Source organism: Pipistrellus kuhlii, unplaced genomic scaffold (genome assembly GCF_014108245.1).
Source record: "Pipistrellus kuhlii isolate mPipKuh1 unplaced genomic scaffold, mPipKuh1.p scaffold_m20_p_16, whole genome shotgun sequence".
Lineage (NCBI taxonomy): Eukaryota > Metazoa > Chordata > Mammalia > Chiroptera > Vespertilionidae > Pipistrellus > Pipistrellus kuhlii.
In genome coordinates, this window is record NW_023425471.1 from 1871745 (window position 1) to 1943833 (window position 72089).

The window sequence follows — 72089 nt, forward strand, 5'->3', positions numbered from 1 at the left end:
GAAGACAAAATGGGGGTGTATAAGCCTGCTTCCTCCTAACCCAGAGGGTTTTGGACAGTTATTCACATGGGTGTGAATGATATACAACCCTTGTCCTTTATGAAATTTTGATCTCATCGGGGGCTCAGAATGACACCCTGCATCACATGCTTTCCTTTTGAATGGATTTCCCCAAAAGCAGATTGTTGAATCTGCTATAATTGAATACAAGACAAACTCAGCGAGAGGAATTAAAGCACCTCATTATATATAAGTACCCAAAGCAGCTCACCTGAGACTTCAATATGGTAATAAGACCCTGTGGTTGTATATCACTTTGCCATTTATGAGCATATTTGTTCTAGATAAAAGCTTTTGTGAGGTAGATGAGACAAGACAGGCAATATTAGTTCCACTTAACTCAAAGGGTCAAATGAGATTGACTTGGAATAAGGAAGTAATGAATTGTTCTAGAACCTACATCTTCCTACTCCTTATTTCATCCTTTTTCTTGTTGTTGTTGTTGTTAATCCTCACCTGAGGATATTTTTCCATTTGATTTTTAGAGGAAGTGGAAGGGAGGAAAGGGAGAAGGGGAGGGAAGTAGGGAGGGAGAAAAAGAGAAATGTAGATGTGAGAGAGACACATCAATTGATTGTCTCCCACATGCACCCTGACTGGGGCTGGGGATCCAACTTGCAACCAAGGTACATGCCCTTGACTGGGAATCGAACTCAAGACCCTTCAGTGCGAAGGTCAAAGCTCTAACCATTGAGACCAATGGCCAGGGCTCTTTACCTCATCTTTCTACATCTTTCTTTCCTTCTGGCTGAACATCAATCTGTCATAAATTACTCCATGTTGTAGCATTTAGAAAGAAGAGAAGGCTAGTCCTGGAATAACTCAATTTGAGGAGAATGTGTTAAATGAAATTCTTAGTCCCCATTTTAGTTACTAAGCAACCACATATATTTAGTGATGACTACTTCTATATCTATAAAGCACACCCAGCGTGCACTTGGTTTTCATATGTACTACTTGAGCTAGATCATAATTTAACTTCAGCTTTGGTCTAAAAACTCTAATGATTCTTTTATACTCAGAATCTTAATTTTCACCCTCTGCTATGCATATGTTGTGTGAAATTCTGATACTTTCTCATTTTAAAGAGAAATTTTCTTTAAGGAGATTATGTTAATGAAGGATCCCCTCAACACCCCCCCCCCCACACACACACACTTAAAGGTTTATGACTTTAGTAAACTTATGGGAATATTTATAGGCTCAACCTTTTTGGAGAGCAATTTGACAACGAGTATTAAAAACCTTCAATAGATTCTGTTAGAATTGTGAATTCCACTTTGAATCTGTCCTATGGAAAGCAAATAAAAAATGCAGACCAAAATTTATGCATAAAATCTTCATTGATGCATTACTTACTAGACTGGTTGGATTAAATTTTATATGATCATAAAATTGAACATTATGCTTCCAGTAGAATAAATAATTCTTTTCGTGATAAAATGCTTATCCTATTAGGTTAAGGAATCAAGCAGAATACCAATGTACATGCGTGCATGCTATGAATCTCACTATGTAAAACCACATGGATGAGAGGGAAACACACCAAAATATCAACAGTAGCTGCATCCAGAAACACACCAGAATATGGCGAATATTTTTTCTCCTGCATATATTTCTATTTTTTATCACGTTTTCTACAGTGAGTACGTGCTATTGGTATGACCAGAAAGAATGAGCTTTAAAGACTTTGCTTATGTGTTAAATGTAGGTTCTTCACATGCATCTACTTGGAATAGCTCTAAGGATATGCTTCAGGGACTGAAGTGAGGAGTAACGATCATTCTGGCACTCACCTCTCTGCTTTTACCTTTGATTACCAGAAGCTTGTTCTCTGCACAGCAGCCAGAGAGAGACTCTGAAAATGTAAGATCACCCTTACATTTTTTGTAAGGAAAGCATCTAGGTTGGAGGTGGTTTGAGAAAAGGGGTTTAAGGAGTGAAATAACCCTTCTGTCTCTAGACTTTTCCAACCTGCTGTTCTACCCTAGATCATGAACTTGACATGCAGCCAAGCCACCAGCCAGGTTTCCAGCCTCCTGTCAGCCTTGTGATCCACTACCCACACTGGCACGAGCTATTTCTCCTGATTAATAAAGGCTGTAGTCGAGGAGCATTCACTGACAGCAACCAAGGACCTCAGTTAATTCTGAACAGGTTTTTTCAGTAATTGGCAACTGAGTTTTCAGTCCCTGGTTTACTTATGTGCACAAGTGTGTGATTGCTTAATGTATAACCTCACACCCTTACAACTGCTGCATTAGAAAACTGGACATAAAAGAAGTCAGCATTATTTAACAGTCATTTAAAAAGTAGTAAATAAAGTTTAAAATACATGCAATTCAAAAAGAAAGTTAGAGCAAGTTTCACCCTTCAATTGCAATGTTCTCCAATGGCTTCCTGTCTCTTTAAGGCAGTGTCTTTAGCAGAATTGACAAAGCCCAGTGGCACAATTTGCCTCCTCTCCACCACCTATGTTCCCCTAAACACCTACTCGGGCCACACTGGCTGCCTTGCTATCCTTTCAATCTGCTAGTGAACCTGCCCCAGGGCCTTTGCATTGGCTGTCTCACTTGCCTGAAAGGCTCTTCTCTCAGACAGCAGCCTGGCTGCTCCCTCCCCATCTTTGCAAACATCAATGAGCTCCCTGTGTCTATATTCTGTGCAATTTATTTTGCATTTCACATATAAGTGAAATCATATGGTATCCGTCTTTCTCTGACTGACTTATTTCAGCTATCATGATGCCTTCAAGTTCCATCCATTCAGTTGCAAATGGAAGGATTTCCTTCTTTTTGTGGCTGAATAATATTCCATTGTATATTTATATGATTTTTTTAAATCCATTCATCTGTTGACGGACACATGGTAGTGTCCCCCCCACCACCCATGTTTTGATTGCTAAAGCTTCTTAACATGTGGAGCTAGATTCTGGCAGTTTTTAATCTCAACAAATGGAAGGTACACATGCACATACTTAGAAGTCAAATAATCTGCAAGACTTAGGCTCAAAATAAAAAAAAAAAGCCATAGTCCAGTGGTCGGCAAACTGCAGCTCACTAGCCACATGCAGCTCTTTGGCCCCTTGAGTGTGGCTCTTCCACAAAATACCACAGCCTGGGCGAGTCTATTTTGAAGAAGAGGCGTTAGAAGAAATTTAAGTTTAAAAAATTTGGCTCTCAAAAGAAATTTCAGTCATTGTCCTGTTGGTATTTGGCTCTGTTAACTAATGAGTTCGCTGACCACTGCCAGTCCACACCTCATCATTCCACACCTGACTCCACTTCCCAGCGACTACTATTTCCAGGTGATGCTAAGTGCTGCGGGGGAAGTAAAGGCAACAGAGGAGTTAATGAGTGCCTTCCTGGCGGAGGGAGTGGATTTTAAATAGAACACTGAGAAGGTGGAATGTGAATAACAGAGTCACAGTGATCTCGGCGTCCCGGATCTGTCTCTTGCTTCAACAGCGTTTGGACAGAACAGACCCAGAGACCTCTTTTCCAGCCTCTGACCACTCTCCAGTACCTTATCCAGTCACCACCTTCAGAACCACCCTCTAGATTTAGACTAGCCAACACACCGTTGTTTTTTTTCTACCTTAATTTTTTATTGCTGAACAATGATGAGCTCCCAAATTCATCAGAATTATTCAATCGAGGTAAAGGCTCTGTCAGCTGCCTGGCCAACAGAATCTGCAGGCCTCCCACACCTACCTCTCTCTGGGCTTCTGTTTCCGCTGCAGCAATGTGGCTCTGGAGGGCAGGGGCCACATCTTCCTCCAGTCGGCAGAGAAGCTCCAGGGCGCTGAGCCTCTCTTAAAGTTGCAAAACCAGCGAGGTGGTCACATTCTCTCCTGGATGTGCCGAAGCCTTCCCAAGATCAGTGGGCAGAGCTCAGAACGCCATGGAAGCCGCCATGGCCTTGGAGAGGAACTTGAACCAGGACCTATGGGATCGGCAGGCCCTGGGTTCTGTCTGCACAGACCTTCCCCGTCCTAGAGAACCACTTCCGGATGAGCAGGTGAAACTCCATCAGGAAGATGGAGGACACCTGACTCACCTCCGCAGGCTGCCGGCCCCCAGGCAGGGCGGGGTTCTCTCTGAGAGGGTCACCATCAAGCAGACCAGGAGCCTATGGAGCCCAGAGGCCTTTGAGGGGCCCCTCTGCATTCCCCTGGGGTCTGGCTTTTGCCTGAGCCTCTCCCTGAAACTACTAGCCATCCTTTAACCACCCTGGATCTCTCTCCCATGCATTGGGCCAAATGAAACAAAGCTTTTTGCAGCAAAAATAAAAAATAAAGGAGGGAGGGAATGATTTCTGTGGCTACCTAGATCACAAGCTGTCTGGTTAGAGAAATGACAAATGCAGAACCTGGGGACAGCAGTGTGCTAGGCTCTTCTGGACCACTGTTCCCTGCTATATTCATGTAGAGGAATCCCATGATGCTCTTGTTAAAATGCAGATCCTGCCCTGGCTGGTGTTGCTCAGTGGTAGAGCATCTGCCAAGCATCGAAGGGTCTGAGGTTCAGTTCTGGTCAAGAGCAAGTGCCTGGGTTGCAGGTTCATTCCCCACCCCCAGCTGGGGCTCATGTGGGGGCGGAGGGAGGAGGAGCCAATCAATGTGTCTCTCTCACAATGATGTTTCTTTCTTCCCCCTTCACCCCACTCCCGTCCGTCTCTTCCATTCTCTACAAAAATAAATGGATTGGTGAGAGTTAAACAAACAACAACAAAAACAAATCTGCAGATACTTTCTCAGTAGGACTGGGGTGGAATTCAAGACACTGTATTTCTTTTTCTTTTAAATATATTTTATTGAATTTTTACAGAGAGAAAAAGAGAGGGATAGAGTTAGAAACATCGATGAGAGAGAATCATCGATTAGCTGCCTCTAGCACACTCCCTACTGGGGATGTGCCCGCAACCAAGGTACATGCCTTTGACCGGAATCGAACCTGGGACCTTTCAGTCCGCAGGCTGACGCTCTGAGTCAAACCGGTTTGACTCAGGCTGACCCACTGAGTCAAACCGGTTTCAGCAAGACACTGTATTTCTAATGAGCTCCCCAATGATGCTGATGCTGGTCTAGGGACTACTTTGCTACTTTGAGTACCTAGTAAGGTCTTACAGTTAGACTAACAAGGCTGGAGGGAAATGAGACAGTGGGCAGTCAGTCAGAAAGATAACAGGGACAAGGAACCAGGTCTTGTTATGCCTTAAGGCCACTGTAAGGACTTATGCTGTTAATTGAGATGGGAGCAGAGTGACTCGATCTGGCTGGCTTATGTTATATTTTAGAAGCATCTCTGTAGGTGCTGTGCTGAGAATAAATTGTGGGAGTGCAAAGGCAGGAAACCATTGAACAAATCCAGGTGAGAGAGGGTGGTGTTGGACATGAAGGCAGCAGCAGGAATGTGAGAAGTGGGTAGTGCCAACTGGGTTTCTAACGGATTGGTTGGGGAGTAAAAGAGAAGAGTTGCTTGAGCACCTGGGAGGATGGAGTTGCTATTTCTGCCCCATCTCTCACATCTATCTTCTCTCTCCAGTTCCACTGCCACTTCTCTTGTGGAGCTCCATTAATTCTCATTACTGTAGTCGCCTTTGACCAGATACTGCAGATGTCTTTTGTGAAAAATGACTTTGTTCAGTCCAGGCCTTTGTAAAGACCTTGCACTTGCTTCGAGTTCACAGTCTAGCAGGGAAGACCCTTAATAAAACGGCCCGTTCCCATACTTCTGTGTCATCGCTCTCCTTCAGGAACCCATTACTCTAGCCCAGGTCTCCGCGACCTTCTCCCCATCACCATGCGCATTCTGTGGAGGAGGAAGAGCTGGCATATTTGCAAGGCCTGGCCCAGCTGCCCTAACGCTCCCTACGCTGTCTCCCATTCACACACATGAATTCACTTCTGTGGGTTATACTTTAAGAAAGCAAACCATTTGCAAACCTTCCTTTTCTGTCCCTGTACCGTTACCACATTGCCGACATTAGTGCTACTCAATGCAAAACCACAGCATTAGCATCACCTGGGAGCTTAATTGAAAGGCAGTTTTATGAGTTCCACCCCACACCACTGTGTCTGACAGTAGGGCCTAGGAATCTGTATTTTAGCAAGCTGCCAGGTGACTGCTACACACACTCGTTTGAGATGTAGTGGATGACACCACACTCTACCAGCACATCCCTACACCACATTTGAGAGCAGCTCAACCCTGGCTGCACATTGGATCACCCGGAGAGCTTTACAAAAACTAGCAGATTCTGGGCCCCCAATACCAGCGATTTTGATTTAATTGGCTAGAGAAGGATCTAAGTGGTTCTAATGTGAAGCCATGTTGGGGAACCTTGGGAGTCTGGCAGACGGATGTACATTGTTTCCCATATAAAACCATATACTAGGATCCTGCCTTTTGCTTGTATCTCTGCCTGGAGTGTGTCCATGCCACCTGCATATTGCCAAATCTATCCTCTCTAGGAATAGACTGAACTCAAATTCAGCTTCTCTTCAAACTTGTCTCTGATCCTTTCCTCTCTCAATTTTCTGAAGCCATGTGTGTGGTTTCTATAACACCTATAGCCAAGTAAGACTCCTACATTGTTGTCTTTGTTAAAATGAGGCCTCCTTCGATGAAAAAGTGTTTCTCATACCGTGTCCTATGGAGTATTAGTATTCTATCATGTACTAATATCTATTTTTAAAAATATATTTTAATTTGACTTCAGAGAGGAAGGGAGAGAGATAAAAACATCAATGATGCTGCTGCAAACAATGGAAGAGGGTGGTTGCCCCAATGTAAACGGGAAGACAGTTACCCTAAAGAGGCAATAAAAACACGCTGGATGGCAGAAAACGAAATGCCAATGACATCCCCTTCAGTGAGCTCAGTATGGAAATTAGGTCCCTTATTGTTCACACTCATAGCTCCTTGCCATTTAATTTCACATCATTCACCGCAATTTCCAATGAAATAGTGATGTCTGAATTTAATTTTGTGACTGCACGGACCAATGAGGCTGCCTGCTCAATATGCATGGCTCATATTAGGACGATCATAATTGAATGAATTAATTTTCAGCCACTCCATTAAGAAACAGAATAGGGGATGGGAAGGGAGGATGAGAAGAAGAACAAAGTAGAAAGAAAAAGGAGAAGGAAAAGTGGGCAGAAGGAAAAACAAACAAACCATAAATGATGAGAGAAGAGTCATTGATCGGTTGTCTCCTGCATGTCCCCCACTGGGAATTGAGCCTGCAACTTGGGCATCTGCCCTGACTGGGAATTGAACCATGACCTCCTGGTTCATAGATCAATGCTTAACCATTGAGCCACACCAGCTGGGCTGTACTAATACCTATTTTGTGGAAAACAGTTCTTTGGCTGAAAAATAGAAACTGAGAAATATTACACATCACAGGATTTCTGCCCATCACCCAAAACCTCTCCAGGTTTTTCTCTCATCCCTTGACCATAGCTTCTGTATCTTTTTAAATTATTACATTTTCTTTCATGAAGCTAAAATTTATAGCAGTCACTTCCATTTTCCACTCACCCCTCAGCCACTGGGCATGTTATTTTTTCTTACTCTGAAACCATTTGCTCAACAGAAAAATTGATCAGGCTTCATTGTGTTGTTAGGAGAAACAAAGCTGTAACAGGTACAAATTGTCCAGCACTACACACATTAGGTACCTAATAAAGGTTGGATCCTTACTTCCCTTACATACACTCCAGTCTTGCTATTCTGGTATCTGAGGTGTCAGATTCTATAGCATTCAAAAGCATAAAAGGGGTTTCATAAATTCTTTCTTTAGAAAAATAACTTGTGTGGAACGAGTCATACATAGATATAAGGAGCAAAAATCAATATTTAATTTCTATTTTAATTTGAAAACTTTGTTTTGGAATTATTTTAGATTGTTAACATTTGACATAACTATGACACGTTTGTCAGAACTAAGAAATTAACATTGGCATATTCCTATTCAATGAAACTATGGACTTTGTTTTCTCACTAATATCCTGTTTCTACTCCAGGATCCAATCCATGATCCCACATTGCAATTAGTCATCATGTTTTCTTAGTCTCTTCTGTGACCGTGTCTGTCTTCCTTTTCATGGCCTGGAGGATTTTATAGAGTACTGGTCAGGTATTTTCTAGAATGTTCCTCCCTTCAGGCGTATCTGATTTTTTCTCATGAGTAGACTTAGGTGATGGGTTCTGAGGCTACAGGAGGTGAAGTGGCCTTCTCATCACATCAGATCACATCAGGTAGCACATTGTACCCACAGAATTTATCACTGGCGATGCTGACCTTGAGCACTTCAATGATGTGATGTCTGTCAGGTTTTTCCACTGAAAGTTATTATCCACTTTCTGTACTTTGGAAGCGAGTCACTCACTAGCTTCTACTCAGTGGGAGAGGGAGAATAATGTCTGTCTCATAGAAGGAGCAGTATCTATAAATATTATTTGGAATTCTTGTATAAGGAATTCAATAATTTATCAGTATGGACTCATGTATATTTCTCTTACACTTTGGGTTATAATCTGATGTTATGTTATATAGTATATAGTTTGTTGTTCAAACTGTTCCTGTTTGAACTCCTGAGTTCTTTCAGATTGGTTCCTGTGTCCCCTCTGACATGCCCCACCCCCTCCCCACCCGGCAGTATCTTAGTTTTTAAAAATGTTTTATTTTTATTGTTAAGGCATCTTAGTTTTTTATGTAAAATTTGGTTTTCTTTCTTACCTATCCAGAGATTGCTTTAAGGGTCTTTACATTACAGTGGTTCCTAGATTATCAGGCCAAAATCTACTTTTCTGTTCTTAGTTGACCTGTGACAATGCTATTAACCTATTTCCTTCCAATTCCATTTCATTTTCTAAAAATTTATTATGAAATTTTCAAACAAACAAAGCCAGAGAAGAGAGCATAATGAGGCTCCATGCATCCATCTCCTCATTTCAACAATTCTCAACACGGTGCTGATCTTGTTTCAACTGTCACTTCTCCCACGTCTGCCACTGGAATACTTTAAAGGAAATCCAAGATGGCATATGTGTTCAGCTGTAAAGAATTCAGGTAAGAACTTAAAAAAAACATAGCCACAAAACAATCATCCCACCTAACAAACTTACTAATTCTTTACTATCCTCTAACACTCAGTCCATATTCAAATTCCCCCAATTTTTAAATAATTTTTTCAAATTAGGATCCATACAAAGTTGACATATTACACCTTAGAACAAACAGTTCCTCCCCGCTGCTATCATCTATTCTCCAACACACACTTTTTAAAAGTCCATTTGTTGAAGAAACTAGGTTTTCTGTCCTATCAAATTTCCCTCATTCTAGATTTGGCTGATTGTATCTTCAGTGTGTTTAAAATGTTAGTCTACTCCCTGAACTTCCTGTAAATTGGTACTTAGATGTAGAGACTTAGATTCTGTTATATATACACATATATATTTACAAAAAATTATATATATATATATATATATATATATATATATATATATATATTTATATATATATTTGCAAAAATACTTTATTGGTGTGATGTCAACTTCCTACGGCATCCCAGCAGGAGCCACATTGTCTGCTTGTCCCACTTACCATTTTCCCTTTCAAGATACCTCTAGCTCCTGGTTTTTCTTTTCTGTCATTTCTTCTAGTTCCCATCACAGGCTCTACTTATGTTTTGAAGAAGTTGTTCTTCAGGGCCCACTGTCACTGGTCCATTCCTTCCAGTCTATGTATGGTCCTCTTTTCCATATTCTTGTCTTTTTAATGCAGACCCTCTCCACTGGGTTCAAACCTAAATATTCCGTGACTGGCAGGATGTCACTGGATGTCCTGTGAGCCCTTCAAAGTCACCATGTTCCAAACAGAATTCATTATCTTTGTTCCCAAACCGGTTTCTCATTGTTGTCTTCACTTCAATAGCTAGAACCACCATCCAAGACAGAAATCGGAGCCAGCCTAGACTTTTTCTCACCTGCCCCAAATCACCAACCCACGGAACGTCTATTTCCTCAGTATCACAAGGGTACCCCCTCTCCTTGTTGCTAATAGAGTCAGTTCCAAAATTCAGACAAAAAGTGCAAATGCATTATCCAGTCACACATTCTCAAGCAGAGCTAGGGCTAGAACTGAACCTGATGCTTCAGCACGGAATGTACTGGAATCCTGCTGAGGGCTGGAAGTGGCTCGATTCTGTGATGCTTTGGACACGGTGTGCCTCACATAGATTGACATTTGGTTGTAGAGACCGTGTTCAGCAGGGCAAAGTAGCCGAAAGTGGGGAGCTCGGGAGTCAGAATATCTGGGTGGGACAGCCACTTGCAGCCCTGAACGTGAACCTGATTCAGCTGGTTACAGCTGCTTCAGATTTCTAATCTACAAATGGGAATCTTCCTTCACCCCTTTCTGAAACCCCCAAAGCTCTGGAAACTAGAAGTTGTTCTTTTGTTATTGTTTTTAATTTGTTTGGCAGCCAAATCTGACTTAACTCTAAGGATCTGATGACAACCCTGACCTGAAAATTGAAAGCACAACAGATCTGAATCCTAAAACATGCCTGACCTAGAGGTTTTGGAAAACAGGTTGTATACCTGTAATGGTAGGTCGTCATAGGTTGATTACTGAAGAAATTAATACTTGAAAGCTGGTGTATATGAATGATTTGCCTGCAAGTTTCTTGGTATTAGTACATGTGTCCACAGTATGTATATTTTAATCCTCACCTGAGGACATTTTTACATTGATTTTCAAAGATAGTGGAAGGGAGAGTGAAAGGGGGACAGATGGAGAGAAACATCAATGTGAGAGAGACACATCGATTGATTGCCTCCCACTTGTGCCCCCACTGGAGCGGTCAAACCTGCAACTCAGGTACTTGACCTTGACCAGAATCAAACCAGTGACCCTTCCATGCGAGAGCTGATGCTCTAACTACTGAGCACACTGGCCAGGGCCATAGTATGTATTTTTTTTTTAAAAAAAAAACAACGAAGAATGATTGGTCCCATATGTCAATAGTGCTGAGGTTGAGAAGCCCTGCCCCCATCCCTCGCTTTCCTATGCTCTTGCAGCTCCTGCACGCATGCGTCCAGCAATGCACATATAGCAACTATTATCACTGTGCACCTCTCTGCTTCTCCTCCTAGAATGCAAGTTCCCTGAGGAAAGAGGCTACGGTTTGCCCAACTGGAATAGAAAGAATAAAAATATTTGCTGAATCAATGAATGAACACGATATAGGTCTCTTCTATCGCAATTTATCCATGAGGCATATGGGAAGATGGGCCGATGGGACTGAGATGTAAGAAGCCAATGCATCCATCCGAAGAGCTGACAGGGAAACATTTCTCCTTATTAGGAAGAAGTTTCACACCCAGGATTTCCACGGGCCCTCTGGCAATTTTTTTGTTTTGTTAATCCTCACCTGAGGATATTTTTCCCACTGATTTTTAGACAGAGTGGAAGGGAAGCGGGAGGGAGGGAGAAATCAACATGAGAGACACACATCTATCGGTTGCTTCCCACACATGCCTGGTCCGGGCTGGGGATGGGACCTGCAACCCAGGTACCTGCCCTTGACCAGGAACTGAGCTAAAGACCCTTCAGTGAGCAGGCTGATGCTCTAACCAGTGAACACACCAGCGAGGGCTCTTTGGCAATTTTTAAAGGCAGAGAATAAACATCAACATGTATTGAGTGTTTACCGTGCAACCAGCTCTATGTTTCCAGGTATTAACTCAATGTGGTCCTCACAAGGACTCCATGGTGGGTGGGGGGGGGGGGGAGATTAACACCCACTTGAAGAGCAAGGAACAGGAAGCACTGAGAGGTGAAAGTAACTCGGTGTGCAGTCACAGAGCCAGCAGGGGTGGCGCGGGGGTGGTGGTTTCTTTGGGGAAAGGAAGGAGAGTCCTTTGTAAGGAGAACCATTTCCCTTTCAAATAGCTAAGAGCCTGCCGCAAATAGAAATTAGTTTGTGTTTGTGCCTGAGTTACATCTATTTTCTATTTAGGCTTATGCATTTAAAATATAAAAACAAGAAAACTACTGAAGACTTGGGATTTTAGTCACATGTCACCTCAGGGGAAATTAATTCTGATTTTTGTCTACAACAGCCAAGCTCAGATTGCAACTCCAGTAATAAAACGAGCGCTTGCAGAAACAAGCACCCGGGGCTGCTGAAAGTAATGCATTTGTCGCAGGGCAGGGGCTGAGATGGGGAGCTAAGCGTTCTTAGGGAAAAACATGTCAATACTAAATCTCTTCACCACCCTTTGATGGATGTGCTAATCTTCTCGGGTCAACAAGGCTCACCCTGGCGGCGCACTGTAATAACTTATTTAAAAGGCAGCTGGCTCTTTTAAATGGCCTGTTTTATCCATTTTCGGATTTTCAGACTCAGAAATGTATTCTCTTATCGAAACGCTATTTGCCATGCAAAGTACTTCAATTATACCTCTTCCACACCAGGAGACTGCAGAGGGGAGCAGCTTTGGGCATTACAGTTCTCTGCTCTCAGTCCTGTCTGACACTCAAACTCTGCAGAGGTAAAGAGATAACAAAACGAATGTCAGACAGGTAATTTCATCTATTTGAGCGGCGGTCCACCAACTACTGCCCATAGGCCAAATCTGGCCCATGCCTGTTTTTATAAATAAAGTTTTATTGGAACACAGCCACACTCATTTGTATACCCATTGTCTATGGCTGCTTTCAGCGTGGCAAGGGCACAACTGAGAAGTTAGGACACAGACCTGCAGCCTGAAAGCCCAAAATATGAATGCTTGGGCCCTTGGCAGCACATGCGTGCTGACCTCTCAGGGAGAGAAGTCACTGTCTAGCTGCATGCTAGGACCACGCGGTGTGGGGGGTGGGTGAAGGAGTTCCAGCAGGATGCCATATCTGCCACATTTAAGGCATCTGCCTAGTTCAGCTGGGTTCCAGATAGATGCAGAAAAACACAAAAACCTAGGCAGTATCTCTAAGTGAGAACTTCAGTGGATTGAACAGTGTAACGCATATGAAATGATCATTTTATGTCAGAATGCAAGCAGGCAACAGCACACGTCCTGCTGCTTACAAAAGGCTGCTATACTACACTAGAGGCCCGGTGCACAAAATTTGTGCAAGAGGCTTGGCCTGGCCCTCACAGCCCCAGCTTCATCTGGAAGGTCTTTTGGCTGTTCAGTCTAATTAGCATATTAAAAAAATAAAAAAAATAATTAGCATTTTAGCTCTTTATTATATAAAAGATTTTCTCCCCCCCACACCCCATGACAGGCCCACTGGCACTTTGGTGAACATGCTGATTTCTCAGGACAAAGTCCCCTTTCCCTGAGAAAATACACAGAAACAGATGAAGGAACAAATCCCAGTGGAAAGGGGTGATGGCTGGGGGCCCAAGGCCCAGGGCTCAGAACTTCAGCGGAATGACGGGCCAGTACTTGGGCCGCTTGCGGTCAAAGTGCTTGTTAAAGCTCAGCTGCACGGCGGCCTCCATGGCCTGGATCTTGGCGGCGCTGTCCCCGTACAGGCGCTTCATCTCAGCCTGGCGCCGCTCGCTGGGGCTCTCGGAGGGCGGCTCCATGGAGCGGCGTGTCTTGTAATACAGGTCGTGGTCGGCGTTCACGTAGTCCTCCAGGCGCTGCGCGTCCAGCTGCTGCTGCCGCCCTGCGAACAAGCCAACACGGTCAACTGGGGTGAGTTCACGGCTGCCAGACATGAAGTGGGGGGCAGCCCCCCAAGCCCCTTAGCTTTCCCTTTCACTGTGATGCCACCCCCAGCTGTGCCGGCTGAGATGGTCTCTAGATTCTAAGGGACTACTTAGTCATGAAGCTCCCTGTTCACTTACCCCAAACTGCCCCGCATCTGGAAACAGCCCTGAAAACACAGAAGAAACTGACAGCACCTGGGTCCTCTCCTCATCCAGCCGCCAGCTCACATCTTGCCCAACCAGGAAGGGCAGGTGGGGCTCACTGGGTTTTAGACACCGAACCAGGCCTGCAGGCAAGGCCAGGCTTCCTGGAAAGCCAGTGTTGTAAGAAGTACTCCCCACCATGGAAGAAGTGGTGGCAGAAAAACTGAATTCAGGTAATCCGGAAAGAGCAATGGCACCATGACTTATCATTCCCTGCATCTAAAACACACCGTGCCAGCCAACAGGAGGTCCAGTGATTGAACGCTGGCCAAAGGTATGCGGGCCGAACAAGGGGAATTCTGTGAATGGATGGGAAACTCTGTGGGCTAATCTTCCTGCTACAGTAACAAAGCTAAAGAGGCGAGAAGGTAAAGATAACTTCAGTGCACAGGCTGAGGCTCTAACCACCATAAACACTGGCCATGTAGCCAGGTGTCTATGTCCTCGCTATAGGATCTGACTTTTTACTTCTCAGGTTGGCTTAGGCTCCATTTCAAGTGCCATCATTATACACTGAGTGGCCAAACGATGATGATCTCTGAATGTATAATCTGGCCACTCAGTGTCTATCCTGTATAATAAAAGGCTAATATGCAAATTGTCTCCTCGACCAGGAGTTTGACCAGCAGGTAGGGTGGCCAACCACCCATGTCCCCTCCCCCTAGCCAGGCTGGCCGAACCCCATGCATGCACGAATTCATGCACTGGTCCTCTAATACACACACACACACGTGGCCAGATTATTATGTGTTCAGAGATCATAATAATCTGGCCACTCAGTGTATGTTTTCATTCCTATTAATTTAAATGGGTTCTTGCCCAGGTGGTGACTCAGTTGGTTGGAGCATCAACCCGTACACCAAAATGGCTGCAGGTTCAATCCCCAGTTGGGATACATACCCAGGTTGTGGGTTCGATCCCGGGTCCAGGCGTCTATGGGAGGCAACCGATTGATGTTTCTCCCTCGTATTAATGTCTGTCTGCCTCTCTGTCTCTCTCTCCCAATTCCTCTAAAATCAATAAACACATCCTCGAGTGAAGATTTAAATGAATGAATGAATGAATGAATGGTTCTTGTAAATCAAGAAATATGTATTCAATTTATTCTCCCCCCTCTCAATTTTTTTATAACAAGTACTAATATAACTTTTATTCTTATGTAAATAAGAACATAAAATATCAGCAAAACAATGCTGCAGAAGGTAAAATTTAGCCTATTTCATAGATTTTTGTAAGCCTCTCTCAAGAACATAAATGGATAGTAGAATGCATCCATCTGTAGCTACCATTGCTACCAAGTAAGGAGTGAAGATGGTTGTAGGGGATAAAACAATAAACCATTCTTTCCTGGTTAAAAGCAGGAGAGAAAAAGGTTATTATGGAAGGAACCACAAAAGTGAGGGAACCACGTGTGCACAGAAAGATGATTATATGGCTATACACAGTCCCTCTCCTAAATCCTGTTCTTTCACCTTGGCCGAGGCGGGAAGGAGTTTTATAAACTTGGAAACATTATTAAAAATGTGGCCACTTCTGTCTTAGCACATCTGCAGTTCATTTTCACAGAAGGAAGCAATGCGCTGATATGCCAAATGCCTGTCAGAATGAAGACCGAATCCCTGTTACCTTATCCAGGGAAAAGATATCCCTGACTTACTGCGAAACGCAGGCCTAAACCAAAACACTGACCTAATAAGGACATGAACGGGAGGTCAACAAGCATTTGTTTCTCATTCTCAGCCTTTCTGAGAAGTTTGAAACATCAGGATGTAAGTTGTCCAGGCCTCATGGGCATTGAAAATCTATTCCCCATCCTGCCTCCTCTGAAGGCCTGGCATCTCCCCATTAGCCAGGGAGGAGTCCCACTGGGGGGAGCCTTGGCCCCTTAACCATCCTTGGGCTCTCCCTTTGCTGTTGGCCTGCAGGACACGATCCCATGCGGCTCTGCTGGGGCCTCCGCGCCCCTGCATCTGGAGGGCAGAGACTCCCAGGCCAGTCCCTTCACTCTCAAGCTTGTCCCTAGACTGGCATCAGCCTTCTCAGCAGATGAAGAGACACAACAGATGTTCCACTTCCTGTCTGCATCGAAGTCTCTGAGTTTAGAAGTTTGAATAAGCACTGGGCTCTTCGCTATCTTAGTAAGTGTTGCTCTCTGCTGTTAGGGTATGTGAATATGACCTTCTTCGCTTTTGCATCTCGAGTTTTCTTTTCCGTATAACTTAGCATGGTTATAATTCTGCTTCTTTCTGCTACTCTTCTGACAAAAACTGTCTTACCAATATTAAATTGATGTCCTAATTCTATGTGGAGAGACATTTTCTTTTTAAAAAATGGATATATTTTTATTGATTTCCAAGAGGAAGGGGGAGGGAAAGAGAGAAACATCCAGGATGAGAGAGAATCATGGATCGCTGCCTCCTGTATGCCCCCCACTGGGATCGAGCCAGCAACCTGGCCATGTGCTCTTGACTAGAATCGAACCTGGGACCCTTCAGTCTGCAGGCAGACGCGCCAAAGTGACGAGGGCTGGAGAGACATTTTTCTTACTGTTGATATCTGGGGATGAAATGCTGTGCACACAAAGCAACCCCAGCTGGCAGTCTCTGAAGCCTGTGCAACTTCCCAAGTATGAGCTTGGCTCATGGGTTGCCACCACTGGGTTTGAGTTCTTAACAAAGTCAGTGTAAGAATAAAAGCCGTCCTCTGCTCTGTTCTCTGCTTGTAGCTCCTTCCCACCAGCCTTCCTCAAGAAAACTGAAGGCCCAACTCTGTTCCCGCCTGCCCACAAGCAGCCTGGAAGTTTCCGGGTTTCCTCTGTGGATTGAAGGGGCAGGAAGGGGGAAGTCCCTGTTGCCAGTTTTCATCCCTACCCCAGTCCCAGGAGGACACCATGCCTGACACAAAGCAGGTGCTCAGGAAATGATCGTTGAGAGAAAGTATGGACAAAGGCCATACATTATTTTTTTTTGTAAACAACTGTTTCTTCCAGATGCTGTTAAAGAGAAATGATGACAACCCAGAGAGAGAGAAACAGATGCTGAATCACAAAAGGTTCCCCTACAGTAGAACCTCAGCGTCTCCACGGGGAGAGGCTGAGGGAAGAGCCAGGGTTGGGGACTGATGCTGTTTCCTTACATCTGAGTCACTTCACCTCCACTGACTCACACAATGAAGACAAATGTTCCAAGGCTGGACGACAGATCTGAAAACCAGCCAGCTTAAACCACATACCCTCAGACTGGCTGAAAGTGCTTTCGTGTACACTGACCTAGGGGATCCAACACGCCTTATTCCGATTCTGTTTTCTATTTGTTGCTTCCTTCCTCCCGCTGAGAAGGATTCTCAGTCACTAGCAGTTTTTCTTCCTGTCGAAACAAGGTGAGGGCTCATCCAAGCAGATGGAGGATCAGCTGACTGAAGCGGAGAAGGGGAACGTATTACCTCAGACATAACTGAGCAGGTGCCTTGCTGTGGAGAGGTGGGTCATTTTTACTGGAAACAGCTGTGGGACTCGATGTTCCAAGAGGTTTTTTCTTGTAGGATATTTGGTCATGGGAATTTGTTTGAATATAAATCATACTCTTTTTATATTCCAGCTTTAAAACAGGGTTGTAGTGGGTTGACTAACATCCTCCCAATATTCACATCTCCCTGGAACCTCTGAATATGATCTTATTTGGAAACTAGAGGCCTGGTGCACGAAATTCATTCACGGGTAGGGCCCCTAGGCCAGGCCGGCAATCAGGGCCAATGGGGCCTTCTGGCTGCTGGCCGGGGGGGCCCCTCCCCAGCTGTCAGCTGCCGGCAGGGGCTTTCCTTTGCTCCGTGCACGTCATAGCGAGTGACTGAACTCCTGGTCTCCCAGTTGAACTGCCGAGGAGACACTGCATGTTAGGCTTTTGTGTATATAGAATAGCATCTTTGCAGATGTGATTAAGGGAAAGGTGGAGATGAGATCATATTGGATTGGATTCCAATGAGGTGAAGTGGAGAGGGACACATAGAGACACAGGGATAAAACCATGGACAGCTGGAGGCATGGGTTGGAACTACGCTGCCACAAGCCACCAAAGGCCAGGAGCCAGAAGAAGCCAGAAGAAACAAAGCCCAGGAGACCCTGGAGGGAGTGTGGTCCTGCCAACACCCTGATCTTGCACTTCTGGGTTCTCAAACTGTGAGAATAAATTTCTGTTGTTCTAGCCCAGTGGTCAGCAAACTCATGAGTCACCAGAGCCAAATATCAACAGGACAACAATTGACATTTCTTTGGAGAGCCACATTTGTTAAACTTCAACTTCTTCTAATGTCACTTATTCAAAATAGACTTGCCCAGGCCGTGGTATTTTGTGGAAGAGCCACACTCAAGGGGCCAAAGAGCCACATGGGGCTCGCGAGCTGCAGTTTGCTGACCACGGTTCTAAGCCATCCCGTTGGTGGTCATTTATTAGCAGTCTTGGGAAACTGTTACAGGGGTAATATATACACAGGGTTAAAACAAGAAAAACAGTCAGTATTATACTATTAAGGAGAAACTGTACTGGATTCATCTGGGTTTAGGATATAGAACCTTGATATTTTTTGCTTGAGTCTATTGATTTACGTGATATTGCCAATAGAGACTTATGTCCATAAAGGAAAAAAAAATCATGGGAAATAACTTGGAGCCCAGAGAAGCCCACGGAACAGGGAAACATGCATTCATTATTCCACAGATTATTGGCCCACAGGCAGAACATTTTGGAGGACAAAGCACTAAGACAATTGAGTGCTGAAGAATGTTATTTTCCCTCATTTTTTTCAGCATTAGCATGTCTTTCTGATTATAGTCTCTGCTACGTTGCTAGAATTAATGATCTTACAGCACAACCGAGTGAAAGCACAGACTTGTTTCATGTCATGAATGCCCCCTTTCTGACTTGTCAGCAGCACCCCCGGACACAGGTGCAGATCTGGAGCCATTTCTGATGAGTCTGCAGACTCACCCCACATCCCTCACTCCGTGACAAACACAAGCCAGTGGACAACCGCCATTCCTACTTTTAGAATAAAAATGGATTTCCATCCCTTCCTTCCACTTTTCTGTAGCCTTATGCATGCGTTTTCTCTCTCACTGATTGGCTTTATGCATGTCTGAACAGCTGGACTAGATGAAAGACACACGTGGCGGGATTATGCTCAATCAGTATTATCCCACATTCGAGTCTCATTGATTAAACCAAAATGGCTCACTAACTACAGGGCTGTAACCTTTGCTGAATCCTTCAGGTTTTCCATGGGGTGTGGACGGAAGGAGGACCAACCAGACAGAGTTCTAGCCAACTGATAATCTCTTTACTCAGGTATAGATGCAATACAATGGAGCAGATGTTCCCATCAAATGTATGAAGAACACATCTGGGCCCTTTGATAAGAACTGTGCTAACTGGGGGTGGCCTTACCCTCTTTTCCTTTCTCTCATTCCCAATTGACCCCATCCCTCAAAGCCTAACGCATATTCCAATTGTCCCAATTAGCCTGGGGAGCTCCTCCTCTGACCACTAAGTTCACTGGCTCTATTCTCATTTGCAAAAGTAACCATGGACCTATTGTGAGGGGGATGTCCGACTGCCTGTTTAGGCCCAACCCCACACCATGGCTCTTGTAGGTGTCATCTTTAATTTGATTTATCTCCTCTTCCCTTTGATTTATCTGGGTTTGCTCTTTGCCAACATGTCCCTGTTTTGACCCACCAACTAGTCCCAAAACACGTGATGACCATCTGACTGGCCGAAGCCAGAGACAACAGGGGCAGTGTTTGTTTCCAAGGCTTTCTTCTCTGCGGGGAAGGATAACTGGCACCCATTTTCCCTCGAAGAGTCAGGACTATAGCCTTGCAGTCGTAATCGAGGGTTATTTATGCCTAAAAAATGATACTCTCCTTAACCTAACAATAAAGATTTTCCCTAAGAAGTAGGCGAAAACACAGTTGACCTTCCAAACTTCACAACTGTCCAGCTTCCTGTAAGTAATGTTACCACTGAAGTTTTAAATAATGGAAACATCTCATTTGGAAATGAGGACATAATCAAAAGCATGCCTGTTCCCACTGCACAAAAGTTCTTTATCCTTTTTTTTCTCTCTTATCATCGAAATATGTTAAATTACAGACTAGCTGGAAGAGCAGTAACCACAGGCAAGAACATGTTGTCTCGTCTGAAGGATTTTATCCTCAGAAAATATTAAACAAGATTCAGCAGATGAAAAGCTAAATCAAGTTTAGCTCTGTTTTCCCTTATTGGGAAGAGTTTATAAGACTCTGTGTTCTCTAAATGATTCATATTCAGAGTTGAATTTGCCCTTCATGATGAAGTATATGGTAGTGGTTCAAAGGGCAAAACAAAACAACTTCAAGCAAGTTTTCACACTACGCAGGTCCCTCGTTGCTTTCTGAAGCATTTCCCGCCCGCGTACAGAACTAATCCGCCACTGTTTCTAGCAAAGGCGACGGACTGGAAGGCACCCTGGGCATTCAAATCACTTCCGTCTGAATCCCATCATTCATTACTGCTCCAAGGAAGGCGTATTCATCCTATATGCAGATTTCACAGAAAGTGCCGGTGAAAAAAATAACGCGGGGGAACCCCTGCCCGTTATTTTGTTATTGGGGGTGCAGGGCCAAGCCCTGGCAGCTACTTCTAACAGAGACCCGGTCTGTAGCAGTGAGAGCCTCACCCTCGCCAGACAATTCTCACGCCCCCCGGGGAATGCATAATGCTTGCAGGGCAGACTGCGGGACACAAAAGCAGAGCAGAGACTCTAGGGAGAGTAGTTTTGAATTTTGCTACAAGGACACGTTTTTAAAAAGCACAAAGAAGTGGTGGCTCAGTGTGTTCAGCGACGTTATTAGTAATGGACGGTGGGTTCGTTTGTCTGGCCCGAGTATCTTACTTTAGTAAGTTATGTTGAGAAAGAATGTCCTGGCAACAGAAATGAAAGTTGTGTTAATGGCTAAATTTGACAGACACCAAAATTTATTTATGTTTTGAATATTTAATTATTAAATATTGTGATCAATTTAAGAGTTTCGTAAGTGCTGCCTAAAGAAGAAATATATGACTTTCTGGAAGTCATAGAGCATCTTTATAAAAAATGTACAGAATCGGAATCAAGCACTAAGCAGGATAGTTATCCGAATAAACCAGTTTATGGTTAATAATTCACAATCAAGGATGAGTTATTAGGAACTTTTAATTGGGCACTGTAACTGTTCTTGGGCACTGAGTTTGTACCAAGCACTCTTATCTCACTTAATTTTCATAACTGCCACCCCATTAATTAGGACCCCCATTTCACAGGTGAGGGGACTGAGGCACAGAAAGGCTAGGGCAGGTGGCCCCCAAGAGGTTAAGAACCTCTAGCTACGATGTGGTGGAACCCTGTGACTTGAGTGGTTCTGCCATAGCTGCCTCTGTATAATCAATAATAATACAAGTGTAATATGCAAATCGACCAGTGAAACAACTGGTTGCTATGACACTCACTGACCACCAGGGGGCAGACACTCAATGCAGGAGCTGCCCCCTAGTGGCCAGTGTGCTCTCACAGGGTAAGTGCCAGGCTCATGGCTGGCAAGTGCAGTAGTGGTGGCAGGAGCCTCTCCCCAAGGGCTTCCAGACTGCAAGAGGGTGCAGGCTGGCTGAGGGACCTCCCAGAGTGCACGGATTTTGTACACCAGGCCTCTAGTCTATAATAATAAAAGCGTAATATGCAAATCGACCGAACTGCGAACAGTGGAACAACCTTCTTCCAGACAACCTCTAGACAAAGCTGGGGCTGCAGCCTTGGAACTGAGGCAGTTGCTGTGCCTGCGAGGGAGGGACTGAGGCAGCTGCGAAGGCCAACTCTTGCACGAATTCCGTGCGCAGGGCCTCTAGTGTTACTACTGATAATGTAAATACTGGGGAATAAGGTTAGGATGAAGGTTGTAAGGGTTTTCATAAACTCCCCTTTTAAAATATATTTTTATTGATTTCAAAGGTGAAGGGAGAGGGAGAGAGATAGAAACATCAATGATGAGAGAGAATTATTGATTGGCTGCCTCCTGCATGCCCCATATTGGGGATCAAGCCTGCAACCTGGGCATGTTCCCTGACTGGGAATTGAACCCTGACCTCCTGGTTCATAGGTTGACGCTCAACCACTGAGCCACTCCAGCCAGCCAAAGCTCCCCTTTTTGTTGGTTTGCTCTCTAGGTCACGGGAAAACAAACATACACCCCATTTTCTTCAGAGAGATGGTAAGACCTTTCCAGCTCCCTTTATGTCCCACTCCTGGGCTGCATTTGGGAACAAAGACAATTCTCACAGGGTGACTGCAGTTTCCCAGGGCCACCGTTACAGGGCACAAAGCCTGGGTGGCTCAACGGGAATGTCCTGTCTCTAGTCTGGAGGTCAGAAGTCTGAGCTCAAGGGTGGGGAGGGCCGTGCCCCCTCGGCAGGGAAGGTGCTGGGGAAGGATCTGGCCCGGCCTCTCTCCTGGTTCCTGGTAGTTCCTAGCCTGGTGGCAGCACAACTCACGTCTCCACCTGGAGCTCTCCCTGGTGGTGTCTGTGTCCAGGGGGTCCCCTTTTTTATAAATACATCTGTCACACTGGGTCAGGACCCATCCGAATGACCTCATTTGAACTTGATTATTTCTATAAAGGCCCTATCTCCAGATAAGGTTCCATCCTGAGGTCCGGGTTTTGGGGAGGTGGGTATTGGGATTCCAATATATCTTACTTAAGGGACACAACTCAACTCATGACAGCAATGACAACAGTGCAATTTGGAGCCTTGAATGAAGATGACTTAGGAAATCACCAAAACATGAAGTTCATCAAGTTCATATAGCATTCCAAGCCTAACTCACTTTGTAAAATGTCTCACAGAACCATAGCAAGTTTAGCACTTTGTGGGGTAAGATTTCAAAACCTCTGATTTAAGGCTCATAATTAATAACAAAATACTTTTCTCATATATTTAAAATAATAGTAAGTGCCAGGCACAATGTAGCAGATAATTTTCATGACTTATTTTAACCTACCAAGGATTCTAACTGAAAGGCAAGAGGAAGGAACGGGGATAATTCTGAACCATATCTGTAACAGAACTGCTCACCCTGGAAGAACACATTTCATTATTTTCTGTTCATTTCATTCATATCTGTTTTTTAAAAAAAAATATTTTTATTGATTTTTAACAGAGAGAAAGGGAGAGAGATAGAGAGCTAGAAACGTCGATGAGAGAGAAACATCAATCAGCTGCCTCTTGCACATCCCCTACCGGGGATGTGCCCGCAACCAATGTACATGCCCTTTACTGGAATCGAACCTGGGACCTTTCAGTCCACAGACCGACGCTCTACCACTGAGCCAAACTGGCTTCAGCCATATCTATTTTTTCTATTGAATAACTGTATCAGGTTTATTTTACACTAGAAGCCCGATGCACGAAGATTCATGCAAGAATGGGCCTTTCTTTCCCTGGCTGCCAGTCCTTTCTGCTCCGGCCTCACCTTCCCACACTGCCCAGAGGCCCTGAGTGGCTAGGGCGGTGTGCAACACCTGTATCCCACCCTGCCCCTGGCTGCTTGGTGTCTGTGTATGCAAATTTACCCGCCATCTTTGTTGGTTTAATTTGCATACTCACACCTGATTGGCTGGTGGGCATCACAAAAGTATGGTCAATTTGCATCTTTCTCTTTTATTAGTGTAGATTAGCAGATAAGTCAAAATGGCCTCTCCAATGACTGGGTTTGCTCCCATCCTTAACTGCAACATTCATCGTAAAATTATCAATCTTTTGGGGGAAAAACATCTTCTGGTAAGGACAACAGAAATAAGCCCCACCACCATCATATTTTTTTTTTTTAAGTAACAAACAGCATTCCAACCAAATGTGGACATGGGCCAATGTCTACTCTCCCTCACACAAATGGTTATTTTATATGTTTTTTTTTTTTTTTTTTAAAGTAGACTTCCTGGAGTTCAAGGAGAGAAATGTATTCTATGCGTACTGTAAGTACTATTTTAAAAATACTTATTTGGATATACTTTCTAATGCACACCAAAGAAGTCAACAGTTTAATCGAAAGAAGGAAAGGAAAAAAAAACCCTGAATGAATAGTTTGGTGAAGGAAGAATGACGAGCAAAGACACCAAAGGGCGTGACGCTTTATACAAAGCCCACTGCTCAGTTCCTAGATCAATACATGCTAGGCCATCAATATGAAAGTATGATCCTTCAAAATGGAAATGAAACTCTTTCCAGACTTCCATGTTTCTGTTTACTAAAAATGACAGGTAAACTGTCATATAATTAGAACTTAATACAAACAATATTGACACTTGCTACTGAATATAATAGAAAATAACAGATAATTGTATATTTATTAGAGACACTTAAAATGTAAGTGATCTGATAACTTCAATAACAAGGAGAGCACCAAAAGCAGTTCTAGTTCTTTGTAGTCAGAAATTTAAAAAAGAAAATCTCTGCTTTCTGGCTGAAGATATAAGACCATTATCACAATTCTCTAACCCCTGGGAAAACAGTCTCAATGCAGGATCAAATCGGAAAATTTAAGTAAGTACTGGGCATTTTGCTATTCTATTTAGGTTCAGACTGATCTCTACTTTGAGGGTAGGGAGCTTAATATTTAAGAAATGGCAGGTCTGCAGTACCAGGGAAGGCGCAGAGCTGTGTACCAATGGGTTGGCAACAGTATTTTAGGAACCCAGTTGGGATTCGGTACAAGACCCAATCCCTAAGTTTGTGCATGAGCAAGGAGCACAGGAATTGGAGTCAGGCAGACCTCGGTTTGATTCCTGACAGCAAATGATTAGTTGTGTACCATGGAATAAGTCAAATAACCTCCTAAAGGCTCACTTTCCTCATCTGTAAAATGGGTTTAGTGTCTCGAGGGACTATAGTGTAGATCAGGGAACACATGCGTGCACACACATATGCACACATGCACACTCTCCATCTGGTGGAGTCTCTAACATTCAATAAATGTTAGAGATACTCTGGGTTAAGCTTTGTTCTAGAACTAAGAAGAAAGCCTATATAAAAATAGCTCTGGAAACTAATGTAATCGAAGTGCAATGTCCCCATGGCTTTTCCAGGCCTGTGATTGGGTTTGGAATAGCATCTGCACCCAGCTGAGGAGCCCGAAAGTAAATTTATAGACAGGGGCGGGAAAACTGCAGGATGCAGGGCAAAGAAAGGGAGCCTGTGAGGGCAGCTCTGCACTTACGCCGCTCCTCCCGGTGCCTCTCGGTCTGGGCGAAGTACTGGCGCAGCTCCTCGGTGATCTCCATGTTGCTCAGGTCACACTCCACCTCATCCTCCGAGTCGGTCTCCGCCTCCTCTTCTGTGGTCCAGGATCGGTCTTCGCTTGTGCTTTCAGGGGGATGCTGCCCGGACCTTGGAGGATGTGAGTAACCGCGGTGGGGGTCCTGGGAGGACCAGTGATGGCCATAGAAGGACTGAGGGGCTCTCCCTTTGGGAGCATAGAAGCCCTGGGGGAGACCTCCTGGAGGGAAGTACCAGGGGGAACTGAAATAAGACTCCATGGCCTTCCGGTAGGCATGCTGGTGGCTTCGCATCCAAGCCATTGCTTGATAATAATGCTGCCAGTATCTCGCATATACTGGATGACAAGACCAAGACACAGAGGTTTCCGACGATGGCTTCTACAAAATAAAGGGAGGTGTAGGCTAGACATCACAATTCATCAAGATGTTTAATCCACTTACCAACACGTATTTACTGAGTATCTACTAAAAACCTACTCTACTTTAGGATGCTTCTGGCCAAAGAGGGTATGACAGGTCCATGCCCACAATGGAAACTGAGTGTATGCACACCTGCTCTGAAGTGTGTACATGAGGTATGCACAGGATAATTAGCTTAGCGTTATGGCCGTCAAAAAAGTGGGACAGGCCCTAGCCGACTTGGCTCAGTGGATAGAGCGTCAGCCTGTGGACTGAAGGGTCCCGGGTTCAATTCCAGCCAAGGGCACATGCCTTGGTTGTGGGCTTGATCCCCTGGTGGGGGGTGTGTAGGAGGCAGCCGATACATGATTCTTTCATCATTGAGGTTTCTCTCTCTCTCTCCTTCTCCCTTTCTCTCTGAAATCAATAAAGAAATATATTAAAAACAAACAAACGAACAAAGTGGGACAGAAGCTACTAATGATCATTTTTAGACAGGATGCAGGGAGAGATAAGGACTGGACATCTAGCACCTTTGCGCTTTCTAGCCACTGTAATTTAGCAACTAGTTCCCAGTGTGAAATGGCTGCCAACAACCACATGGACTAATGAATGGCATGTGTTCTGGACCCTCCCTCCCTGCCCGCTAAGTGCCTGCTGGCCCAGCCCATTCCTCAGCACCGGGGACAAAAGATGTTGAGCAATGCCCTCAGTGGTGCTTTTACCTTTCGTTTCTGATGTATTTCTTTGGTCTTCTCCCTCATGGAGTGAGAACACCAAGACTTTAAAGACTAAAATTTACCTTTTTCTCTTATAAGTTAAAAAAAAAAAAATCTTACCTTTGCTGCCATCTCTGACTATGAAAGTCCCAATGGGCCCGGGACCTAGGAAAGACCAAGCACAGTGCAACATGTGGTCAGTACAGTATGTGACATTCATGGCTGTTTTGTAGTTTGCCAAGCAGCTTCTCCTAGGGTGCCTCTTGCCAGGAGGGACCCTGGCACCTGGGCATGACCTTGTGGTCTGAAAAGGAGGGAACTCCCTCAGGTATGATTAAGTGGCTCAAGGGACACTCCATTCTTCAAGTACTGGTTTCCCTAATTTTTGTTTTGCAATTAGTTTACTTTTCAGTCTTTTTTTGTATTGGTTTCAGGTGTACAGCATAGTGGTTAGACAATTATATACTTTACAAAGTGCTCCCCCTGATATTTCCAGTACCCACCTGGCACCGTACATAATTATCGCAATATTATTGACAGTATTCCCCAAGCTGTCTTCTACATCAGCACTATTGAGACACGCAAGATGCCCCCAGTAGCATAAAGGTCACTACCTTAAAGTGCAATGACACAGAGATTTAACAACAGAACTTGTTGCCCTATTGAAAATAACCATACAAATAGTAGTTAGTATGTATATGAAAATAATATATAGAGTATGAACTAAAATTGACAACTGTTATTTTATGTACCAATTCTTTTTTTTAAAATATTTTATTGATTTTGTACAGAGAGGAAGGGAGATAATTAGAAACATCAATGAGAGAGAGTTATCAATCAGCTGCCTCTTGCACACCCCCTACTGGGGATATGCCTGCAACCAAGGTACATGCCCTTGACCGGAATCGAACCCAGGACCCTTCAGTCCCCAAGCCGACGCTCTATCCATTGAGCCAAACTGGTCTCGGCTATGTGCCAGTTCTTAACTCATGACAGTTCTTAACTCATCGGCATGTCTATTTAAGTTAAATTTGCATGTCCCCGAGGCTTGCATAGAATAGAGTGCCTCTTGCCAACTCGCCAGAAACCTTTGCTGGGTCTCCGGGAAGCCCCTCTAAATAAGCCATCTTCCAGCCTGGGTTGTGCCCTGCGCTTTAAGTCCCCTCAACGGACTTTATTTTGGTTTGGGTGGTGATAAGCATCTCTCAGGCAGCCTGTGACACCACTCCGCCCCTTTGCAGGAGGAGACACTTCCACGGAGGCTTTTCCCGGAGCCACTATGCAGAATGGCTGCATGTGTTAGCCTTGCTCTGGCCAGATTTGCTCCTTTCCCCACTCCCCCAGTGCTCGTGACTTACTGATATGACAGGAAATACCTAAAGGTGAAGTTCAGTCTGCACCTACAGCCTATGTAAAACAGACTTAATATTTCCCCTTCTGTTCAGGAGTTCAGAACTACTGAAAGGACAATCTAGATCAGAATGTACTTTAGAAAGTTAAGCAACAACAAAAAAAAATAATACCCTAAAATGCATGAGCTTTTAAGCATCTGTTAGACCTGTGGTCGGCAAACTGCAGCTCTCGAGCCACATGCGGCTCTTTGGCCCCTTGAGTGTGGCTCTTCCACAAAATACCACGGCCTGGGCCAGTCTGTTTTGAAGAAATGGTGTTAGAAGAAGTTTAAGTTTTAAAAAATGTGGCTCTCAAAAGAAATTTCGATCGTCATACTGTTGACATTTGGCTCTGGTGACTAATGAGTTTGCCGACCGACCACTGTGTTAGATGGAACCACTAACACAATGTGTTGCTGAGCAGTTACTTAGAATTTGAATCTTTAGAAATCAGATACTGAAAGAGTCCTATTGTTCCTAACTTCACTCAATAACAGAACAGAATTAAAAAATCTCCAAGCCTTAAGAAGCAAACGACATATTTTGTAATCTCGATCAGATGTTTCACTATGGGTAATGTTGAAATTGAGATGGCAAAACGACCACTTCTTTTAAGATTTAACCTAAAGGAGAATCATTTGCATTCTTTTTAAATATAATAAGCTTTCAAATAAGGTATTTCCAAGAGGGCTGGCATGACCTTCTGTAAATTTATCTTAAACACAACCCACACTTCCTGTTCACTGTTCTAAATTCAGAAACACACACATATGCAGTGAATGTAAACTGGAAAAAGGTTAACAGATGCAGTGAAAATGTAAGTGCTCATTTGCCCTAGCTGGTTTGGCTCAGTGGATAGAGCATCAGCCTGTGGACTGAAGGGTCTCGGGTTCCATTCCAGCTGAGGGCACATGCCTGGGGTGTGCAGGAGTCAGCTGATCAATGATTCTGATCATTGATGTTTCTCTCTCTCCCTCTCCCTTCCTATCTGAAGTTAATAAAAATATATTTTAAAAAATGTAAGCGCACATTCAGTCATTACTCTTAACCATTTGTACGCCATAAGCGTCTATAAACTAATGTGACCAGAAGTCCCGATTATTTATTTATTTATTTTTAATATATCTTTATTGATTTTTTTCACAGAGAGGAAAGGAGATAGAGAGCTAGAGACGTTGATGAGAGAGAAACACTGACCAGCTGCCTCTTGCACACCCCCTACCGGGGATGTGCCCACAACAAAGGTACATGCCCCTGACCGGAATCGAACCTGGGACCTTTCAGTCCGCAGATCTACGCTCTATCCACTGAGCCAAACCGGTTTCGGCAGACGTCCCGATTTTTAACAATTTGTCCTGAGTCCCGCGGCGTTTTAAAAAAGTCCCGATTAATCTTTCCAAAAATTGAGACTTTTTTAAAATGCCGGGGGACGCGGGACATTGTTAAAAATTGGGGTTGTCCCGCCAAAAGCAGGATGTCTGGTCACCTTAATAAATGCAAGCGGCAGACCCTTCTGAATTAAATTCAAACTATTGTGGCAGTTAACCAGTGAAAGTGTAATTGAAAGGTTTCCTAGTAACACATGAGCCATTATCTGAAAACCTGGCTAACTGCTATGCGCTTCACAGGCTACTGAAGAAATCTAAAACACTCAATCCAATTCAGGGGCTAACCACCCAGAGAAGTAAAACGAACCCAAAATGGAATTATGGCAGCAATCAGAGCACGTGTGAGTGCTAAATGGCAAGGTGCAGCCTTTAAGTGCTAACTACCCGCAGCCGGTTTTCATCTGTCCATCACTGAAGCCCCAATCGCTGAGAGCCTGCAGCATCTAACGGCATTACACCGCACTCCATGTGTGTCTTAATCACATTTGTTTTAGACATTCACAAGCAGCCGAGGAATTAAATTAGAAAAATCGAGGAGACATCTGCATGTCTTCTGAAGAGTAAGTGTTTTGCATCCAGACTTCTAGCCTTAAAAAACATACTTAGGCCCTAACCAGTGTGGCTCAGTGGATAGAGCGTCGGCCTGCGGACTGAAAGGTCCTGGGTTCGATTCCGGAAAAGGGCATGTACCTTGGTTGCGGGCACATCCCCAGTGGGAGGTGGCTGATTGATGTTTCTCTTTCATCGGTGTTTATAATTCTCTATCCCTCTCCCTTCTTCTCTGTAAAAAAAAAATCAATAAAATATATTTAAAAAACATACTGAGAACCAGATTAATGTGAATAGTACTTATCCCAAACGAATACGTAACAAACATTATTGTCACTTAACACTACTATAGTCCTCAGAAAAGCCTGCTTTTATTTAGAACTGGGACAATCCAGCCTGGCTTTAAAGCAGCATTACCGATATTCTGAAAATGCATGAGATGGTGTCTGAGAGGCTGCACTTTGCAGAGAGGAGTGCAGGCAGATGTGATAAAGTAGGCAACCGCTTGAGAAGTTCAAGTGTAATCCATCATGTTCAGCAGGCTGCTAAATGTCAATGGCTGTGATTAAAAAGAAGGGGGCAGCACTAATTTGAGGAGAGATTACTTATTTATGCCTTTAATTCGACAAATAATTCGAGAGAAGGGCTGCTACGGTACACTGCTTTAGAGATCATGCAAGGTACACTGCCCACTTTTACAAGGAAGACATCAGGACAATGAGCTGAGATGGCCAGAGAAAGCCAATTTCAGCATTTGAAGCAGAAGCAGCTCTGATTCAGCCCAGTGTGCGCCTATTTGTAAGTACACCAATGAATCAGCTGAAGCACTAGACCCCTGGTCGGCAAACTGCGGCTCTTTGGCCCCTTGAGTTTTTAGCAAAGCCAGCTTAGAAGTACCCTAATTAAGTTAATAACAATGTACCTACTTAAACTTAGTTTAAGTTTAAAAAATGTGGCTCTCCAAAGAAATTTCAATTGTACTGTTGATATTTGGCTCTGTTGACTAATGACTTTGTGGACCACTGCACTAGATTCAAATTTTAAGACAGAGACCATTAGGAAAGAGGAATTTATATGAATGATGGGATACAGGCAACTTGGTCCTCAATCTCAGTCTGTGCTTTCTGCACTGGTATGGACAGACACTAGGACATTTACAATCACATCTGCTGCCATCCTCCAGCAGTCCAGAGGCCTGGGCTGTATGTCAAATATGCTAATTTCACCCTTGGCTTTATTATTCCCCTCCCCTTAAATTCCAAAACCTATGTATCATATCCTCTTACACCTTCTTATTTATAAGATTCCTAAAATCCTACAGATAGTTGCTTAAAAATAGTTCCTGAGAATGACAAACTAATCAATCTCTGAAAAATTAAATCAGATGAAGTACAGAAAAACACATAAAAAGAAATACCAGCTTGCCTAGAGCTTTTTGTTACTAGAGGCCCAGTGCATGAAATTCGTGCGTGTGTGTGTGTGTGTGTGTGTGGCTCAGTCCAGCCAGCACCCTCTTCAATTCTGGGACCCCTCAGGGATCAGTCCTAAACTGGCAGTCAGTCATCCCTCTCATAATCTGAGACCGCTGGCTCCTAACCATTCACCTATTTGCCTGCCTGCTCGCCCCTAACTGCTCTCCCCTGCTGGTCTGGTTGCCCCTAACTGCCCTCCTTGGCTGGCCTGGTTGCCCCCAACTGCCCTCCCCTGCTGGTCTGGTCACCCCTAATTGCCTCTGCCTTGGCCCCTGCCACCATGGGGCCTTATTAGCATATTTCCCTGTTATTAATATAGACTAGAGGCCCAATGCACAAAATTCATGCAAGGGGCTCAACCCTTGCAAGCCCCGGCTGGCTCGGCTGACCCTCGGAGCTCCGCACAGCCCTGGCTTCATCTGGAAGATTATCCAGAAGGTTGTCTGGACAGTCGTTCTGCTGTTAAGTCTACTTAGCACATTAGCTCTTTATTATGTAGGATTAGCTCGCTATTTCCAGCCTTACTCTTGGTATTTTATGCCAGCAATTTTTTTTTTCTGTAAAGGGTCAAATAGTAAAGATTTTGGGCTTATGTGCTACATTCAGTCTCTTTTTTTCAATTGAAAAGAACCATCCTTTAAAAATGTAAACACCATCTTTAGCTCCTGTGCAGTACAACAGAAAAGCTGTGGGCCATCATTTGCCTGCCCGTTTCACGTGCATACATCATTAAGCTGTACAGACACTGCCCTCAATATGCTGAGTGCCCTAACTGTTCCTCACTCTCCACTTGGAAATCACTGGAAAAACTTGGGATTCTCTCACTTAAACTTGAAATACGATGAGTGGAAACAAGAAAACTGGGATTATGACCAACCCCAATGTGGGTGACCAGTTCCTAATGTTTGGGACAAAAGAATCCTCTCCAGCCGAAACTGGTTTGGCTCAGTGGATAGAACGTCGGCCTGCGGACTGGAAGATCCCGGGTTCAATTCTGGTCAAGGGCATGTACATTGGTTGCGGGCACATCCCCAGTAGGGAGTGTGCAGGAGACAGCTCATCGATGATTCTCTCTCATCGATGTTTCTCACTCTTTATTCCTCTCTCTTCCTCTTTGTAAAAAATCAATGAAATATATTTAAAAAAAAAGAGAATCCTCTCCATGACAAAATAAGCAACTTGAATCACTTCTTTAAGATCTATATAGACATGTAAAGACTTAACAAAGAAAAAAAAAGACTTTAAGCTCCTGCAAAAACAGTATCAATCGACAGGACTTAAGAATGCACACGCAGCGCCAGGATTTCTGATGAACACTGTATGAGCTGCTGTGATGGAGACAGTGGACTGACAAGGAAGGGAAGCTGGGAGAGTTCCCGCTGTCTCAGCCCTGAAGAAAGAATGCACATCTTTCCCTGCTAGCCACACAGTTAGCTCCAAGGGAAGGGTCCTGTCAACTTTTCAAAGCTGCTTATTTTTTCTACGCACAGTGCGTAGGAACGTAATACAAACACCTGGGTCTCTGAAAGGCCACCATTAAGATAATTCTAGACATTATGGCAGCACCACCACTACCATTTCAAAGAAAAGAAAGCTTATGGTTGCAGCAGACTTAAGATGCCTTCTCAGTGGTCTTTAATTTTCTCTTTCACTCCCTCCTTCCCTAGGAGTGTCTCCTACTCTATGACAGCACATGTTGTGGACGGATGGGAGGATGCAGCTGGAAGAAAAGAGACTGGTAATGTCAGGGCAGGCCGGGCTCCACGGCACTGCCAACCGGGCAGCCCGGCCCCGTGAGTACAATGGCATAATAGTCACTACCCAGCTGAGCCCTGGCAAGGACAGAGGCCGAATTCATTGTCCGTCCTCAGCCATGAGAGAAGGAAGGAATGAATACAGCATTGAGGTCATTCACTGAGCACTGCCGAGACCCACAGACAAGACAGTGCCTCTGAGTCTTCAACAATCTATTTTCCTATAAAGCCTTTCTGGAAAAATGCACTCATTCTTCATCGAATCTGCTTATCCTGGAAAAGACATTTTTCAATACATGAATAACAACAGACGAGAGCTTTGTAGTTGTCAATGGACACACTGTGACTACTTCCATCAAGTTATTTTGAAAATTTCACAAATGAGTATTGCTGCATTGTATATCTTCTTTTCATTGTATATTTATAATCTTATAAGTATAGGATCTAGGGTGGGCCATAGCAACCAGATAAAAAAAAGTAAGAGCACCGATTTTCCTCTCTCCTTCCTTTTCCACTAGAATTCTGAAAATTAAACAAAAACTCACTTGCTTTGATTTTTGCATAGAAACACACAAAAAGGCTGTCGTTAAGTAAGTTATGCTGGTTAAAGCCCTGAAAGTCGTTACCATTCCTATACAGCTCCCCCGATCTGATGCTCTGAGCCAATGAGGTAATTTCAGGATCTAATCAGGCCTTCATTACAAGGCAAAAGGAAGAAGGGTCTTCTGGAGATGGTTCATAATACACGCAGATATGGGGAGCAATCTGAATCACATCAATGGAGTCGTGCGGTTCTACGGAATCTCTGTATATGCCGTGATAACCCTGCCGGAGTGGATGCCTTCCAATCACACACACTGGCAGGAACCTCATCACCAAGAGAAATGACAAAATGAAGGGTTTTGAGAGCAGTTTCCGGCCCTCTCCCCAGCAGCTAAGAAGGCTGGCAAGTTCATCTGGCTCCCTCCCGTGGCTCTGCGTGGTCCCTGCTCAGTGCTTTGGACAAGTCTGAATGGTCTCTCTCCCCCAGCTCAGGCTCCACCTCTCAGACGCAGGCCTCCCACAAGCTATAGGGGTCCGTGTTCAGCAGGACCACACCTTTCTGTCCCTAGCAGCCTCCCATAGGCAAGGGAACCAGCAAGCAGTCTTATTTTCTTATTCCCTCAACCCCAAACCCCAGTTTACAGTCTCCCGGATGTTGTAGAAGGTAATGCCACAAAGAAACATAGGCTGGGGGAAGGAGGAAGACGGAAACGATGCATCTAATTCTTGAAAAAATATTTTATTGATTTTTTTAGAGAGGAAGGGAGATGGATAGAGAGTTAGAAACATCAAGGAGAAAAACATTGATCAGCTGCCTCTTGCACACTCCCTACTGGGGATGTGCCCGCAACCAAGGTACATGCCCTTGATAGGAATCGAACCGGGGACTTTTCAGTCCGCAGACCGATGCTCTATTCACTGAGCCAAACCGGTTAGGGCTAATTCTTCTTTTTAACATGGATAACAGTCTACCCACAGAATGGCATCGTTTAATTTGTCAGCAAGAGTGATGGATTTGTGAATAGATTTATTTAAAAGTTCACCAAATTCCTATGTGACTAATGTCAGAATCACAAGTGAAATATGAGGACACTCAAAAAGAAGTTACCCTCGGACTCATAAACACAACAGGCAATAAGAGAGCCGAAAACTGGGATAACTGGGGACATAATAAAACAACTCGTAAGAAGAGACAGTAAGATTTCTTCACTGTAAATGTATCTTTCATGCAGTTAAAAAACCTACTGTGGCCATAAAGGAGTAAGTGTTGAACAGTCAGGTAATACACGTTAAGAGCCTACCAGCAAAGGCCATGGCTAGTTTAAAAGTGGTTAAGCCGAAACCGGTTGGTCCCAGGTTCGATTCCGGTCAAGGGCATGTACCTTGGCTGCGGGCACATCCCCAATAGGAGGTGTGCAGGAGGCAGGTGATAGATGTTTCTCTCTCATTGACTTTTCTAGCTCTCTATCCCTCTCCCTTCCTCTCTGTAAAAAATCTATATGTATATTTTTTAAAAAGTGGTTAAGATCATCAGATTTCAGGAGCCTTATTTCAAACTTTACTTCTATAAATACAGAAAAAAGGGCAAACGCATTCTCCATCTCCATGGGTAAGGTGCACACGAACGTTCTCCAGGTAACTTCCACTTACAACCCCGACTTCCCAGAGGTCAAAGCGCGAGAGAAAAGAAAGAAAACCCAAATTTTTCCGGAGATGGGCCAATATCCTAGACATCCCTCCAAGAAGGCAGCCCCGGGCGACCAAACCTTTAATCCTGGGCTGGAGGGACAGTCCGAATTCCCCTCCCAGAGCCAGCTTATCACCGTGCTCCTGACACATCCGAATCGCAGCGGGGGGCTTTAATAAAAATACCGATGCCTGGGCCCTACTTCTAGGGGTTCGAATTTAACTGATCGGGAAAGGGGCCCGTGCATCGGCATTCCTAAGTCACCCAGTGATTCTGATTCACGTGCCAGCAGAGAGGTCCCCAATCAGCCCCTCATTTCAAAACACCAGCGACGAGCTGGGACTCCCTCCGGCCTCTGGCTCCGCCTTGCCCCGCGGGGGTGACAATTACTGACCACGTGACTGCCCGGCCGCGGCTCGGGCCGCAGGGGAGGCCGGGCTCCGCTTCACCCCCCAGAGAAACCCCAACAGCCCCCGGAGTCACCTCGCTCCGGCTCGCAGATCCTGGGGTGGGCAGCCTGGACCGACTTCCCCGGTGGCGAGTGGGCGGAGCTATGGCAACGCGGCTAGACGCGAGCTTCCGATTCGCTGCATCGAGCCGGAAGTCCCGCCCTACCGCGATGACGCCACTTCCGCACCGCGCTGCGCACCACGCTGGCTGCGGGGCGGGCGCCAAAAAGGGTCCACCCCTCGCTTTGAACGTGGGAGCGGAGGGGTAGTGGGAACAGGGGAATAGCGGGTGGCACCCCATCGGGGACGCTGGGGCGGGGACCCAGGCCGCGTGGGCCGGTGAGGCGGGGAGGGAGGCGAAGTTCGTTTCTGGGCGGCCCCGGACCCCAATAGTCATGGCTTTTGATACTTAGCTCCTCTCAAGGGAAGGTGGTGGGGAAAGCCTCCCAGCTTTGGAAATAGTCATTGGGATCTGAGTTTGAGCGCATTTCTAGCGCTGAGTTTATTGACTTACCAGTGTCTCAGGTCCTCTCCCATAATGTGTGTGAGAAATACTTAGGGCAGCCCTGGCCGGTGTGGCTCAGTGGATAGAGCGTTGGCCTGCGGACTGAAAGGTCCCAGGTTCGATTCCGGTCAAGGACATGTACCTTGGCTGCGGGCACATCCCCAGGAGGTGGCTGGTCAATGTTTCTAACTCTCCCTCTCCCTCTCTGTTAAAAATCAATAAAATATATATTTTTAAAAAAACTTAGGGCAAGAGCAAACCAGTAGTGGCTATTACCATTTTCATCATCACAATCATTATCAGCAATACTTGCCCTGTTAGTACCGCAGAGAAATCATTAATAACCAACGTAAACCACTGGAAGAGTTGGAGGCATATTTTTTTTCTGGGGTAACTTGGCAAAATGTGGCAAGAGCCCTAAAAGGGAGCATACTTTAGTTTTAGAATGGTCACATCTGGGGATTTATTACAAGGGAAAATAGATGTAAACTGGATGCTCACGGCAGAATTATTTTAAGAAGCAAACACTGGAAACAAATGCCTAATAAGAGGAGAACAGCTAAATCAGGCTGAATGAATGGTGTGGACATTATTACCATACTATTCTTGGACCATAGAAGAATCACATAGCACAGAAGATTATTAACTTTAGCAAAGATGTACTGCATGCCTACTACAGTTATTTCCAAGTATTATTTTATATCTGCACTGTCCACGGTAGCCACTCAACACATGTGGCCATTCACAGCTTGGAAAGTGGTAGCTGAATTGAGATGTGCTATAAGAGGGTTTTGCAGAATTAGTATAAGAAAATATAAAAATCGCAGTTTTTTGTTAATCCTCACCTGAGTTTATTTTTTTATTGATTTTGAGAGAGAGAGGAAGAGAGGGTGTGAGGGGGGGGAGAGAGAGAAGCATCCATATAAGAGAGACACTCTATTGGTTGCCTCCTGAATGCACCCACCCAGACTGGGGCTGGGGGTTGAAGCTGCACTCTAGGCATGTGCGCATGACTTGGGAATCAACCAGCAACCTTTAGGTGCACAGGCCAAAACTCTAACCAATGAGCAACACGGGCCAAGGCTAAAAACCTCATTTATTTATTTATTTATTTATTTATTTATTTATTTATTTATTTATTTATTTTAAAATATATTTTATTGATTTTACACAGAGAGGAATTGAGAGGGACAGAGAATTAGAAACGTCGATGAGAGAGAAACATCGACCAGCTGCCTCTTGCACCCCCCCCACTGGGGATGTGCCCGCAACCAAGGTACATGCCCTTGACCGGAATCGAACCCGGAACCTTTCAGTCCGCAGGCCGACGCTCTATCCACTGAGCCAAACCGGTCCCGGCTAAAAACCTCATTTTTTAATAGAGCGTGTTAGGGAAGGACTATTAGGTAAAATAAAACATAAGATTTAAATTAAAGGGTCTTTTTACTTTTGAAACGACACAATAAGTCCCAGGCCACCTGTCGCTACTTGAGCCAAATTCAGCAGAGACAGGGTTGAATCATATGAGCGTTTATTCCAATAATGCTGGCTGTGTGGGGGAGCAGTGGTCACCCTGGAAATTCTGCTGTGAGCCCCGCCCTTTGCCCCTCACCAGTTGGCTGGTTATATGCACAGGAGGCAGAAGATAGCTACCAGCCTCTGCGAGCTGCAAGTGTCACGTGGAAAGGGGGGGATAGGGTCTGTAGTCAGGCCTGCAGGATCTCTAAATCCCTTAACAAGGTAGCTAATCTATGATGTTACAAATGGCTCAGCCTGGGGGATACAGAATGGCCAGCCTTCCTGAGAAAAACAGCCAGCGGGGGGCAGTGGTCCGGCACAGCAACCAATCAGAGCTGTCCTGTCCTTGGTCTGTTCTCAAAATGTATTTCTTTTCTGAGTCATGGACCCATCCAGGCAGCTTACTAGTATCTTTTTACAGCCTTGTTTCTCCTCCAGCTTCGCAGGGTCTGTAAGGACACTTCTCATCAGTAACTAGTAAGTGTTGTGAGGTCGAACCCTGGGTTCAAAATAAGACCACCGGAGGCTGATAATTTATTTTAAAAAAGCAAACAAGGATTTATTGAACTGGCCAGGGCAGGCGCAAGAGTACCACACGCAGGCGGACTCCAAACGACTGCGAGGCTTTGGGGGCAGGTAGTTATTTTTAAAGGTTCTGAGAAGGAAAACCCCCATTCTGCAACAAACTGTTGTTTGGAATTTTCTGCTGTTCTTCCTAGATAAAATGTTGCTTTCTAGTTTGCTTTAGCCCGTTTGAAGAACGATGAAGAGAAACTTAGCTGTCTGACCTTGCAGGCCAGAGACCAGATATGCACACAATCTTAATACCATGTCAGGTGCATTCTTTTAATTGGATAGAACAGCATTGTTTTCGAGGCCAGCATTGAGATAACCACTAAGTGTACATAGGGCTGGCTCTTTAATGAAAAAGAAAGTTGTGCCTGTAACCTTGCCCAGAACTTGAACTCATCCTCCCTAAGCCCATTGCTCGATGAACAAAGCAAGTAAGTGAAGGTCGAAGTCAGAATAGTAGGGTTAAAATTCAAACAGTAGTTTTTACCCAAGTATAATTGCTACCATATTTCAGTAAGGTGGATGATTATCAAACAACTGTGGCTCTATTCTTATTACGTGCCCTTCCCCACTATCTCTGTTTTTAAAATATATTTGATTGAGTTTTTACAAAGAGGAAGGAAGAGGGATAGAGAGTTAGAAACATTGATGAGAGAGAATCATCGATCAGCTGCCTCCTGCACAGCCCCTACTGGGGATGTGCCCGCAACCAAGGTACATGCCCTTGACCGGAATAGAACCCCAGACCCCTCAGTCGGCAGGTTGATGCTCTATCCACTGAGCCACACCGGTTAGGGCTTTATGGGGCTTTTTAGACCCCTCCTCTGCTACCTGGGTGTGGGGAAATTGGTTGGGAGCCAGTCCCCTTGCCTCAGCCATGGAGATGGTGCTGACACTCCTGAGATGTTACTTTGAAACTGAGGAAAGGAAATGCCAATTTCCTAGGGGTACTCCCCCACCCCATAAGCCCCTTCAGGCCTCTCCAATTTCCCTTCAGTTTGCCTTCCTGGAGAGCTCCTGTCCCAGCAGCAGATGCTCTATTTCAGGTGATGGCCTCACCTCCGACTGAAAAATAAAGACGGCCATGTGCGGATTTGATCACTTCAAAATGCCTGAGCTCCACTCACCGTGCCTCTTGCCTTAGAACTGTGGTCGGCAAACTGTGGCTCACAAGCCACATGCAGCTCTTTGGCCCCCTGAGTGTGGCTCTTCCACAAAATACCAGGGCCTGGGTGAGTCTATTTTGAAGAAGTGGTGTTAGAAGCAGTTTAAGTTTAAAAAATGTGGCTCTCCAAAGAAATGCCAATCGTTGTATTGTGGATATTTGGCTCTGTTGACTAATGAGTTTGCTGACCACTGCCTTAGACTAAGAGGTGTCTTGGTTTCTGCCTAGGCCAATCCATTCTTGTATTCTTTGCATACAAACCCATGGTCTCACACCTCTTCAATTATGTTCTCTCTTCTCTCTTCTCTCTCTCTCTCTCTCTCTCTCTCTCTCTCTCTCTCTCTCTCTCTCTCTCTTTCTCTCTCTCTGTCTCCCCCCCCCCCCTTTGCATCAGCCTTGCTCAGGCTTTCTGATATTTGCAATAGTTTTTGATTTTTCATCTCCCACCCCTTACTGTCCTATTTTTCAACCTTTCTCTGTGGCCCTACTTCTGTAAAAAGTGGCCTCCTGTGATTCTCTCCCCTTCTTTTCTCTCAGTCCACTGCCATTTCTCTTCTAGCACATCTGCTACAACACAGCTGTCTCACCCAGGCTCTCTGCTGGCTTCTTTCTATCCACTATCTAGTCTTACCTGGCCTCTCTGCAGTGTTTGATACTATTGACCATGTCCTCTTTGCTTGCAGTTACCTCATTTCCCCTCCCCAAACTGCAAAAGTAACATGCGTGTCAAGCACAGAACAAAACACAAGAAGAAAAACACAAATCTTGGAAAACACAGGCACTTAAGCACAAAGGAAAACAAGGAGACTCCCATTACTTTAAAATAACCACTCTTTATATTTAGTGTATGTCATCCCAAGTTTGTTGTGTGCTATTACATTTAAACACACATATACCACCTTATACACACACATATAAAAATCAAGTGGTTTCTTGTTGTGGATCTGATTATAACTGCTCCCCAGAAAGCTGATTCAATGATAGACACACACCTCTCCTCTTCACAGTGACAACTAAACATGTTTCCACATTGCCAAATATTGGAGGGGGGGGGATTGCCCCCATTTGGGAAGTCGTGGGATAGAGAGAAGAGTTGAATTTTGATGTGGCCTAACAAGGGTCTTTGTAGATTCCACAGGCATCTCAGGAGCTAAAATGGCCCTTTTGCATTGTTATAGGTTATGTCAGGGCCGTTCTCCCTCATCTGGAGAAGTCACTGAACATGGCCTCTGAAAGGGAGCATGGTGTTGGGTGAGGTGGCTCTCTGAGGCTGGAGGACAAGTCCTTCATTGAAGGGGGTTCTGGGCCATCCCAGGTTCAATACACATGCTACGCCAGAATTGTTCATTTGCTTCTCAGCATCTTGCACTCATTGATAAAACCCCTGAGGATTGGATGTGCCTCATGTGGTTCTGTGTCATTGAAACATAGCATACCACATGGGAATAAACACTGGTTAAACGACAGTGGAATTAAAAGGGACAATAACTGGTTATTTGGCTATTGGCAAACTTAAATACTATGAAGAAAGGCTTCTTGAGATGTGGGAAACTCCACAAAGATTCATCTATGTTTATATTGTTATATTAAATTATGAGTAATTTTTCTTTTTGGAAGTAACAAGTCACTATGAGCTGATAAACAGTACTAAGCTAATCTTTAACAGTGTTTTGAATTTTCAGTAGATGAGATTCTTTAGCACTAATTTATAAAGAAAGACTAGAGGATTTGGTGTGGGATGGATTCAACTAATTTATGAAATACTACTGAGAATTCAAATAATGAAAATTTCTCCTTAAATAAATGTGATAACGCACTATATTTTTTCCTTGTGTAGCTCCCTAAGATAGCATCCATTTCCATCCAGCAGAGGGCATAGCTGCACGTAGTTATAGATGGAGAAATAACTTTTAAAAGCAAATACAATTGCATAATCTCACAGCCCTACGCTAGTGCATGGGTTATCACATGAAAATGGGCATTATTATACATCTGAAGTTTAATAATGTGTTGTTTGTAGACTGCATTTGCAACTCTATTTTCACATTTTTTAATGTTCTATCTTCAAAAGCTCAGGATTAAATTAATCTCTAAATAATACTGTTAATTTCAACTGCCTAAAATCCTGTGAGACCTATGTGTAAGGCTATTTTAGAGCCCAGTTTCACTTATGGTATGTATTCTCATCTCTTGAGGTATTTGATAGGGCAGGATAGAAAAATATAGCTTCCTATACTGCACAGTATTCCCCTCATAGTTTTGTGAAAATCAGGTTCATGGTGCTCTCCCATTGTTTTCAGATTTTGATTGGCATGGATAGTGCACATAATGAGCTCATCTGGTGAAATGGACTAAAACCTGTTCTAGGGAATGAAAGATCTGGCTTTGTGTCTTACTGATTGTGCCACTTTAGTCAAGTAACCACTTCTCAGAGCATCTCTGCTTTCATCTGTTACCAGAGGGATGGTGATGCCCACTGGGCCCTCTTCATACATGGGTGACGTGTGCTCACAGTGTAAGAGCCATGGACAGTGCCCATCAGATGCCTGGGGTCATGTGTGTCACAGCACAGAATTAACTGAAGCAATGTCATGAAGTGCCCACTGGATGGTGGTCAGTCTCTAGTCTTCTGTGCAGAATTTGAAAGAATCTCCAGGTTTGGGGGCAATTCAGAGGAGTGGGGGGAAGAGGTGTCCAGGAATTTGATTTCTGCTAATCTGAGGAGAAGGGATTTGATTAGTATGCAGAACTTATTTTTACCACAACCTGGTAAAGCTTGTCAATCTTCGGATACGTTTCTTACTTTAAGTACATTTCTAATTTCATTGTTGGGAATTCATCCTTTGACAATAGTTCAAAACGACAAAAGGACATAATAGCTACCTATGTGTAGATGTTTATTTATGACAGTATTACTTCTGGATAATTAGCGAAATTGGAAGCAATCTAGGAACATGGCAGTCATAAACATTAAAACTATGATTATTACAGAGGCACATGGTAAGTAAATCTGATGAGTGGTAAGTCAAGTGAAAGCAAAATGAATTACGTTTCATGTTAATAAGTATGTAAAAATTGAAAGCATATGTGGCGGGGAAAGAAAGGCAAGAAAGATGGAATGGTAATAACCGCTGACATGCCAGAGAGTTAGCAGTCTCTGTCTTTCTGTATCTCTTTCTGTATCTCTCCTTCCGAAATCACATTATTGCTGTTATAACGATACTTGCAAAACACGACACTTCTAAAAAGATTTTCATACTTGGTTTGAAAAACAATATTTAAATGGCTTACTTAACTATGCCATTTAAATAAGAATATGCTTTTTTTGTTAACATTTTTAACTGATTAAAATATTAAACATGAAGAGATCAATTTTTTTTTCCTTTCTGATCTTTACTCATTGAAACACACAAAACAAGAGCAGCGAAACCATTTTGGCTAGAATTCTTTCTTCGCATTACATACTTTCCTGTTTTCCTCCAGCAGTTTCCTGGGCATATCTCACTCTTTCCTATCACAGGCTTGCCATGATGACTATCAATTTCTCTTCCACGCAGCGTACAGTGATGTCCTCATGTGCAGTTCAACTGTCGCAGGAGTGGGGACCCTTTTTTCTGCCAAGAGCTATTTGGATATTTATAACATCATCTGTGGGCCATACAAAATTGTCAACTCAAAAATTAGTTGGTTAAACAGTTCATTAACTCACCCCTAATGCCTTGAGGGCCGGACTAAATGATTTTGTGGGTTTTATCCAGCCTGCGGCTGGACGCTCCCCAGCCCTGAACTTAACAGGGTTATTTGCCTCTACAAGGCATGATCAAACCTCCTCTGAGTTTTGATTCCTTGAATCTTTTTTTTTATAGGTTTTCTTTTTTTGTTGTTTTTTTTCCTTTCTTGTAGTCTCTTAGGCATTATTTTTGTGGTTGCCAGTGTCCCAGACCTTTGGCAGCCTTACTTTTTTTCTAACCTCCTAACAAATTTGCTGCTGCTAATATGCCTTGCTAGAAAATCACACAATTGAGTTTACTAGAATTATGTTGTTCAGAGAGCTCCACGGGGCTTTTGGAAGTGTTTGGACAGTGGGGAAAGGACCATATCTATTTTGGTTGCTCAGAGGTGTTTTGACTTATTTCTTAGCTCCTGGCTGTTTCCTGGCTATGTGGAGGTCTCAGGGAAATGACCTATCTATGTACAAGCTACCTTGGCTACAGGCAAAATAAAATGCTGGCTCTCGTAGTAGTAAATCCAGTAGACCTCAACAAATCAATGGAAACTGAAAGCAGAGCCAAGCAATCAATAGTCATCAAAAACCTCATGCCTGCGTCTGCTCCATCCTTTTTCCTTGTCACTCCATCCTTTCCATTCATCCCGGTCCAAATGTCTTCCTATTGTAGTTTAGAAAGGAGCTACTGGACAAGGATAAGCAGAAATTATACCAAACAAATTAGGGACTAATAATGTATGCATTGCAAGGTTCATTTCCCTTAGCCAACCGATAAATAGCACATCTTTTAAACATACAGGACATGTTTTAAACATATAATCAGGTTGCTAGATGCAATGGAGACTCAAAAGAAGTAGGCGTTTATGTTCCCTACCCTCATTTTTCCCCTCTTAATCCTTACCGAAGGATATTTTCCCATTGATTTTTAGAAAGAGTGGAAGGGAGGGTGGGGAGAGAAAAACACTGATGTGAGAGAGACACATCAACTAGTTGCCTCCCGCATGCACTCCGACTGGGGCAGGGAACAAATCTGCAATCCAGGTACATGCCCTTGACTGGGAACTGAACTTGTGACCCTTTAGTGTGTGGGCTGATGCTCTACCATTGAGTCATGCGGGCCAGGACCCTACCCTTATTTATTTTTTTTTTAATAAAAGGATTAACTGCAAGAGTAAAGTGGACCGTTTGTGCAATTAAAATAGAATTAAATGTAATTAAATTAAATAACACATAACTCTCTGGGAATCCAGATGTTAAGTAAACTCAGAACCCAGGGTCAGTGCTATTTTCTTTTAGTTCTGGTGTCTAAAGTAAGATTCAAATTCAATGTTATCCACTATAGATGTAAGGGCACTTTTTTGAAGAGCATTTCTTCCATAACTTATTGAACTCCACCCTACCCTTGAAGGTATTTATGTACTTCCAGGGCTTAGGAAAAGTTTTTATACTTTCCAGCCTTCTTACTCCAAAAAGTAATCAACAAAATGGGTAATAACTCTAAAAGAAAATAAAGCAAATCTACCCCTTAATCTTCAGAGCAGTGATTGAAAGACAGCTTATAATGGGACATATTTTTTTGGTTTCTTTTGTTTAATTCTGAAAAAAAACCTTACAGGTTCCATGGATCAGTGTGTGAGAAGCGGCCTACCCTTAGATTCATGTATGAGAAATAGCCATCTTCTAAGAATCAATGCAAGCCGCTAGACAGTGTTTTTAACAAGAAAAATCTTTAATTTTGGTCAGTACAGGGAATAAATACTGGAGTCACAGAACAACGTGCATGAACAGGATACAACAGTTCATAAAAAATGAATAACAATGCACACAACTTTCTCAAACATTCAGTCACCTAAATATAAAAGCACAGATGCATGGGGGGCGGGGGGGAGAGAAACTGTATCTAACATTGAAACTACTACAGGACTCCATCAACAACCCTTAGTAAAAACTACCGCACTGAGAAACTTGGCAATCATAAAACCACATCAACTCACAAGTCTGAATGGTGCATAAACATAGGAAAAGCATGTGTATGAATGCCCTACACACCACAGATTCTAGATAGACACAGGTTTATACGGATACCATAGCGTTATACTTTAAGGAAAGATTTCCATGTATAACAGCACATAAACTCTTATAAAAATAACCTGACCCTAAATGACATTTTAGCAACAAAGTAATTAGATGTTAGAATTTCCAAAGTTAAGAAGAAGGAGAAGGAGAAGGAGAAGAAGAAAAAGGAACACACACACACAAAAGGCAAATCGTGACAAAAGTATGCATTAATTTTCAGGATAGCTTCCTCTTCCCAATTAAATGGCCCTGTATAAAAAGTTGCTGGAAAAATATAAAACTGAATACTGTACATTTACACTTGAGTCCAAGCCATTCTGAACATGGCAGCAACCAACAGTTCAGTTACCTTTCCTACTCACTGTTTTCTCCTCTGGAGGGTCATGATTGGAGTCTGTCATTTGTGGTGTGGGAGCGTTTTCACTACCCGTGGGAGAGACTCCTTTTTCATGTCCCTCTGAGCTGGGGGAGTCCTTATTACTGGTCCCTGGAGAAGAAGGAAAGCCATCTTCGGTTATGTCCCCCTCCCTGTGACATCCAGACCCAGGTGTCCTCAGCGGGGAGGAACTGCCATGGCTTGACCCATTGGCCAGCGGACTGCAGTCTTTACCTGGGGCCTCTGCCTGTCCCTCAGGTTCAGGCGTTGCCCTGCTGGTGCTTGGGGCTGGGGCTGGAGGCTGCTGCTCTTGGTACTGAGCCAGCTGCTGGTGAGTCTCCTTCAGTTGCTGCTGAAGAACCAGAATGGTACTCTGCATGTCCTCCACTTCTTCCTCCAGTTGAACGATGAAGTCACTCAGTTCATCCGAGCTGCTCTTAAGCTCCTCGCTGTATTTCTTCTGGAGAGCCAGCTCTGCTTCCAGCTGTGCAATGAGTTCCTGGTTCACCTGTCTTCCCAGCTTCTGATTTTCCTGGATGAGCATGCGGCATCTCGCCATCAGGTCTTTGCCTGTCTGGCTGGCCGGAGTGAACTTCCAGGCGCTCAGTTCATCCTGGGTTTCTCCCAGTTTGGTTTTGGTGTTTTCCAGCTCATCTTTCATTTTGAGGAAGAAGAAGTTGATGGCGGGGTCTGCCAGGGCTGATGCCAGCTGGCCAGCACCGGGCTGCTGGAGGTGCTGGATCTGAGCATAATACTCCTCTATCTCTTGCTCATTGGTTGCCAGGCGCATGACCAGGATGTCTTTTCTGTATGCAGACGCTTGCTGCTGCTGCCTCAGTTTCTCCCCTGACTCCCTCAAGCCGGTTATGTTGGAGTTCAACTCTGTGTACTTGTCCTCCAAAGCTTGCACGTAAGCCTCATACTGTTTCCATCTTAAAATTAACTCATCTCGGGCCATGACTTTAAAGTCTGTCTCACTCAGGCGAACCTTTTTGGGAAGAGGTTCCTCGGTGGTCATCTCGAGTCCTCTGCAGATGGCGGTCCCACAACCGCGGCACAGTCCCGTCGGCTGAGGCCACGCCGCCCGATCGCCACCCACGTGGCCCAATGGTTCCTGCAACTGCCGGGCTGGTCTGATGCTCCCCTTTATTTGTGGGTCTTGAAGCCGCAAAATGGCGCCTAGGGAGGAAGTAAGGCACCATTGTCCCACCCCCTTCTGGTTCTTCCTCCAGAGGGAGACCCCCGCCCCCGCCCCTTCGTGGGTCCCTTGGAAACGTTGTAGTTCATTGTGATTACAAGTGGCCGTTGGCATTGGAACCATGATCAGAAGGCCCACAGTTGGGCTCCTCACATGCAGGTGTATGTAGACTGTTCAGGGAAGGAGAGGGAGTGTATGTGGAGTGAACAGCAGTGTGGTGTCCATATTACACACGTGTCGCTGGTCATTTTGAAAGAAAGCTAGTTGAGAACGTGGCTATCTTTCCCATCGTTTGAATGCTCTCTTAATAGACACCTACCATGTCCTATGGTCATCTGAATGAATCACATATTAGAAAGGGATGCAATTGAATGCTAGATTATTCATGGTAGTAGGGACAAGGTTAACTTTTAGAGAAACCACTTATTCAAACATATTGAAGTAATAATCCAAAAGAAAGTGTTGAGAGCCCTGAAACCATTTCAAGCCATCGTTTTTGCTCATGTTCTACTGCCAATGACGATGGCAGACAAGATGGACCAAAGATTAGGAACTAGAGAATACTTTCCATTCTGGCTATACAATGCTATGAACATATACAAATTTGATTATCATTAGCTCAATGACTGTTGAGAATGATGTATCTACTAAGTTTATTAGGTAACCATTTGGTTTGCTATTTAGCTAAACAAATGCAATAATTTAATATATAATTTATAAGGCTAGTTTAATTGTTTATAGCTAAGGTTCTTAGCTTTGGATTCATACTAGCGACACTTGGAGAGCTTTTAAAACCCTAAACCCAGGCCACATCCTAGACCAATTACACTAGAATTTCCTGGGGCTGGGACTCAGTTATCAGTATTTTTAAAGTTCACTGGGTGGTTCTAATATGTACCTGAGTCTGGGAAACACTGCTTTATATAATGTCCCTGTTTACTCTTAAATTTAAATGTATTAGGGACTCTAATAATTTTAAAGGGTCTATTTCTTTAACAGAAATAGAGGAACCATTTCTGTTACATTTCTTTTGCTTTAAACAAAAGCAAATCATTCCAAAAGAATAATCTTATTTGTTTTCTTTTACTCCTTTTTTTCTTTTGGCTCTTGGTTTCTCTGTCATATGGATCAATATACAATAGAATAATATATGGCATTAGGTTATCCTAGGTTGAGTCCAGGTTGGGCTATTTGCTAGTTGGTATTGATTGGCAATTTGTTTAGCCTCTAAACTAGGTCCCCCATCTATAGCAGTGATTCTCAATTATAGATGATTTTACCCCCTAAGAGATATTTAGCAATGTTGGAGACATTTTTGATCGTCACCACTTACGGTTGCTTTTGACATATAGTGAGTAGAGGCCAGTGATGTTGCTAAACATCCTACAGTGCACAGAACAGTCTTGGTAGCACACATTCATCTGGTGCCAAATGACACTAGTGCTGGGGTGAAGGAACCTTGATCAACAGCGAGGCTCTGGACTCTGACTGTATATATTCAAATTCTTGCTCCTCTACTTCCTAGCTGTGTAACTTATTATTCCAGCCTGAATCCATCTGAAAATGTAGCTATTATTAGCATCCACCTTGGAGTTGATGTGAGGTTTAAATGGGGTTATGCGTGTGGAACCTTAACACAGTGCAACGTAGCTATTTATCATCAAAATCTCTCTCCCATTCTGCAGCATATATAGCCTCTTGTTAGGGTCCTTGAGATCATGTTTGACCCTATTCTCAACAATCTCAGTGTTAGTATTTCATGACTAGGTGATAAGAGCAGGAGAGGGGTCAAGGGTGGAGCTATCTTTGAAAATGCATCTGCTTCGGATTCCAAGAGGAAATTCAGAGGAGACAATCCTACAGACATTGTCCATTTCCTTCTCCCACCTTTCGTATTCCTTTCCTGGTTTACTACTAGAACTTGACACTTGTTTTGAGGTGGAGTATTCAAATAAACAAGCTTGCATTGGCTCAAATAAAAAGTAAAAAATAGCCCAACCAGTGTGGTTTAGTGGTTGAGCATTTGACCTATGAACCAGCAGGTCACAATTGGATTCCCCGTCAAGGCACATGCCCAGGTTGTAGGCTCTGTCCCCAGTAGGGGGTGTGCAGGAGACAGCTAATCAATGATTCTGTCTCATCATTGATGTTTCTATCTCTCTTTCCCTCTCTCTTCCTCTCTGAAATCAATAAAAATATTTTTAAAAAGTCAAAAATATTTTTGTAAGTGATGATTCTAAGGGAAGATGGCTTAATAGCAATGAACACAGCTCGTTAATAAACTTTTTATATTTAATATTAACAAGGGACTGTTAACTACAGGAGTCTGAAACTTGGGAAAGAATTCCATGGTGGAAATACATTTGGGAATTATTATTATTGCAGAAGGAGTCAAAGTTCCGGAGCAGAATAAAAGTGAGAGAGGGTGTAGGGAGAAGGGGGCTCAGATTATAGCCCAAGAAATACCAACTTGTTTAATATTTATTGAAGATCTACTGTGCACCTGTCACTCACCTTTCTAATCTATAATACTATATTTATTTTTTAGGGAGAGTCACCAAGTGCTATAAGCAAATAAAGTGAAATCCTTAATGAAGACAATATGAGATACTCACAAAAATAGCTTGGAAATCCCAGTACTGATAGCTCTAAATTAATTGGATGCATTTTAAATCTTGTCATTATAATTATATAATCATATTAAAATATGTAAAATTTGAATTTTTTATCTATACATATACTTTTCTCTAGTCATAGTGTGCTTATAACTAGGTGTGTTTTTTTTTAACAACTTTATTGGGATATAATTCACATAGCATATAATTCACCCTCTCAAAGTATACACTGAATGGCCAGATTATTATGATCTCTGAACACATAATAATCTGGCCACTCAGTATATATCCTATATAATAAAAGGCTAATATGCAAATTGTCCCCTCGACCAGGAGTTTGACCGCAGGCAGGCTGGCCAACTGCCCATGTCCCTTCCCCCTGGCCAGGCTGGCCGGACCCCACTCATGCACGAATTCATGCACCAGGCCTCTAATCCTAATATATATATATATATATATATATATATATATATATATATATATATATATATATATATATCGTGTTTCCCCGAAAATATGACATCCTCCGAAAATAAGACCTAGCGCATGGAAAGATAAGACATCCCCTGAAAATAAGACCTAGCGCAACTTTGGGAGAAAAAAATTAATATAAGACACTGTCTTATTTTCGGGGAAACAGGGTAGTATGTATATCAATATACATACTGATGGCCACATTATTATGCGTTCAGAGATCATAATAATCTGGCCACTCAGTGTATAATTCAATGGTTTTTAGTATATTCACAGAGTTGTGCAACCATCACCACAATCAACTTTAGAACATTTTCATCACACCCAAAAGAAACCCTGTACCCATTAGTAGTCACTCCCCATTTACCCCAACCCTTCCCAGCCCCAGAGATTTTTTGTCTCTGTAGATTTGCCTGTTCTGGACATTTCATATAAATGAATTAATTCAATATAAGGTCTTTTGTGTCTGGCTTCTTTTAGTTAGCATCATATTTTCAAAGTTTATTCACATTGTAGTATGTATCAGTAGTTCATCCATTTTTTTAATGTATTTTTATTGATTTAAGAGAGGAAGGGAGAGGGAGAGAGAGATAGAAACATCAATGATGAGAGAGAATCAATTGGCTACCTCCTGCATGCTGCCTGCTGGGGATGGACCCCACAACCTGGGCATATGCCTCGACCGGAAATTGAACTTTAACCTCCTGGTTCATAAGTTGACACTCAGCCATGGAGCCACACCAGCCAGGCAATAGTTCATTCCTTTTTATGACTGGATGATAACCCATTGTGTGGATATAGCACATTTTCTTTATTCATTAGATTATGGACATTGGATTGTTTCCACCTTTGGGCTACTGTGAATAGGAACGTTTGTGACAAGTATTTGTTCGAACACCTGTTTTCAGTTGTGGAGGGTATATATATAGGAGTGGGATTGCTGGATCATATGGTAAGTGTATAACCTTTGGAGGAAGTGCCAGAATGCTTTCCGAGGAGGTCATGCCATTTTACATTCCCATCAGTAGTGTATGAGTTTTGAAATTTCTCCACATCCTTACCAACACTTTTTATTACCTGTCTTTTTTATCCTAACCATCCTAGTGAATAAAACCATACTCACCAGGGGCATATTGTTGTGGTGTTTATATATATATATATATATATATATATATATATATATATATATATATATATATATATATGGTTACTTAATATGCATTTCCAGGTTGCTATCTCTCATAATATTTCAAATGGCTTCAAAATATTCTTTCAAATGGCTATATTATAATTTGCTAGACCATTTTTCTACCTAGAAATACTTGTTTGCAAATTTTTACAATTATAGATAGATTTTCCTGCATACAGATTTTCTAATGTTTGGATTATTTTCTTAAGCTACTTTCAAGACCCACTTTGGTCTTTATACATGAAGGATGCATAAAGAAATATGCAACTGGAAACCGTTGTGTGATAGAGAAAAATATTCTCTAATGGAAAAATTTTTATCATCAAAGGTTTAAACTGGCAGAAAGTTCCCAATAAAGAGAATTTCAACCTAGTAATGAACACAAGCTTGGCCACTTAATTCATCTTTAAACAGAGATAGAAAGGTCCTCTCTAATTTCTACTTGAATAAAAATGAAACTCCTAACGTATACTATTGATATGGGACACTTAAATTTATTATTACCTAAAATAGATTTTTATTGTATAAAAAAAACAACAAAAAACACCAGAAAATATAAGCAAAAGGAAGGAAGGAAAACTCTCCCTCCTGGCAATAATCATTGCCTCTTTCTACAGGGTTCCTTGATGAGTATATTTTTTTAAAATACATGTTATTGATTTTTTACAGAGAGGAAAAGAGAGGGATAGAGAGTTAGAAACATCGATGAGAGAGAAACATTGATCAGCTGCCTCTTGCACACCCCCTACTTGGGATGTGCCCGCAACCAAGGTACATGTCCTTGACTTGAATCAAACCTGGACCCTTGAGTCCTTAGGCCAATGCTCTAGCCACTGAGCCAAACCAGTTAGGGCCTGGATGAGCATTTTTGAGACATTATCAGGTCTGAACTAGTTCCAGTGATCAGTCTGAGAAAAACCACCTATAAGCAGATTTATTAAATGCCCAGAAGACCCTGTGCTCTGAAACTGTTGGGGTTTTTCTTCAAGGAGATGTATATCTCCTTGGAGAAATGTTAACATTTGCTTCTGTTTTCTTTGGTCTTCTGGTTCATTTGTATACATTGAAGAGCAAAATTCATGCAAATATGTGGGGAAAGTTTCAGTGGGCTCTTCCACTTCAGAAAATTGATTTAAAATTCGAGTGACATTAATTCCCAATGCATTAATTAGACAGCTTGCACAGTGTATCTCCTGCTAACTTAAATTATTTCCCTAAATTCTGCGCTACCACTTCTGTATGCAGATATGCCACTGAACTAACTTGTTACAAAAGGGACTTGTTTTTTGACTGTCAAAAAACAACACACTACTCAGACCTAAAAAACAAACAAACAAAAAGTATGGATGTTAAATTATGAATACAAGAAAGCTTCTGCACAATCATTTATATTCAAACATGTATTGACTACTTCCTGCACATAAGGCAGGATGCTGGACTATGGACTCCATTACAAAATGGACTGGGTGCTAGGGAGGAGCAAAACCAATCTTGAGGGAGAAAGTTATATTGCAAATACAGAAAGAGCCGTTGCAAAGGGATTCTCTGAGTATTTTCTAGATGCCAATTTCATTTCAGTTTCCTTCTTATAATTTTTAATCTTTATGAGTCAACTTTTTGTTTGTCCCCTTCTGTTTTCTTTTAGAAAGCAGAGATAAAACCCCAACCTGATGGAGGCAGGAGGGGCCCTGGGAGTGTTTGACCAGCAGGACTGCAGGTGTGGGGTACTGGCGGGGGGTGGGAGGGCAAGAAGGGGGGTGGAGGGGACTGGGGAGCGGGGTGGAGGGGGATGGAAGCCTGTCAGAGGGTGCAAAGTGTAGGAGAGAGAGGCCTACTGACATGGAACCATTTGACCCCGACCCTACAGAGTAGCAATGGCCCCTAGGCAAGTGTTTGCAGAGCTGTCTTGTCTTGGACTCTCTTGTGCCTCTTTAGAAAAATACAGGTGGCTTGAGCCCAAGCTCTAAGATTGTGACTCGGTTGCTGGGGGAGGAGCCTGGGAATTTGTATTTTTACAAAGCTTCCGGGGCAATGGTCATGCCCATCCAGGTTTGGGAACTTCTACAGTCATTGCTCACAACTCAGCGGTGCCAGAGCACACGGCTGCAGGGCAGAACCACTTGGGAACTATTAATAAAGCGGATGCCTGGGACCTATCCCTCAAGATTCTGTCATTGATCTTCTGAGGGCCTGAGGACCGGGCTTTTCCTCAAACTCTCTAGGTAATTGCAATGAGCAGCCAAGATGAGAACCACTGGTTTCAATGCATTCAATCCATCCCTGGCTTGTGTTGCTCAATGGTTAGAGCATCAGCCCAGGAACCTAAGGGTCACAGATTCAATTCCTGGTCAGGGGCAGGTACCTAGGTTGTGGGTTCATTCCCCAACCCCTGACACGCGTGGGGGAGGCAACCATTCAATGTGTCACATCTCTCATTCTCTCTCTCTTCCTCCCTCCCTCTCTACCACTGTATCTGAAAAGCAATGGAAAAAATATCCTCAGGTGAGAATTAAAACAAAAAATGTGTTGGCAACATTTGTATCTCTTAAAAAAATAAAGGCACTTAATCCTGATGAATCATTGCTCTTGCTATCAAAGCTCCAAATGAAGAAATGGTGGCAGTTTGAGCAATTGAAGTGGATAATTCAAGAGAACTGAGAGAACAGAGGAAGGGACTCAGAGTAGGCGGGCGCAGAGGGAGTAGGCACATCATTATCAGAACAGCACCGCTGAGGGCACTTTCTCTGAGACTTCATCACCTAAAGGGGTGAGGGGCTGGAAACACAACCCTCCCCCAAAGACCTGCTCTTTCTGGAAGGTTCACAGAGCGGCCAGAGCCTTGATTATGAAGCGAGGCTTCTGTTTCCAGAAGATAAGCAGTCTCCACAGCTTTCCGCAGCCAGCAGGAGCATGGCAAGAGCACGGTCTGGTGATTTCGTCATTGAGGGGCTGGACACCTGTGCACAGAAGTGGCCTTCACCCCGATGACAGACAGACTCAGCTGATTTTCTGTAGACTCTGTACTTGGAACCATGCTCCGTGTTTCTTGGAATTTATAAATAGCACAGCAGATGGCAGTCCAACATAAAAAGAATGAGATGAATCTGTGACCCTCTCCAAAGCGGCAGCTAGGCCAGAGACGGCAAAGGCTGGGAACGGTACAGTCTGCAGAGCACTGTCCCATAGAACTTTCTGGAATGATGGAACTGTTCTAAATCTGAGCTACTCGGTACAACAGTCACGAGCCACGTGAGCTCTTCAGCACTTGAGATATGGGTAGTGAGAGTGAGGAACTGACATTTTAATTTAATTTAATTTAATTTTAATTAAGTACAATTTAAATTTAAGTAGCAACATGAGACGAGTGGCTTCCGTATTGGACAGGGCAGTTCTAGAGAATGAATCTGGACTCTGTCACTTACTACACTCTTAACCTGGGGGCAAATTTCTAAATCTCTTCGGGCCTCGGTTCCCTCACCTGTATTTCTTATTTGCTGATATCTAAGTCATCTTAGTGAGAGAACTCTCTTTGTTTGGGAAAATGCCTTGATGGATAATTTGGCTATGAAAATATAGGCCTCAGAGGAGGGTCTGGAAAGGAAATGCAGAATACAGGAAGGGCCGGGCATTTTCTATAAGAACATTCAAGAAACTATTCATTAATTGTTGGCCCCAATGAGAATGGAAAGAAGAGCCAGTAAGAGAGGCTGGGCCTACATGGAATGTTGGGGTGGCCAGATGGACTCTAGGAACAGGGAGAGCTAATATTACTTCCAAGTTGTTTCTGTTACTGTGTTGGACACCTTCTCTATCTTTCCAGATCTTTGATAAAAGTTGCTCCAAGCACAACTGGCTTGGTTGGATTTCTGTGTGTTTATGTGTATGCCTGTGAGAGTGATGGTGTGTGAATTAAATAAGGGAGTGGCTCAATGTTTAGAGTAGAACTGATTGGAAAAGGTAGATGGGATGATCAGACAATTACTAAGCTAAACTCATTTAGCAAAAGCAAGAGCACAGAGGCAGAGGAAAGCATGAGAAGGTAAGCCCCTAAAAATATTAGGAATCATGAAACTAGCATTGTTTTTTCATTAAGTAGAAGATAACACCAAGAAGTTAATACCCATATAGGGTGTCCCAAAAATGTACACACACTTTAACAGCTGAGAGCTCAATTAATGTTTCTTTCTTTTCAGATTTAACCCATTGGAATTAAAAATGGCAGCCAAAGTGTGTATATTGGGTTAAATCTGAAAAGAAAGAAACATTAATTGAGCTCTCAGCCGTTAATGTGTGTATACATTTTTTGGGATCCCCTGTATATCTCAAAAGGAAGGGTAATTCTAGCCAATATTTGTATTATATGTAAATTGGGGATAATAATACCTACTTAAAGAGTTGTGGTGAAGATAAAATGAGATAATGTCTGTAAAGTGCTTAGTTCTGTGCATCGCACATAAATAAGAGCTTAAATGATAGCTAAGCATAATTTTATAAATATAATGCATTTGTTCTAGAAAGAAAATTGAGTGGGGGGAAAAAAAGTGAAGCTTGCCTAAACTGGTTTGGCTCAGTGGATAGAGCGTCGGCTTGTGGACTGAAAGGTCCCAGGTTCGATTCCAGGCAAGGGCATGTACCTTGGTTGCGGGCACATCCCTAGTAGGGGCTGTGCAGGAAGTGGCTGATCAATGCTTCTCTCTCATCAATGTTTTTAGCTTTCTATCCCTCTCCCTTCCGCTCTGTAAAAAATCAATAAAACATATTTTTTTAAAAAGTGAAGCTCCTGAGTCATAGCAAGCATTTCTTAAATGCCATACTCCTTTCTTTTCAGGAAGGCACTCTCAGACCCTTACTTGATAGCTCTAGCACTTTACACTGTAGATCCACACAGAAACTTCCTGGAAACGTATGAGGTCTTTCCCTCTGCTCCTTCTCTCAGTTACATATGGCTATCACACACACACACACACACACACACACACACACACACACACACACATATATATATATTATTGATTCTTTACAGAGAGGAAGAGAGAGGGTAGAGAGCTAGAAACATCGATGAGAGAGAATCATCGACCAGCTGCCTCTTGCACACCCCCTACTGGGGATGTGCCCATAACCAAGGTACATGCCCTTGCCCGGAATCGAACCAGGACCTCTCAGTCCGCAGGCCGAGGCTCTATCCACTGAGCCAAACCGGTCTTGGCATGGCTATCACTTTTAAGTACCCCGAAGCAATGCAAACTATTTCATGGCAGTGCAGCACTTATATTGAGCTGCTGTCTAATGTCCAGGTTTGTCTTCCATCATTATCCACACCTGTCTCAGATCTCTCTCTCTCTCTCTCTCTCTCTCTCTCTCTCTCTCTCTCTCTCTCTCTCTCTCTCTCTCTCATAACTCATGGAGGATTATTGCATTGATGAACCCAACTTTCATCTAATTTTACTGAGATGAGGGTCTTGCTTACCAACAAGTTGTCCTTGCCTCTCCCATAATGGCCTTCATTTCCAATCCATTTTTATTACTCCTGCTTTTCAAATGTCACTAATTGCCTATTTGGAATATTCATTCTTTGGCTGAAACATGTTATTTGTATCCTTTTCATCTCTGTTATTTATTCCAGCCTGCTTCTTGTACATAAAAATCAAACCTCTTCCTCAAAGCAGGCTGGGAAAATGCTGAGAATTATAGGGTTGTCAAAACGCCTGGAAAATTCAGACAGTACAGGTTACACTAGAGGCCACCAGACAGATGTCTCCTTTTCCTCACAATTTGATTATTCAAATTAAAAAATGTTTTATTCATCCATAAACAAAACAACTATCTCACCTGCAATTCAGCTACCTTACCTCTGGGTGGTAGACAATCATCAGCATTTGTGGCCATAGGAAAATGTTTGATTGAAATAAAGATAAACCTGCCTTTTGCCTTTAAAAATATGATTCTTATTAAAACAACTCTGTGTAAGTACCATGGCATAATTTATCAAATATATTACTTACAATAATTTATTGATGGTAGCCATTCTAGCAGCTATGAGGTGGTATCTTGTTGTTTAATTTGCATCTCCCTAATAATTAGTGATATTGAACATTTTTTCATGTTTCCCATAGCCATTTGTATGTCCTCTTTGGAGAATTGTCTATTCAGTTCCTCTGCCAATTTTTAAATTTGGGTTGTTTGTCTTCTGTTTGTTGAGTTGCATGAGTACTTCATATATTTTGGAAATTAATCCCTTATTAGATGTATCATTGGCAAATATGTTCTCCCATGCAGTGGATTTCCTTTTCATTAAAAAATTAATGTCAGAGAGAGGAAGGAAGAGGGAGAGAGAGATGGAAACATCAATGATGAGAGAGAATAATCAGTTGGTTGCCTCCTTGTATGGTCCCTATTGAGGATTGAGCCTGCTATCCAGGCATGTGCCCTGACTGGGAATCAAACTGTGACCTTCTGATTCATGGGTCAACACCCAATCACTGAATCACATCAATTGGGCATGGGTTCCCTTTTCATTTGATGCTGGTTTATTTTGCTGTGCAGAAACTTTTTAATTTGATGTAGTCCCACAAGTATACATGATCTCACTAATATGTAGAATCTAATGAACAGAATAACATAGATCCAGAGACATTTAAGCATGCAACAGGCTGACATATTTCAGAGGGTAGGGTGAGGTGGGAGACAGGATGGGAAGAGATTAACCAAAGAACTTATATGGGAACTTCTGGGGAAGACGGAAATGTACTTCTTGGTTTGATTGGAGGTTGCATGAGTATATACATTCATCATAATTTGTCTAATTGTACGTAAGATATAAGCTAAAATGTTAAGCATGTTGAAATGAGTAATTTTAGTTTCTTGCTATATCTATGTTTTGCAGGTTTTCCGCATGAACACATTTTTCTTGAGTAACTAGAATTAATTTTTTTAAATAATTTTATTGTTTGAGCTTGTAAACTATTTTTCTAATTTGCCCATTTACAAATATACATCTACACAAGATCACCTTTTCCCTGGATGTACTTAATGCCATAACATTTGCATTAGCATGTTGTCTACAGACAATTGCAAAGTTCTAATGAATCATAGATTTGTATTACTGGAAAGTAAGTTGAAAAATCAGCTGATCCAAAAGATTTATGTCCATGGCGCTGAGGAGAGGTGGTTATTAATTTTCTTCTGGTATATCTCTAGGTATAGAGCCTCCACCACTTCCTTTAGCCAGCTTCTTTCAATACTTTATCATCTTGATGGATGATTGCTTAGAAGATCCTTTTGAGGCAGGTAAAAGCCAGATAGGATACTATTATATTGAGGACAAAGCTAGGTTATTGACTTCTAGAATATTCTTCCATCCATCTGATCCTATTGCTCCATAATTGATACTTCTAGAGTTTGATTTTCCTATTATCTTTGATGAAATTAAAGAGCTGTTTGTATGTGTGAACTTGTTTTTCTTTAGGGATAACTTTCTTTTATTACTAGAAGTTTTACTCATGGAAGCACCTCAGCTCCACAATGCTTTTTTGCCTTTAGTTCAGAATAGAGGCATTGTACCATCCATGACTTCTTCTGTCTAGTAGACTGTAATTTATGTATTGAGAGAGAAAATACTTGTTAAGAAACTATCAAGTAAGGAGAATTTTGAGAGGGACAATAGAACTATTACTAATTTAACTAGCATAACAGACATAAACAGACTACCTCAGGCTATTTAGACTAAACAGTGTTTGCAAACTACGGCTCACAAGCCACATGGGCTCTTTGGCTCCTTGAGTGTGGCTCTTCCACAAAATAACACATCCTGGGCAAGTCTATGTTGAAAAAGCGGTGTTAGAAGAAGTTTAAGTTTAAAAAATTTGGCTCTCCAAAGAAATATCAATTGTTGTACTGTTGATATTTGGCTCTGTTGACTAATGAGTTTGCCGACCACTGGGCTAGAACAAGTTCATCTAAGCTGCTTTTAGCCAACCTGGCAGCTATGAGGTGTGTTGGCTGCAGTTGCATGTGTGTTTATGCACTGGAGTGGAGTGAAGGAATGGTGTCTAAAAATAGGGAGATTCCAGTTAAGGCAGATTTTGTCTTTGTGAGTTTAAGTAAAGAAGAAAAGTAGTCTATGTTTTTGTTGAAGTCCACAGCTCTCATAAACATTGTTCCAAAAATAGATTGCATCACTTATTTGTGGTTCACGATGCTCTGAATATTGATGGAGCATCAGGGTGGAAAGCTCTTATTTTGGGGGTGATCTGTCTTCTCTTTACTGATTTTTCGGCATGCAATTCTGCACCTGTGTATGAGACAATCTGCTTGCCTATTCATGAGAAAACTTCCCCTCGATTCCCTTTTTGCCCTGCTCAGCGCTTGCCTGCATTTCTGTTTTGCTTTATAATAATCAAAATTGATAGCTATCGACCGACTCTGACACCATTCTGATTTTATGAGTATTTTCACACACAAACTGCTCCTGGATTATGTCTATAATTGGCACAGTGGCTGCAGAATCATTTTTAGACTTAATTGGTTGTTCCTAATGTACTTTTAAGTTTTTTTGTTTTCTTGTGTGTGTGTGTGTGTGTGTGTGTGTGTGTGTGTGCAAAACAACTGCTAAATAGAGTCTGATGTTTGAAAACAGAGTCACATTCCTGGGTTTACATTGAGAAGGAGGGAGTTTGTTAATGAGAAATATGTAGACTATCAAGTGGGCTCTCACTGTTCAGTCACGTCTGGGAACAAATAAGGGCAATATAAGGGTGATGACGTTCATTTAATGTAACCACTTGTTAGTTTGATTCTATTTATTTGATCAAAATCCCATGAAACTGAATCATTTGCAATAAAGGTAACACAATTCCTCCTCTTTTATTTTGATGGATATTAATTACTGCAGGCAGGGGCTATGGAGTAATTCAATTACTGCTATAACAATGTTGTCATTTAATTAATAATGCATGCCTCATATCTGAGTGTGAAGGCTTTGCAGAGTGATTACAAGAGAAAAATGTATCGGGTCTAGTAATAATTAATGTCGTTTTTAAACATTCGTTTAAAATCTTGCTTGGTGTTGACTTGTATTGACATAACTTTCAAACATGTGGTATCTACAGAACGTGTGAAGTGCAATTAAGAAGTTTTGCTGAAAAATTTGTGTTTGGTTTGGTTTTTGTTGCAAAACTAGGGCTAAGAAGATAGCGGATGAAGAGCATATTCGGCACTGCATGCTTTACGAGTTCCAATTAGGAAGAAAAGCAAGTGAGGCTGCAAAAAACATCTGTAGTGCTCTTGGTCAAGATGCAGTTAGCGCCAGAAAATGCCAGCGTTGGTTTGAGAAATTTCGCGAGGGAAATTTTTTGTTAGATGACAAGAGTGGTCGAGGCCGTGTGTCCAATTTTGATCAAGAAGCTCTTCAAGCTCTTTTGGTGCAAAATCCTCAAATTACCCAACAAGAGCTTGCGACAACTTTAAATTGTTCAAAAGAAACAATTTCCAATCAATTGCGTGCACTTGGCAAAGTCCAAAAGTTTGGAAAATGGGTTCCTCATGAGTTGACCGACAACAACCATAATCAAAGAGTCACAATTTGCAATTCGCTCCTCTCTCTACAAAACCGTTTGCCGTTTTTAGAGCAAATTGTTACCGGAGATGAAGAATGGGTGCTGTATGTTAATTTGAAAAGGCGGCCTCAATGGTTGGGACAAAAATGAGGCTCCGCAGCCCACGCCAAAACCTGACTTGCATGCGAAAAAAGTGATGTTGTGTGTTTGGTGGAATTTTAAAGGAATTCTTCATTATGAACTTTTACCATCTCCCACGCCATTACAAGTGCAGTGTATAGTGCCCAATTGGAAAGGTTAGCCCAAGCTTTAAGAGAAAAAGAACCCGCGCTGATTAATCGGAAGGGCGTAATTCTTCACCACGATAACGCATGACCGCATACTGCAAGAATCACTGCTGAAAAACTGCGCCAGTTGGAATGGGAAGTTCTCCCTCAACCTGCATATTCTCCTGATATTGCCCCTTCCGATTACCATTTGTTTCGTTCTTTGCAAAACTTTCTTCTTGGAAAAAAATTTAATAATGAAGAATGCCTCAAAAATGCATTGACCAAATTTTTTGCATCAAAATCACAAGAATTTTACAACAGAGGGATTAAAATGCTTCCTGAGCGTTGGGCACAAGTAGTAGAAAACAACGGCAACTATATTGTTGATTAAATTTTGTTGTATTGTTTAAATAAATTTGATTTAAAAAAAAAAGCATTAGAAAACGACATTAATTATTACTAGACTAATAATTCAGATACATGTGTAGCATCCAGATGTTTTCTCCCCTACATAACCAAGTAAATATGTATCAATTTTTCCCTTCTGTTTTTATATCCATACTAGAGGCTCAAGCCGATCAGGGCTGTCTGGCCCAGTCCCAATACCTAATCCGGGCCTGTGGGGCAAGAGGGGGAGGGATCACAGGAGGTAGGCTGTAGGAGCGCACTGAGCACCTGGAGCGGTGGGGGGCAGCTCCTGCATTGAGCATCTGCCCCTGGTGCTTGGTGTGCATCACAGCTACTGTTCAGTTGGTCGTCCTATTGTAACAGTTGCCTACGCTTTTATATATTTAAATTGTACATACCGGAATCTCCCTAGCTTTTTTTTGCCCTTGGTGATAATGCTTTATTTTAATCAGGGATTATTAATAAGGTCTTTCAGCCTCAAATTTAATTCCGTGTCATAGCAGGAGTTGTTCAAAGTAGAGAAAATGGGTAGGTAGACACATGGTGAGAGGAGACTTTTTGCTGTATGCACTTTTGTAACTTTGAATTTTTTAAATTGAATTTATTGGGGTGACATTGGTTAATAAAATTATAAAGGTTTCAGGTGTACAATTCTATAATACATCTTTCGTGTTCTGAATTGTATGATCACCAGCCAAAGTCAAGTCAACTTTTCTCAGCATTTATCCCACCTTTACCCTGTTATACTTCCCTCCACTGCCTTCCACATACTGTTGTCAGTATCTATGAGGTTTATTTTTTGTGTTGTTTTTTTTTGCATAATTCCTTCCCCTTTTTCACTCCCATAACCCCACTCCTTTCTGACAGTTGTCAGACTGTTCTCTGAGTCTGTTTATATTTGCTTGTTTATTTTATTCATTAGATTCCACATATAAATGAAATCATATGATATTTGTCTTTCTCTGACTGGCTTATTTCACTTAGCATACTACTCTGCAGGTCCATACATGCTGATGCAAAAGGTAAGACTTCCTTCTTTTTTAGCGCTGGGTAGCATTCCATTTTATAAATGTACCACAACCTTTTTATCCACTCCTCTACTGATGGACACCTGGGCTGCTTCCAAAGTTGGGTTATTGTAAATAATGCTTCAATGAACATAGGGTGCATGCATTCTTTCAAATTAGTGTTTTGGGTTTCTTTGGATAAATTCCCAGAAGTGAAATTGCTGGGTCATACAGCAGTTTCCATTGTTAATTTTTTTTTTTTTTTTTTGAGGAATCTCCACACTGTTTTCTGCAATGATTGCCCCAATATGCATTCCCACTAATAGGGCACGAGGGTTCTCTTTTCCCACATTCTTGCCAATACTTGTCTTGATTTATTAAAAAAATATATATTTTATTGATTTTAGAGAGGAAGGGAGAGGAAGAGAGAGATAGAACCATCAAGGATGAGAATCATTTATTGGATGCCTCCTGCAAGCCCCATATCGAGGATAGAGCTCGCAATCTGGACACATGCCCTGACCAGGAATTCAACTGTGACTGCCTGGTTCATAGTTCGGCACTCAATCTCTGAGCCACGCTGGCCCAACTCTTTGCCCATTTTTGAATCAGATTGTTTTCTTGATGTTAAGTTGTATAAGTTCTTTATATATTTTGGATATTAACCCTCTATCAGGTATATCATTGGAGAATATGTTTTCCCATTCAATAGGCTGTGTTTTCATTTTGTTGATGGCTTCTTGTGCTGTGCAAAAACATTTTAGTTTGATCTAGTGATATTTGTTTAATTTTTCTCCCCCCCCCCCTTGCCCAAGCAGGTATATTAGGAAAAAATTTTCTATGAGAAATGTCCAAGATTTTATTGCTTATGTTTTCTTCTAGGATTTTTATGGCTTCGAGTCTTACATTTAAGTATCTTTTGATTTCCTCACTGATCTCATTGTTAACATGTTATTTAGCTTCCAGGTCTTTGTGTGTTTTTAGTGTTTTTCTTGTGATTGATTTCCAGTTTCATAGCATTATTCTCAGAGAAGCTTGATATTTCAGTATTCTTAAATTATTGAGACTTGTTTTGTGTCATAACATATAGTCTATCCTAGAAGATGTTCAATTTGTACTTGAGAAAAATGTATATTTTGTTGCTTTGGGGTGAAATGCTCTGAAGATATCAATTAAACTCATCTGATTTAATGTGTTATTTATGGCTGCTGTTTCTTTGTTGATTTTTCTGTCTGGAAGATCTTTCCAGTGATGTCAATGAGGTATATTACTACCATGACTGTATTACTGTCAAAATCTCCCTTTATGTCTACCAATAACTGCTTTATATATTTAGGTGCTCCTATGCTGGGTCCATAAATATTTACAAGGGCTGTATCCTCTTGTTGGGTTTCTTCCTTTATCATTATATAGGGTCCTTCTTTGTCTGTTACTATAGACTTTCTTTTAAAGTCCATTTTATGTAAGTATTGATACCCCAGCTTTTTTCCCCATTTGCATTTAATATCCTTTTCCATCACTTTACTTTTAGTCTCTGTGTATTTTTTGTTCTAAGATTAGCCTTTTATAGACATCATGTATTTTGGTCTTGCTTTCTTATCTATTCAGCTACTCTGTGTCCTTTAATTCAAACATTTAAGCCATTTACATTTAAAGTGATTATTGATGCGTACGTATTTATTTGCCATTTTATTCTTTATACTATGTTGTTGTTTCCTCCTCCTCCTCCTCCTCCTCCTCCTCCTCCTCCTCCTCCTCCTCCTCCTCTTCTTCCTTTTCCTTCTTCATGATCCTGTTACATTCCTTGTATTACTGGCTTGGTGGTAATGAACTCCTTTAGCTTTTCTTGTCTGAGAAAAACTATTTCTCCTTCAATTTTAAATAAAAGCCTTGCTGGATGAATAGTTTTGGTCATGTGTCCTTGCTTTTCATCACTTTGAAAATTTCATGCCAGTTCTTTCTGGCCTGAAATGTTTCTGTTGAGAAATAAGCTGACAGTCTTATGGGAGCTTCCTTATAGGTAACTGTTTCTCTTGCTGCTTTTAAGATTTTATTTATCTTTAACCTTTGTCATTTTAATTATGATGTGTCAGCCTCTTAGGGTTCATCTTGTTTGGGACTTGTAATTTTTAATTTTAAACCTAGCAAATGTATTAAAAAATTAAGTTAAAATATCTACATAATACCTACGCAATGTAAGAATTTTTTTTTTTTTTTTTTTTTTTGCATTGAACTATCTACTGAATCCCTCTTTAAGAATGCAACTGCCAGATTTAGGGCACATCACTTCCCTTAGAAACACATGGAAATTAGTTGGAGTTATGACACTATGCATTTATATTATATTTAGATATCCAATTGATTGAATAGGATTTCCAATTGTCTTGACTCTGTATAATAAAGTTTCTATGAAATTATATGTTCTAATTTTCCTAAAATATTGCCTTATTAAATGAGTACTTATGAAAAACTTTCGTAAGTTGTCATCATTTAGACAAAATGTACCTATGACTAATTTTTAAATATGTTTTGTTCAGCATTTTCACCTTCACGTGGGCACAGCTGCTAACTTTTGGTGTTGAAAGGGAAAAGTCAGACTCTCATTTTAAAAGAGAAAAATCACAGGATGATGGTGACAGGTGTGAAGAGAAAAAGACATAATTCTATAATTCAAGCAGACACTCAGGAATCAAAGAAATTCTTGGATAATCAAATTGCCTACTTAAGAGAGAGGATTTTTCTCCCCCTTTGTTTCCTCTTGGATAACTGGTGTTATTCATAAGAATAAAATGTGGCTTTTAGAGAAATAAAAAGGGGCTTATGACTTTAGTGTATTTTTTTCCAGTGGAGTTTCTTTCACTTACTTCATTAGAGCAAAATAAATTATTTTATCCCTTGATGTCACATGTAGTCATATCTAAGTAATGCTTTATGTTTATCTTAAAAATATTTTGTCTTAAAGGAAGTAAATGAAGTCTTTAAATTATAGGGCATGCCATCTGACTGCCTGAATAACACTGAAAATAGTGCTTTGATGATTGGGCGAGTCTCTGTCTCGGGGGGCCTTGTTAATTAAAGATTTGTCACATCACCCCCTTAATTTAAGCAGCCTTCTCTGCAAAGGATGATTGCTCTTTTGCATTTGTGCTTTCCCTTCCAAGCCAATCATCTGTTGCTTTGCAAGGAAGACACAGGGACTGCTTCATGGGATTGTCAAAAACCAAACTTCAACCAAGTAAATCTTAATGATTGAACTGACTTCGTTGAATGATTTCATGATCAGGCAACATCTAGCAAGTAGAACGGTGCCCCAAAGTGCTACAGATTGGAGAAACCTTTTAAAGGCAAGACGAGGAAGTGATGAACAAACAACAACAAAAAATGAGATCACCTCCCTTTGGGGGACAAAAAAGTCTTTGTAGGTGGGGTACATATTCCTTTGAGGGATGGAGAAGGACTATGCAACAGACGACTTAATTGGTGCTGACCATAAAATTCTAGACATACCTTAAGATTATACTCCTGGAGGAAGATTGAAACTGCAATTAGGTAGGTATTAAGCCCTTGTGTGATGGCGTGGCCCAGTATAACTGACTCCATTTTGGGCCTGTGACTTTTTCTTGAACAAGATGAAGTTTCTAGTACTATGCCTCGTACCTGGCAGTCCTCAGTAACTGATACTATTATGTAAATGCAGTAAAAAGAAGGTTTGTTTGAACTCAGGTTTCCCAGAAGTGGACCCTGACAGAGAATTTGAGAGCAAGTGAGTTTTCTGAGGAAGTGCTCCCCAGAGAAGCCGGGAGGGGAGGAGCAGGATAGGGAAGTCATAGCCTCAGTGCCATCCCTGGGAGCTCTGAAGGATGAATGAAGCCTCAGAAAATGTCTGACCTCAAACTGAGGGGGCAAGGCTTCCATACTTCCCCTGGTTGCCTGGGGAGGAAGTGAACTCCCAGATACCTCTGCTCTCAGTACAGGAAGATGAAGTGGCTCAGGGCCTTGCATGGAGGAAAATTATTGGTGCCAGCCTTCAGAAGCAAACCCCATAGAAGCCAGGTACAGCATCCACAGAACGAAAGAGAGACATGAGAGTGGGTAGGGCACAGTGTCTGCTGCAAGGTTAAGGCAGGGCCAATTTCATGAGTGTGTGATCAGTGCAGTTTATAGGGTCCTGCCCTTGGGATTTCATGCTGTGCAGTCACCATCCTGAAATTCTTAGTAATTTTACCTTTGACTTTAGTTTATATAAGTGAAGTCCCATGGGACAATGAAGCACACACTGAATACTGGGTGTCTTGGTTCATGTGTATCCATGCCTCTCACCATCTGCCATCTTCTTGGTGCCCAGGTCCCACCTACCCTTCTCCACCACACCATGAGCAGTGACTGTCACCTCCCTCTGCTTGGCCAGTAACTGTTACAAGGACGTGGGGTGGGGCTGGTTCCACTGTTTGCCTTCAGTGGGTGCTTGGGGATGGGCTTGAATGGGCTGGGGCTGAGGTGGGTGCTGGAGTTGAGAGGATAGCAGGTGACATTTAGGAGTCAGCACTTAGGATCTGGTGGGGGTGGTGTGGGAGGAAGAAGGGTACACTCCCACCTTTAGTGATCCTGGTGCTGACTGTGTTCTAGAATGTAACTTTCATCCCGTGGGGTCATTTCAGGTCCATGTGGGTTGTGGTAGTGGTTCTGAGGGAGGGAGAGATTGACTTCCCTGGTCTGGGCCAAACCTATCACTTCTGCAGGGGGATGGTGACAGCACAACAAGGGTTCTTCGCACATGTGTGTGACCAAACCAAATTGCCAAGCCAGGGTTCCCAGTGCCAGTGAGGGTTTACATTCTCCTCAAGAGTACCTCAAGGACATCGCAGGAATGCTCAATAGAGCATTTGAATAGCAAATAAAAACACAGGTTGACACAGAAACTGTGAACAAAGGAAAACTTTGTATATATTGATAACTTCAAAGCACTTTCCCCTGTTTTTCACATTTTCCTTTTGCACCAAGCCCTGGAAATTAGATAGCCAGGTAAGATAATTTTTATTATAGAGGTTATTGCAACAGGTCAGAGCAGGAGGAAACATTTGAATGTCCACATAAAGAAAAGTAAAAATGATAATAATATTAAAAATGAATCACTATTTATTGAGCTCTTATATGCCGTTCATTGTATAAATTGCCTTATTTATCTCTTTTAAGCTTAACCCTGCAAGCCAAAGATGTCAAAACCAGTTCATTGCCATTTAGCCCTAATTCACAGAGATAGTAAGTGGAGACTCAAACCAGGCTCTGTTTGTAGAACTCCTAACCTCTAAGTCATCACTCTCCAATAGAAATATAATGTGAGCCACATCTGTAATTTTACATTTTCTAGTAGTCATATTAAAAATAAAAATGAATAGGTGAAATAAATTTTGTTTTGTTTTGTTTTTTGTTGACATTCCCTGTAGGATATTTTTTCCATTGATTTTTGGAGAGAGTGGAAGGGAGGGAGGGAGGGGAGACAGAGAAAGACACACACACACACACACACACACACACACACACACAGAGAGAGAGAGAAAGAGAGAGAGAGAGAGAGAGAGAGAGAGAGAGAGAGAGAGAGAGAGAGAGAGAGAGAGAAACATTGATATGAGCGAGACATCCATTGGTTGTTTCCCGCACATGCCTGGACCAAGGCCAGGGATCGACCCTGCAACCCAGATACATGCCCTTGACTGGGAATTGAACCCCAGACCCTTTGGTTTGAGGACTGACACTCTAACCACTGAGCACATTTGCCAGGGTAGTGAAATTAATTTTAATAGTCTATTTTATTTAACCCAATATATGCAAAATATTCTCATTTCCAAATGCAATCAATATAAAAATTGTCAATGAGAACTCATACTTTTCCCCCCAAACCAAATCCTCAAAATCCAGCACATATTTTACACTCAAAGCACATTTCAATTAAGATGCTAAATTTTTATTAACCATACTTACTTAGTTGACATTTAAATTTCATAAAAATTACAGTTAAAAAGTAGATTCACAGATGTTCCAAGCATACTTAAAATTCTTCTAGTAACCAAATAATTTATTTTTATATTTAAATTAAATTAATTAAAATTTAAATGAATTAAATTTAAATGAAAAATTCAGTACCTCAAGGGCTGTAGGCATATTTCAAATGCTCAGCAGCCATATGTGGCCAGTCACCACTGAATTGGATAGCATAGCTCTAAGCTATGTGGAGGTAGTTAGAGGCAGCTGGGGAAAGCTTTCTGGCAATAGTTTTAAGAAAGGCCAAGAATATAGGCAAGAGGAAGAGGTACCTGGATTTTTGGTGTTGTCAAATGCTGAAGTCCTCATGGTTTCAGCCTCAGCTATCTTCAGTTTCTTTGATTTGATCTTGATTACACTCATAACTGCAGATATACACTGTGGTTTCAGTTCCCATTGGACAAAGTCTGGACTCATTAGACACATCTATAGAAAGAAGAGAGCACAATATTAGGCTCTGAACATTGTTTTTGAATCAATTTGTTGTGAACCAGCACTTAAAACCATTCTACACAGCAACTAATTCACAAAGATAATAGAAAAAAAATTGAATAAAAACAGAAAACTCATTCCACCAAAAGAAAACCTAATTTCAAAACCCCAGCCAACCATCCAAGCAACCAACCAATTACACAAAAAGCAAATTCAGAGATAATCTTATCTGCTGTTCTCATTTCTAAAGTTAGAGCCCTAATTTTTACCATAAACAAATATCAATTCCAGGTGGACTAAGACTTAATCAGGAAAAGTAAAACCATCCTAGAAAAAGAGGTAAAGGGTTCTGACACAATTTCTGTGTGTGTGTGTGTGTGTATATGGGTGTGTTTCCACACCACCAAGCAAGTCTTTGACACCAACTGGGTGTCCCTACAGTTCAACTCAATTGTAACACTGCATCTGGAGAGAGAGTCAGATTCCACAGGTTAAGGTATCAATCAGTCCTACCAGACTGTTCCCACTCTACTTTCAGATGCCAGCTTGTCAGAAGACTGTCTGGCTATAGGCTGGAGATTCTACTGGTTCCCTCAATGGTTTTGATCAGTTGGGTAGGGTAGGTCACAGGACTCAGATGATCATTTAAAAAATATGTTTTTATTGATTTCAGAGAGGAAGAGAGAGGGAGAGATAACAATGATGAGAGAGAATCATCCTTTGGCTGCCTCCTGTGCACCCCTACTGGGGATTGAGCCCGCATCCCGGGCATGTTCCCTGACTGGGAATCGAACTCCTGGTTCATAGGTCAATGCTCCACCACTGAGCTATGCTGGCTGGGCCAGATGAACATTTTACTTATTAGTTTATAGTTTTATTATAAAAGTATATAACTCAGAACAGTAGGATGGAAGAATTATAGAGGATGAGGTACGAGGAAAGGGTGTAGACCATGCCCTTTTCAAGAGTGCCACTCTTCCCAAATCTTCATGAGTTCGGCAACCTTGAAGCTCCCCAAATCCTGTCCTATTGGGTTTTATGGAGACTTCATTATGTAGGTATGATTGATTAGATCAGTAGCCATTGGTGATTGACTTAACCCCCTGTTCCTCTTTCCTCCCTGGAGGTGGTACTGAAAGTGCCAACCCTTTAAGTACATGGTTGGTTCTCCTGGCAACCAGCCTATCCTTAGGCGTGGTCCAAAAGTAACCTCATTAACATAATGAAAGACACTTTGGTTGATCTTATCACTTAGAAAACTTCAAGGGTTTTAGGAGCTCCATTCCAGAAACAGGGAGGGGGACCAAATATATAGGGTGGGGCAAAAGTAAGTGTACACTTGTTCCTATGGAAAATAATACAACAATTAACACATAATAATACAAGAATAAACTCTGCTTTGTGTACTCAAAATATCACAACAGGAAAATGTTTTCATAATCCTGACACAAAGTCCACCTTAAAGCATGACACTGAAATCAGAAACATTAAATAAAAATATTGAGAGATTTGACTTCATTAAAAAAAACATTAAAAAACTTTATAGGTGGCCGAAAATATAATAAGTTAAAAGACTAAAATTAACCCATAGAAAAATCTGTAACATATGTAAAAGAAAAATATAGAGGAATTATTAGCTATAATGTAACAGAGCCTTACTAATCAATAAAATGAACACCGCAATAGAAACATGGGCAATGCTGAAACCGGTTTGGCTCAGTGGATAGAGCATCAGCCTGCAGACTGAAAGCTCCCAGGTTCGATTTCATTCAAGGGCATGTATCTTGGTTGCGAGCACATTCCTAGTGGGTGGTATGCAGGAAGCAGCTGATAGATATTTCTCTCTCATCGATGTTTCTAATTCTCTATCCCTCTCCCTTCCTCTCTGTAAAAAAATCAATATTTTTTTTAAAAAAGAAACATGGCAAAACATGGACTTTAAGAATAAATTCTTAAAAGCAGTTCAAATGGCCAATACCTTTATGAATGGGTGTTCAACTTTGTTAATAATGAATGCAAAGTAAAATAATAAGATGTAAAGTTTGGCCGGGACCGGTTTGGCTCAGTGGATAGAGCGTCGGCCTGCGGACTGAAGGGTCCCGGGTTCGATTCCGGGCAAGGGCATGTATCTGGTTGCGGGCACATCCCCAGTAGGGGGCGTGCAAGAGGCAGCCGATCGATGATTCTCTCTCATCGATGTTTCTAACTCTCTATCCCTCTCTCTTCCTCTCTGTGAATAAATCAATAAAATATATTTTAAAAAAAAGATGTAAAGTTTGACTTATTGGTTGGTAAAAACGAAAAAGATTGACAACAGTCAGGATTGTGATGATACGATGAAAGAGGCCTTCTCACACACTAGTGGTGGAGCTCTAAATTCATACAAAGTTGGGGGTGGACAATTCAGTGTCATTCATCGCAGTGACTAATAGGCATATCTTTTGCCAAGCAATTTCACTTCTGGAAATTTATCTTGACAACACAATCAAGGAAGTGAATAAAGATATTGAGAATTTTATACCAACACTATAAAATGGAAACAATTTAAATGACCTAGGGCAGTGGTCGGCAAACTCAGTAGTCAACAGAGCCAAATATCAATAGTACAACGATTGAACTGTCTTTGGAGAGCCATTTTTTTTAAACTTAAACTTCTTCTAATGCCACTTCTTCAACATAGACCTGCCCAGGCCGTGGTATTTTGTGGAAGAGCCACACTCAAGGGGCCAAAGAGCCGCATGTGGCTCGTGAGCCGCAGTTTGCCAACCACGGCCCTAGGGAATTGGATAACTAAATAATGGTATATTTGTGCAATGGCATATCATGCAGCCATTAATAAGGATAAAATAAGTGTACAGATATGAAAATATTCTCATGATGTATTAAATTTAAAAATTCGGTTTTAGAATTTTGACTATAGTGGGAATCCTCATTTTGTTTTAAAAAGGTATCTGAAATATTAGTCGATGGTGATTTCTTTCAGAGTGGAATTGGGAAAAGCACTATTACTTCTTTTTAAAAATATATTTATTAAATTTATTTTTAGAGAAAGAGGAAGGGAAAGGGAGAGAGAATCATTGAGAGAGAAACATGGATCACTGCCTCCTGCACGCTCCCCACTGAGGATCGAGCCAGCAACTGGAGTATAACCTCTTTCTAGGCAATGTAAGGCAATGATGTCAGACTCTGGGGTTCCAATTCTGGCTCTGCTGTTCACTAGCTTTCTATTGTTAGGCCTGTTTCTTAATCTCTTTCAGCCTCTATTTCTCGACC

The 72089-nt window shown here is 42.3% G+C and overlaps 2 protein-coding genes across 2 annotated transcripts; both read right to left on the minus strand.

Annotated features, from left to right (window-relative positions):
- Positions 1 to 13307: 13307 nt before the first annotated feature.
- On the minus strand, positions 13308 to 35803 carry GEMIN8 (gem nuclear organelle associated protein 8). The gene is made up of 4 exons (XM_036439754.2): positions 35726 to 35803; positions 26579 to 26623; positions 25280 to 25718; positions 13308 to 13755 (listed from the first exon to the last, which is right to left on the minus strand). The coding sequence occupies exons 2-4, from the start codon at positions 26588 to 26590 to the stop codon at positions 13499 to 13501; spliced, it is 708 nt and encodes a 235-aa protein (XP_036295647.1). The 5' UTR covers positions 26591 to 26623; positions 35726 to 35803; the 3' UTR covers positions 13308 to 13498.
- Positions 35804 to 45548: 9745 nt separating this feature from the next.
- LOC118720076 (pre-mRNA-splicing regulator WTAP-like) lies at positions 45549 to 46734 on the minus strand. Its single transcript, XM_036440033.2, has one exon. The coding sequence runs from the start codon at positions 46647 to 46649 to the stop codon at positions 45597 to 45599; it is 1053 nt and encodes a 350-aa protein (XP_036295926.1). The 5' UTR covers positions 46650 to 46734; the 3' UTR covers positions 45549 to 45596.
- Positions 46735 to 72089: the final 25355 nt, after the last annotated feature.

Bases quoted from the DNA above. Each gene is read 5' to 3' on its own strand.
- GEMIN8 (XM_036439754.2), bottom strand. The intron at 13,756-25,279 runs GTAAGTGCAGAG...GCTTGTTCGCAG, and splicing joins GAGGCACCGGGAGGAGCGGC to GGCGGCAGCAGCAGCTGGAC.
- LOC118720076 (XM_036440033.2), bottom strand. From the start codon at position 46,649: ATGACCACCGAGGAACCTCTTCCCAAAAAGGTTCGCCTGAGTGAGACA.